General features: G+C 32.8%; 3 protein-coding genes and 1 long non-coding RNA gene across 4 annotated transcripts; 2 read left to right on the top strand and 2 right to left on the bottom strand.

The window, feature by feature from the left end:
- Positions 1-646: 646 nt before the first annotated feature.
- LOC107609676 (isoflavone 3'-O-methyltransferase 4) lies at positions 647-4,124 on the bottom strand. The gene is made up of 4 exons (XM_016311690.3): positions 3,604-4,124; positions 2,597-2,910; positions 2,280-2,344; positions 647-1,107 (listed from the first exon to the last, which is right to left on the bottom strand). Exons 1-4 carry the CDS (start codon positions 4,029-4,031, stop codon positions 811-813), a joined length of 1,104 nt encoding a protein of 367 aa, XP_016167176.1. The 5' UTR covers positions 4,032-4,124; the 3' UTR covers positions 647-810.
- Positions 4,125-16,228: 12,104 nt separating this feature from the next.
- Positions 16,229-16,747, bottom strand: LOC107606825 (uncharacterized). Its single transcript, XM_016308840.1, has one exon. It carries the CDS (start codon positions 16,745-16,747, stop codon positions 16,229-16,231), a length of 519 nt encoding a protein of 172 aa, XP_016164326.1.
- Positions 16,748-28,354: 11,607 nt separating this feature from the next.
- On the top strand, positions 28,355-32,250 carry LOC148550498 (uncharacterized). The gene is made up of 2 exons (XR_015892315.1): positions 28,355-29,219; positions 31,960-32,250. It is a non-coding gene; the product is annotated as an uncharacterized LOC148550498 (long non-coding RNA).
- A 19,364-nt stretch (positions 32,251-51,614) lies between these two features.
- Positions 51,615-52,287, top strand: LOC148550497 (uncharacterized). The gene is made up of 2 exons (XM_088492956.1): positions 51,615-52,146; positions 52,250-52,287. The coding sequence occupies exons 1-2, from the start codon at positions 51,615-51,617 to the stop codon at positions 52,285-52,287; spliced, it is 570 nt and encodes a 189-aa protein (XP_088349082.1).
- The last annotated feature ends 8,661 nt before the right edge of the window (positions 52,288-60,948 follow it).

Raw genomic sequence — 60,948 nt, 5'->3', positions numbered from 1 at the left:
TTGACTCTTTTTTCGCTTTTTCGCTTATGCATATCTTCAACCTTTAGGTTTCTTAGCATGCAAGTAATTCCATTTTCTGAGTGTTGCGCTTTTTATTTTGCGACTTTGTTTTACCCGTTTTTCAAGCTAAGGTTCTTAGTATATTATCTCTTTTCACTATTATATATAAATATTTTATGATTAGAGGTCTGTAACACTACACTACCTCTGTTTTACGACTTAAGCGTAAAACTGTGCAGTAGGGTGTTACATAACAACCCTAAAGTGGTTAGTTAGTTCTCCACTCCCTCATGCGCATTCTTCATAGTAGTCAACTACGTGCTTGAATAATTTACAGAAATGCATTTTAATCTACGATAACGATATCCTTGAACTGAAATGTTTAGATTTAAATATTAACATTGGCCATTTATTTTGTATAAATATTAATATTATGAGCCGTACAACACATGATGAATGGCTAAGAAGTAATAACATGTGATATTTATATACCTTGAACTCAAATTTTAAAGTTAAATAATTATTATTGTTTAATTTAATTAATAGTAATAAGACTGTGAGCCGATTTTAAATGATAGTCTACCTAGGATTTATCATCGCATCAGTGGTAATCCTATGCATTCTTGCAGTGGCTGATGACAAAAAATTAAAACAATTAATAATATGTAATTTTATTTCTTACAAAAGATATGACGTCCAAACAGACACACTTATTCAATTGAAACAACTAATTAACAAGACACATTATTGTGTCAACATTTGAGATACAAATATGTATAATATAATACATAGTTGTACATGTGCATAGAATTACTTGTAGAACTCCATGACCCAGAAGCTAGAGACACAACACACAAATTTTATGCCACTAAATCCAGATCCATTTGCCAAGTTCATGAAATCTTGTTGGGTTCTCTCAAATCCTCCGGGCATTTGAGTCATCATGATAACATCATTTCTAAAAGCGTTCTTGGCAGAAGATGTGTCCTCAGGAACAGTAGGAAGAATTGTGTCCATCACAATCACCTTTCCATCGTTGGGAATAGCCTTGTAACAATTCTTTAATATCTTCAAGCAATCTTCATTGCCCCAATCATGAAGTATCCACTGCAAAATTTCCGGTTCAACAAATATTTGATAATATGATAATTATTGTTTATGTGAATCACAATTTTGTGTACTTGTCTTTTTCGTGTGTTTATTGCCAATTATACAACATGACGTTTTATTTTAAGTGGATGTTGTATTCTACCATATAACTAATAATGATTACAATGAGTTTTTAAGTTTATATGTAGTTATGTTAAAAAAGGGGTTCAATTTAGATCAATAATAATAATAATAATAATAATAATTGAAAGTTTTAATTCATTCTCCTAATTATCTTTTTAATATCTAAAAAATAATAAATTTAAATATATATGTTATTTTTTAAAGAAAAATTGTTACATGTATAATAAATCTTTTTGTCAATCAAATCTAACCAAATTGAACAATAAAATTTGAGTAAATAAGAGTGATGAGAATGATTTTTGTTAATACTAGATCAATTTGATTAGATTTAATTGTCAACAATATTGTACGCAAACTATGATGCACGGACACTGATACGGATACGACACGTCACAGGACACACCGACACGCGAATTTTAAAATTCTACATGACACGGGACACGCATACATATAAAATATAAAATATTTTTTAGATAAATTGTAATGATATTTTGATATTTATTGATATTAAAAAAAAGTTAAATTTTTTAATTATTTTTAATGCCTTATTTTCAAGTATTTAAAATATTTTTTATTTTAATAAATAATAATATATACTATATCTATATTTATTTTAAAAATATATGTTAAAAATAAGACTGGACACGCTGACACGTGATGGTATTTAGGCGTGTCCGGAGAAATTTTTTTTATTTTTTATTAAGACACGGTTGGACACAACAGACACGCGTGTCGGACGAGTGTCGGTGAGTGTCGTGTCCGAAATGTGTCTAACACACGAATACAGTAACTCAACAAAGTGTCTGTGTTTCGAAGCATTAATAGTTTAATATTCTTTTTAAAAGCATAAAAAGGATAAAAAAAATCAAAGTTTTTTTTTTTTATTTAGAAGTTAGGAAGATAATTAAAATATTAGAACTCCCAATCATTTTTCTTCTAGAGTGGATTTTAAATTCTTAGCACTAATTACGTCAAATAATAAACAAATTAATAGAAAATTAAATAATGAAAAGCTCAAAACACATAATAATATATATTCCTCACACCTTCATGAAAATGGCATCTCCATTTGGAACACTCTCAAACATATCTCCTCCCACATGCTCCACACCTGCAACATTATTATTAGAAAATATAATTATTGTCATTATTATTTTTTGAATATTTACTTTAAAAGGAAAAAAATATAATAAATTAAATTGAACAATTATATACTTCTTTCTGTATTGCTTTCTCTGATCTATTGTCTATATCTTAGAATCAATATCTAAAGAATCATTGAATCTTTATAAAGAATAAAAGTTTAAAAAAAAAAATCAAAAGGCAGACTAAAATCAAACAAACAATAAAGTATCACACATACCATCATCATAGGCTGAGGCACATTCTATGACATGAGGCAAATCAAAATTGATACCATGGATATAAGGGTGTTTGGAAGTGATCAATTTGATAATTGCCCCAACACCACCACCAACATCCACTAGTTTATTGATGTGGTCAAAGCCTTTATAGACATCAAGAATCCTCTTCATTAATACAGTGGAGGAGTTGTGCATTGCTTTATTGAAAACCTTGTTGAACCTAGCATCAACCTTTGCATACTCGAAGACATGCATGCCATGAGCCCTATTAAATGGTGTTCCTCCTTCAAGGATAGCTCCTTTCAATTCATTCCTGATGATACAAACCACAAAGTCACAAACAATTTCCTATTTACTTACCATAGATATGTAGATTAAAATACTATTTTTGTTAAAAATACTTTAATTCATCTTTGGTTATATATTAGTGATGATAAGATATAATAACACTAAAATATAAAAATACTATTTATACACAAATTAAAAATTCACCACTAAAATTAATTATTATATATTTGAATATAAATATATATATATTTTAATTTATTTTTAATATAAAATTTATATTTTAATGTATATTTTTTTATACTAATAACCAATCATTAGTTTTCACTCTTGGGCTGAATGGAATCCTATACCTAAATCTGTTAATAAAAAATAGAAAAAACTTTTATTGTAGATAAAAACTCAGGTGAAGTCGACTTCACGTGAAGTTGATATTTGAGAGCCGTTAGATGAAAATTTAGTCAAATCAGTTGAATCATCTAACGGCTCTCAGGGTGAAAACTCAGGTGAAGTCCACTTTACGTGAAGTTGATACCTGAGAGCCGTTAGATGAAAATTTAGTCAAATCAGTCAAATCATCTAATGACTTTCAGATATCAACTTCACGTGAAGTCGATTGCACCTGAGTTTCCACGTTTATTGTACCACTAGACGGTTATTTTAATTTAGCCCTAGCAGGATTAATTAAATATTTACTATAAATTTTTCATAAATGACACACCAGCTTTCGTAGAAGACTTTATCAAGAGACAGCAACAATGAGGGTCCCAAAGACACACCATCAGCATCACTCACAAAACATTTGGAACAAGGTGCGAGGCTATACAGCCTCTGATGCAAGTTATTAGGGTTTTCTGGATGTTCAACAACCGAACAACGCAGTAATGAGTGACTTGCAAGAAGCCTAAGAAGACGATCCAACATTGATGCTGCTTCAGGGTTGTTGGCTCCAATGTGGTCCACAATGTCTTTTGCTGAAAGCTTTGCACCTTCGCCTGCTTTGGCCATGATGTCAAATACACCAAGCTCAATTGTGGTCCTCACAGCCATTGGAACCACAACTGAACATGCCATTTTTGCAATCAAGAAGCCATCTTCTTCTTGTTTCTCAAGTTTCACATCGAAATCGCTTGATGCAACAAAACCCATATGTGAATTCGGAAAGGAGAGAAACTAGATGGTGGTGTGTAAGTGGCTTATGGTAGTTTTAAATGTGTATTATGAACTCAGTTTGATTTGCTTGGTTCATGATATGTGGCGTTCGTGTATATATATAATGCGATGTCAATGAATGCTATATTATTTTATTTTGTTCCATATAACTCGTGAGGCACGGTTTAACTAATTAAATACCATTATAAGAATTTAGAGTATATATAATATTCAAATTGTTTAACAATCATTTATGCCTTTCACTTGTCATGTGTGTTAGATGTATAACCATTAATGTTGCCTTCTCCCATCAGCTTAAGCTTTTGGGATGAGTGGTTTCATAACATGGTATCAGAGCTCTATGTCCGAAAGGTCAAGAGTTCGATCCTTGGTGAACCCCAAAAGTGGCATAAGGCAAATAAAAGAGAAAAGAAGGCCTATGCAAAATCAAACAAACCCAAAAGAGGCTCTTGTTTGAGGGGGAGTGTTAGATGTATAACCATTAATGTTGCCTTCTCCCAATGTGGAATTGAATGGTGTGAATCAAATTAAAATCAGTCTGATAATCTAATATGATCTCTACCTCATTTTTTTCTATTTTTTTTATAAATTTAAAATTATTAATATCTTTCAATTGAGGGAGAGAGAGATTGAGTGTGTATCTCACTGTATCCGTACCTAGGAACTCTTTTAAATAAACTATACAAATTCAAAGAGCTTAATTAAAAATTAATTTTTATAATCAAATTCAATTAATTTTTTAGTTTATAATTTGTTACTATATGTACACTCTCTCCTTTTATATCTATTTTCTTTTTTTTTTATTTGAAATTATATTTAAACTCCACCTATACTATATAGCTAACTCAGATAAAGGAAAAATATTATGTTACACTTTCGACAGCCAAGATAAAATCTCTAATAATTTTCATGACATAGATCAAACAAATTATTGTATTAAAGTTAGGTTATTGTTTGAAAGCAATGCATTAATGGTTCAAATATAATGTCAAATGAGCAAGAATCACGGTACTAATACTCGAATATAGGAATTTTTTTATTTATAAAATAAAAAAATTATTATTTTCTCCAACATGATTTTTGGACTTTAATTCGTCAAATACGATTTTTTTTTTTTTTTTTGCATTTAAGCCAGACTCCAGGCAAACTCTTTAAAAATTGGTAAGTTCGCCTAACTCCCGGCGAACTTCCTTTTAATTTTTTTTAAATCAGCGTTTTTTATTCCATTATCAACATCTCCAAATAATATATAGATCTACAAACAGTATATAGAAGTACACAAAAATACACGGACTTATTCCATTGGGAATTATATTTTTTTTAATTTATAATTAAAAAAATCCTTGTTAAATATGGCTTATTCCGGTATACCTATGTATTTTTAGAGACGATAACAATGGTTGCCATTGTTAAATATAGCTTATTTTTTTCATTTATAATTAAAAAAATCTTGAAGAAGCCATGATTGTTGTCCGTGTATTTTTGTGTACTTTTATATACTGTTTGTAGATTTATATACTATTTGGAGATGATGATAATGGAATAAAAACGCAAATTTGAAAAAACTTAAAAAAAAGTTCGCTCGGAGTTAGGCAAACTTGCCAAATTTTTATAGAGTTTGCGGGAGTCGGACGAACTTACTTAAATGCCAAAAAAAAAATCGTATTTAGAGAATTAAAGTACAAAAATCATGTAGGAAAAATAATAATTTTTTTTATTTTATAAATGAAAAAAATCGCTCGAATATAGTACAAAATGAACAAATGTTCTCACATTTTTATGAACAAATGAAGGTAAATAATTGCACCAAAAAAAGTAAAATATAACTAGACAACATAAAATTGTATTTTGAAACATAAAATGTAAGCATACTAATAGAAAAAAAACCCTCGGTATATAGAGGTGGTGGACAACATGCAAGAAGAAAGATTAACATTATATGCATGCAAACAATAAAGTGGTTGAGAATGAAGGCAAGAGAATTAGATATTTTCGATTTAAAGGTATACAAAAAATATAAAATAAAAATGAGATAGCATTATTGTGGATAAAGAGTAGAAGAATGATATGATAGATATCAAAAAAATAAGTGATCAAATGCTTATTATAAAATTTGTACTAAAAAAAGGTCTTTTTCATCTGATTAATTCATGTCTATGCACTACAAGTAGGTTTAGAAGGACATTATAAAAACATATTTTTAAAAAAACTAAAAAAATTTAATCTAAAACATATTATTGGAAGAAAAAAATTTTTTAGGAAAAGATTTAAATGGTTATGTAGAAAAGAATGTGAATCGATATTCAAGAATTCATAGAGACCATGATTTTTGGGTCATTAATAATGAGGGTAAAATTATCTTAGATTATTTTTCATTTTTTGATCTTTTTATAACAAATATATACTTGCTTTAAAAAAAATATCTTATAATCTATAATAAGAGTGGCGTGACAATGCTTAAATCGATTTTTTTTATTAAAAATGAAGAGTTAATTAAAAATTTTGTACTAACTATAAAACTATTATAGAAGAGAATTTACCAATATAACTTAGAGTGTTTATCATAAATTTTTACATTTGAGTAAAAAATGAGAAAAGACATCAAAATAAAAAGCTAAGAACAAAGTGGTGACATATGAAAATTGAGAAATAAAAAAACTTCAAAGGTCAGATAAAAGAAGAAATAAAGTGGAAAAAAGATGTAGTAAGGTGTTTGTTGGTGTGAGAGCGAGAGCGAGAAAGAATGAAAAAGGAAAAAATAGGCAGTGATATGAAGCATGAGGTGAATATTAAAAAAAAAAATTTAACAGAAAAAATAATTTTTAAAATTAATTATTTAAAAGTTGATTTGTGATACTATTTACCAGAAAATCAGTTTGAGTCCCTTTTTCGAAAAAAAAAAAGATGGATATAAGTATTTAATGTCTTTTTATTTAATTTAAAATTTTAATTTTAATATTTTTAAGTTTTTCATATGATACTTTCTTTTAGTTAGTTTTATATTTGGAAGGATAAATAGAATTTTAGATTCAGCCCAACTATACATTCAAGTATTTTGGTATCCAAGTTCAACAAGTAGGCCCAAACTCAACAAAAACTACTTTTATTATACTAGCGTGCATATACAAACGTTTTAATAACGCTTCTACGTCTTCGTTTCGTCTTTCAATTCTTCTTTTTTCTTCTTCGCTTTCCCCCTTCTTCGTCTTTGCATTCCTTCTTCTTCTTTACGTTATTCTTCTTTCTTTTTCTTCGCGTTCCTTCTTCTTCTTTGCTTGTTTTCTCTTTATCGTAATTTTTTTATTGTTGCATGCTGGTTGTGTTTTTTCTTTTTTTTTTCCCTTTTAATTGAAGTTCATTTGGATTCAGAAATAAACCGAATTTGGTTCAGATTTGGTGAATACTTAATAGTAGTATCAGGTGAACCTAACTCAATTCACTACAACATTTTGGGTCTATGGCCACGGTTTTTTTTGTCACGGTAAAAAACCGTGACCATAGACCCTCTATGGTCACGGTTTTTTAGGGTGACAAAAAAAAAAAGCTATAGCCACGGTTTTTTTGGAAAGGGTGACCATAGAGTATCTATGGTCACGGTTTTTTAAAAAAGGGTGGCCTAAAAGGGTCTATGGTCACGATTTTGAGGGGTGACCTAAAGGGGTCTATGGTCACGGTTTTTTACAGTGACCAAAAGGGGTCTATGGTCACGGTTTTTCAAAAAATGGTGACCTAAAAGGGTCTATGGTCACGGTTTTGGAGGGTGGCCTAAAGGGGTCTATGGTCACGGTTTTGGGGGGTGGCCTAAAAGAGTCTATGGTCACGGTTTTTGGGGTGACCTAAAGGGGTCTATGGTCACGGTTTTTTACAGTGACCAAAAAGGGGCTATGGTCACGGTTTTACAAAAAAAGGTGACCTAAAAGGGTCTATGGTCACGGTGTTGGAGGGTGACCTTAAGGGGTCTATGGTCACGGTTTTGGGGGTGGCCTAAAAGTGTCTATGGTCATAGATTTGGGGGTGGCCTAAAGGGGTCTATGGTCACGGTTTTATGTATTTTTAGAGACGATAATAATGGTTGCCATTGTTAAATATAGCTTATTTTTTTCATTTATAATTAAAAAAATCTTGAAGAAGCCATGATTGTTGTCCGTGTATTTTTGTGTACTTTTATATACTATTTGTAGATTTATATACTATTTGGAGATGATGATAATGGAATAAAAATGCGATTTTGAAAAAACTTAAAAAGGAGTTCGCTCGGGATTAGGCGAACTTGCCCATTTTTATAAAGTTTGCGGGAGTTGGGCAAACTTACTTAAATGCAAAAAAAAAAAAAAAATCGTATTTAGAGAATTAAAATACAAAAATCATGTAGGAGAAATAATAATTTTTTTATTTTATAAATAAAAAAATCGCTCGAATATAGTACAAAATGAACAAATGTTCTCACATTTTTATGAACAAATGAAGGTAAATAATTGCACCAAAAAAAGTAAAATATAACTAGACAACATAAAATTGTATTTTGAAACATAAAATGTAAGCACACTAATAGAAAAAAAAACCTCAGTATATAGAGGTGGTGGACAGCAGGCAAGAAGAAAGATTAACATTATATGCAGTGACGGACCCAGAAAAATTTAGTTGTGAGAGCAAAAATATAATAAAATTTAGGTATAGATATATTTTTTTTGTTCTTACGATACCCAACAAATTAAGAATTAATTATCAAAAATTTGAATTTCATTTAAAAGGGCCAATGAGTTATTATATATACGAGGCGAAATTCGAACTCACAACACTTGCTTAAGTGGACGACTAAGTTAATATAACTTAATTTAATTATCAGCTAATTAACTAATATAATAAAATTAATTATCACTTTTTTTGAGTTTATTTATTTATTTAATTTTTTATTTTATGCTAAATCAAATTTAACAATATAATTATTATTAAATGTTAAGTTTAACAAAATATTTTTTTAACATAAAATATAAAAAATTATTTATATTTTATTTTAAAACAAATATATATATATATATATATATATATATATATATATATATATATATATATATATATATATATATAAGTATTAGTGTTTCTTTTAAACCTTGTGGGGGCAAATGGAAGACAATTTTATTTTAAAACAAATATATATATATATATAAGTATTAGTGTTTTTTTTTTAAAATTTTGTGGGAACAAATGTTCCCTTTTCCATCAATGTAGGTCCGTCCTTAGCTTGATTATATGCATGCAAACAATAAAGTGGGTGAGAATGAAGACAAGAGAATTAGATATTTTTGATTTAAACTATGGTATACAAAAAATATAAAATAAAAATGAGGTAGGCATTATTGTGGATAAAGAGTAGAAGAATGATATGGTAGATATAAAAAAAATAAGTGATCAAATGCTTATTATAAAATTTGTACTAAAAAAAGGTCTTTTTCATCTGATTAATTAACGTCTATGCACTACAAGTAGGTTTAGAAGGACATTATAAAAACATATTTTAAAAAACAACTAAAAAAATTTAATCTAAAACATATTATTGGGAGAAAAAATTTTTTAGAAAAAAATTTAAATGGTTATGTAGAAAAGAATGTGAATCGATATTCAAGAATTCATAGAGACCATAATTTTTGGGTCATTAATAATGAGGGTAAAATCATATTAGATTATTTTTCAATTTTTGATATTTTTATAACAAATATATACTTGCTTTAAAAAAAATATCTTATAATCTATAATAAGAGTGGCGTGACAAGTGCTTAAATCGATTTTTTTTTATTAAAAATGAAGAGTCAATTAAAAATTTTGTACTAATTATAAAATTAGGAGGCCACTCACATAAAGACGTCTAAAACGTCTTTTCTTAAAAATGTTTTCATGTTGTATTTTAATTGGTTTCTGTATAATTTATTCGATATTCCTCATCACATATTATTAAATTCCTCAAAATATTTTCTTTCCAAAAACAATAAAAAACATTTAATTTGGACTAAAACAAAAAAGATAATAGATTAACTATTAGATTTATTTTAAAAGATTATTTACATAAAAAAATATATCACATTCATCAAAAATATATATATATATATAACAAGCTCAAGCCTTTTAAAATTTTTATTAAAAAAAATAATTAATTTATATTCGTACAATATATAAAATAATTATTATATTATTATTATATTATAGATTAAGATTCACTAATTTAATTTTTTTTATTTTTAATATAAGCATTAGAAATAAATAAAATTTTTATAAGTAAATATAGTGTAACAATATATATATAATATTAATTAGTTCTTAAAAAATTCTAATTTTTTTTTTTTAAAATGTCTCCACAAGATCTCGAACCAAGAACCAAGAACCTTTAAATTTTTTAAAATTTTTTGAGAATTAATTAATATTATATATATTTTGTTACACTACATTTAGTTATAAAAATTTTATTTATTTCTAATGCTTATATTAAAAATAAAAAAAATTAAATTAGTGAATCTTAATCTATAATATATATTATAATATAGTAATTATTTTATATATTGTACGAATGTAAATTAATTATTTTTTTATTTATAAAAATTTTAAAGAGACTTGAGCTTGTTATATATATATATATATATATATATATATATTTTGATGAATGTGATATATTTTTTTATGTATATAATCTTTTAAAAAAAATTTAATAGTTAATCTATTACCTTTTTTATTTTAGTCCAAATTAAATATTTTTTATTGTTTTTGGAAAGAAAATCTTTTGAGGAATTTAATAATATGTGACGAAGAACACCGAATAAATTATACAGAAACCAATTAAAACACAACATGAAAATATCTTTAAAAAAAGACGTTTTAGGCGTCTTTATCTGAGAATTTACCAATATAACTTAGAGTGTTTATCATAAATTTTTACATTTGAGTAAAAAATGAGAAAAGACATCAAAATAAAAAGCTAAGAACAAAGTGGTGACATATGAAAATTGAGAAATAAAAAAACTTCAAAGGTCAGATAAAAGAAGAAATAAAGTGGAAAAAAGATGTGGTAAGGTGTTTGTTGGTGTGAGAGCGAGAGCGAGAAAGAATGAAAAAGGAAAAAATAGGCAGTGATATGAAGCATGAGGTGAATATTAAAAAAAAAATTTAACAGAAAAAATAATTTTTAAAATTAATTATTTAAAAGTTGATTTGTGATACTATTTACCAGAAAATCAGTTTGAGTCCCTTTTTCGAAAAAAAAAGAAGATGGATATAAGTATTTAATGTCTTTTTATTTAATTTGAAATTTTAATTTTAATCTTTTTAAGTTTTCCATATGATACTTTCTTTTAGTTAGTTTTATATTTGGAAGGATAAATAGAATTTTAGATTCAGCCCAACTATACATTTAAGTATTTTGGCATTCAAGTTCAATCAAACAGGCTCAAACTCAACAAAAACTACTTTTATTATACTAGCGTGCATATACAAACGTTTTAATAATGCTTCTACGTCTTCGTTTCGTCTTCTAATTCTTCCTTTTTCTTCTTCGCTTTCCCCTTTCTTCGTCTTTGCATTCCTTCTTCTTCTTCGCGTTATTCTTCTTTCTTTTTCTTTGCGTTCCTTCTTCTTCTTTGTTTGTTTTCTCTCGATCGTAATTTTTTTTATTGTTGCGTGCTTGTTGCGTTTTTTCTTTTTTCTTTTTTTCCTTTTAATTGAAGTTCATTTGGATTCAGAAATGAACTGAATTTGGTTCAGATTTGGTGAATACTTAATAGTAGTATCAGGTGAACCTAACTCAATTCATAAATGAACTAAATTCGGTTTAGATTTGAACAAAAAGTAATAAATATTCAATCAGCAAGAAAAACACATTTCAATTCATTTCTGCATGCAAATGAACTCAATTAAACTAAAAGATGAACTGAATCTCTTAAAGAATAACAAATTTGGTGAATACTTAAAAGTAATATCAAGTGAACCTAACTTAATTCACAAATAATTATAAACCGAATTCGATTCAAATTTAAACAAATAGTTAAAAAATTCTTAAAGAAGAAGAGAGAGGAGCAAGAAGAAGAGGAGGAGAAGAAGAACATGCGTGTGCAAATTTAGAAGAAGAAGAAGGAGAAAGAGAAGGAGAAAGAAAAGGAAAAGGAAAGGCGTGATTTGAAAAGTTATTATAATAACTTGATTAGACTTGATTAAGTATTTTAATTGAATGTAGAGTTTTATTCTTTTAGATTTAGTTTGTTTTGAGACTATTAATTTTGTTTTTGTTGCCTAAACATCTCAAAAGAAAACAAAAAAAACCTAGCCGGTTATCCTGCATCAAAATGCAGTTCAAACTTCAAATTACATGCTTAGAATTGCTTCTTGCATCGTCCCAAATTTAGCTAACTTATCTACAACAGCTTCCCGCCAAATCCAATCAAACTGAACATCTCTCTGCCGAAGAACAAGTTGTAATATTAGTTTTTTTTTTTTTTTAATTGATGAGGCTAAATATTTATTAAGGACTATCAACTATGTTACGTGCACATAAAAAATTAGTTAATAAATTAATTATTTATATAAAATATATATTAAAATATAAAATATATATTAAAAGTAAATTAAATAAAAGTATTTGTATTTATATATAAATATATAATATAATTAATTTTTTGTATGTACATAATATTTTTATTTATTAATTATTAGAAAAATGGAACTAAAACCGTGTATGAGGGTCGATACTTCAGTCTCCAACAACCAAAAGAAATGAAAACCAATTTAAGAACTTAAATTGATATAAAATTTAATAATTATTTTGTAAATTTAGTAAACTTTGAGAAAATATTTTGTCATCTTGCTGGGTTCTGTCTATCCCTACACGCTTTTAGTTTAAGTCATCATAAAAACATCACATCTGATCTAATCGAGGTTAGTTTATCATGAAAACATTCAACAATATGAAATTAGGGTGAGAGTGCAGAGCTTAATTACATGATCGATCAAATATTATTCTAAAAATTATAGGGTGTTAACAAAGAAAAAAAAATATTTTTTACGTAAAAAATATTCACCATATATAGGTATCAAACATGATAATTAATTCATCATTAATTAATTTCTAAGCATTTTAATTGGTAGGGCATCTCACCTAACATTTTTCTATACTAAAAAGTAAAAACAGACTGGACGTTCAATATTTGGTTAAGAGAAGTTTTTTTCTGTACGATATTCTCTAATTTAACATGTTAATGATTAATCTGTTATGCACCAATAGATTATTATATATATAAGACAAAATTTAAACTCCTAATATTTATTTAAGTACACTAATAAACTAACTATTAAGCTAACCAAGTTAGTTTGGTTAATAGAAGAAGCACACGCTCTTCTATTTAACAATACCCTTAAAAATGATTAATTTAATATTCGCATATTATATATGTAATATGTCTCAGCTTATGAAGGAGCTTTGCAACCAGAATGCGGTGAAAATGTTTTTTTTTTTTTTAAAATGCGAAAGTCAAATTTTTATTTTGAAAAAATGGAAAAAATCTTTAGATTTATAATGAAAGGCTGGTCTTTTAAAGAGTTTGGGTTCGAGAATCTATTATGTGTAAAAAAGAGTGAAAAATTAATCGTATTATATCTCTAATCCATCTATATATTTAATAAATAATTACGTTATAATAAATTATGCAAATAAATATAAGTTGAATACATATTTCTTCTAAAATTTAAAAGAAAAATAAACAAATAAAAAAATTAAAATTTAAAATAAAAAGAATAAATTTGAGAAAATCTAATTTTGGATTTGATGAGTTCACCTACGTATTTTTTAATACAATTATGTTAAGTTAATATTAAAATTAATATCAATATAAAATATACATTAAAATATATTAAACATGTTTAAAATGAGTTAAATTATATATAATTTTATTTTCAAATATAATAAATAGCCCAAAATCCTCGGATAATTTTCTAAAAATTGGACAAACATATGATAATTTATTTTATTGTTAACATATTATACCTACTACTAGGGCTGGCAATGGGTAGGATTTGGACCCTACCCTAACCCTACCTGGAGGTTGAAAATTCTATTAAAACTCTATCCTACCCTACCCGCGGGTTGAGAATCTCTCAACCCTAACCCTACCCGCACCCTAAAGTTCTAAACCCTACCCTACCCTACCCTACCCTACCCGCAGAAATATCAATTTTTTTCAAAGTAAATATAAAATTCAATCATTTCAAATTTTATACATATTAATAACATAAAAAATAACAAACTAATGCTCTAAATTACTAAATTAACTAACTAGTTTAGTTGTTGTTCACTTATTGTAAGTCATTACATAAGAGAAGTTGTGCGTTTAACTCTCACTTCCTTCATTATATACCTAATTTTTATAAAATATGTGTTATATTTGAGGTGCGGGTAGGGTAGGGTAGGGTACACCCTAAACCCGTATCCTACCCTACCCGCAGGCATACCCGGACCGTACTCTACCCTACCCGCAGCGGGTAGGGTATTCTACTCTACCCGAACGGGTTGGACCGGGTTGGGTATCCGCGGGTAGGGCATCATGGGTACTTTTTAAACTTTTTGCTTGCTTCTAGGATTTTGTAATATTTATAAATTATAAGTTAGCCACCTGTTTGTTGAATTAGCTATTTTATTATTGGCACTTTTGCATGGTAAATAAATAAATATACGTAAACAACGCATGATAGTTTTTCTATTATTTTTTAGTATAAGCAAATCCTTTTGGAGATCAGCAACCTAAGATAGGACTCAAGAATGGTTGGAGTTTATATAGGCTGCAATGCTGACAGAGAGAGCGTGGGATAACATGGGATTAACTCAGGTAGTCATGTTTGGTGTTCTGTGATTTCTTTATTAGTGAATGAACCCGTGCTAAGCACTGAAATTAAAAATTACATTAAGTCTTTATAACATTATGTGTATCATAATCGAAATAAATTATACATACATAACATAATGTTCATTATTAATCGAACTAAATAAAATAAACAGATTTCTAGTGAGAATTAGAAAAATAAAATCATCCCTTATATGTTAAATAATTTGGGGTTTAGGATTGGTATTTGCATATTTTCATATTACACAGGCAAAACCCTAATTAAAAAATCTGTAACTTGAAAATACATGATTAAGTTTTGTAATCTTGAGATCCTTATACATGGAATACATGGAATTAAAAAACATGTTCATCAGCAATAACAAAATACTTGATTGAAAATATGCAAAGTATTCCAAATTATTTGTAACTAAGCAAAATTCTTCCGTCCAAAGCTAAACTTAAACTCATTTTTTCTATCAGAACTATTAAAAACTTAAAGTAGAATTTTCTATTAAGGGAAGGATTTTAAAAGTATGTATTAAAACAAAAATAGTAAAATAATGATATTAAAACAGTATAATTAAATTCCTAAAAAGTTATAAATAATAAATCTTATTAATAATCTGAAATTATTATATATAAAAAGGATAACGTCGTACCATAAAAAGTTTTTTTTTTATTATTTTATATTATTTACATAATAATTTGGAATGCTATATAGAGACAGTACATGATGAAAAAATAAATATTATGTATGTTATATTTGCCTAATAAACAATAGAATTACTGATAAATTAATATTTTCTAATATATTTCAAGCTTCATATTATATTACTGTAGTCTTTTAATAAACTAAAAATTTGGCGTATTAATTTAGACCATCTAAAAAATATATGATGCTTTATAGATCTCAAATCAACGCATAATTTTTTGAGAGTTGTGTTAAAATAATTTCATACATTATTAAATATCTCTTTATATACAATATTTAAAGTACACTTATTGGAGATTGAACTATTGTTCTGTATTAATACTCTTAACTCATCTATCGATTTCATCACCATTGATAATGTAACATATAATTGTCTATGTAAATACCGATCTTGACAGAAAAAGTTCAACCATATAAAGTGTTTGACCTTCGATTTGTTAATTATCATAGTAAAGGACACAATAAAAAAAAAATTGCCTCTATTTAAACTTAAATGGAAGTGTCTCATTATTTGAAATTATGCTCATCCTAAAAATGAGAACAACTTGGCCAGCTGTGTCACATGTCAATATAATGCATTTAATAACATGATTACTTAATCGTCTTACTTACAATTTAGTTCCATTGTAAAGGTCCTTAGATTGATCAATGTTTCGTAATAGCATAACAGGTACACCTATTTTGAGTTTAAATTGGTGGGTAGGTAATCCAGAATAATTAATTGAGTTCAACACATTAGTGGTGATGGTATCCAATTCAGATTCCATGTTTCCTTCTTCAATGTATAATGAGTCGGAACTAATGTAAACCTTTTCTTCTCCAGTAAGATAACCCATCATTATATTGTTTACATCGTGCACAACCTCAAGTGTTGGAGCAAGGATTGTGCGCTCCTTGAAATATATAGAATTATTGATATTAAGTAATAAGTCCGGATAAACAAAGCTTACTAATTTTGCAAAACCATTGGTGTTATTATCAATGAGTATTTCTTCGAGAATAATAACCTCAGATTCACTATCAGTTGAATTATCGCCCAACCCTTCTCCAATTTTGATTATTAGCCATTGTGAAAAATACTTTAATTTCTCATCTTCAGGTAAGCTACCTCCCTCTATAAGTCTCATGTTTGTTCTTAGCCAAATAACTTTGCAAGATGGCTAGAGATACGATGAATTTATTGAAGATTGTACAATGTTATAGTGCGAGCCCATTGGTATTACAGGTAGAATTTATCTGAAATCACCTCCTAATATAGCAACTTTACTGCCAAAGGGTAAATTAGGATTAAAATAAGATTCATTGCACAAAATATCTTTAAAACATTTGTCAAGAGCTTCAAAGCAATGCTTTTTCAACATAGGTGTCTCATCCCATATAATAAGCTTGACCTTACAAACCAATCTAGCTAGTGAGGATCTTTGTTTTATGTGGCATATAGAGTCCTCATTTATGCTGAATGGAATCTTAAATTCAAAATGAATAGTAATACCACTGGAAGCAATATTGAGGACAATTTGACCACTGCTTCTAAAAGTAGCAGAAAGAGTTCTCCATAGGAAAGTCTTTCTAGTACCACCATAACCACACACGAAGAAGTACCCATCAACTCCACTATTAACAACATTTAAAATCTTATCAAATGCATTTTTTGTTCATCTGTTATGGTTTGTAAGCATCTTTGAAGCTTGAGTTTAAGAGATATCCAATTAAAGTTTAACTCATCCATCATGAAGTGGTCATCAAGACCATCAATGACTTCGTCAGATGGATATGGCATGTTATTAAACTCTTTAATGCTATGTTTGTTTGAGGTGAAAATGGGAGGAAGGAAAAGGAAGGGAAAGAAATTAGAAGGAAAATAGTTATTTTTCCTTGTTTGATTGAGGAGAGAAATGGGAGAGGAAGGAAAATGGATGGAAAAATATTGGTGGGGTCCACTATTTTTTTTTCTTCCAACAATGGAGAGAAAATGGAGAGAAAATTGATTCTCTCTCTCTCTACTTCCAATATTACCCCTTTACTTTTTTCAATATATTTTATAATATAAGGGTAAAATTATCTCTTTATACTATTTCTTTCCTTCTTATTTTCCTTTCATCCAAACACGTCTAAAGAAAATAAAAATCCACTCAATTTTTTCTCTTTCCTTTCTTTCTTTTCTATTTCTTTCCTCTTTATTTCTTTCCTTCTAACCAAACATAGCCTAAGAGATCTGTCATTCGCTTGCATCTTCTCTTTATAAGACCCAAAATTCCCAAATTAAAAACCCTAACCCCTTTACCCTACCGCCATTCAGCCATTCCCTTCCCAAAAATATAGACACACACACACAGAGAAACGGGAAGAGAGAAACGGGAAGAGAAGGAGAGGGAAGTGAAGGGAGAAAGGGAGGAGAGGAGAGTGAAGGAGCCACCGCCAGCTGGTCGCCGCCGAACCCGTCACCCACGCCGTTCGTCCTCATTGCTGCTAGCTACGCCGTCGCGGAAGGGAGATGCGACGGAAAGAGAGGGGGTCCGTGGAGGCTCGTCGCCATTCGTGGAGTCTGCGCTAGCGCCGTCGTTGCTGTCGCGGAGGAGCGTCCCTGTCTCCGTGAGCTGTTGCCATCAAAACTGAGACCGTCACCGCTGAAGCTCACTGCCGCTGCCACTGCTGTTGGGTAGTCACCGGAGGGAGCCATCACTGTCAGCGCCACCATCAGAGTTACCGCTGCTCTGTCCCGGTGTTCTTCCTGAGCACGGTAATTTCTCTTTTTCGGAACCCTCAAAATTTAGTTTTCTGTTAATTTGTTAAAGATGTTGAGATTTTGGTATCGTAGGGTTGAGTTCCGATGATTGCATGTCAAAATTAAGGTTGCTGCTGAACTACCGGAGCTTTTGGCTGCTGTCAGAGCTGCTGTTGAGTCAGTTCGTAGGCTGCTGCTTCGTTCTTTTGTTGCAGTAAGTTAACCCTGTTCTAAAACTATCATTGCTATCGTTCTGGTTATCTGTAATTAAGAATTTTACGATGTTAACGTTCTAGGGTCGAGTTTTGGTAATTGCATGGTTGAAATAAAAGTTGTTTGTGTTGTTGCAGAGGTAAACAGAGCTATGGATGCAGCCGCCGCTGTTGCGGGTCGAGGAAAAATGGAATTATAGTGTTAAAATCGTTGCGGGCTTGATTCCTTGAGGTAGGGGATTGTTTTAAAAATAAAAAATATTTTGGGCTTTAAATACCTGATAAGTTTAGTAGATTAATGCAAATAAATGAATGTCTATGAATTAAATAATTTTCTACTGTGATTGAAAGGTTGTGTTTGTGGTTGAATTAGTTGATTTCTGAATTTCTGGAGAAATGGATTGAATATGTTGAATTTTGGTTTTCTTTGATTGAAATCGATAATGATCAATTTTGAATGACGGATTTGGAAACCTTAAATTGAAAGGCTGGTTTTGTTGTGTTGAGGTTAAAAAGAGGGAAACTGTGAAGGGTGGTAACCTCCAATTTTTAGGGGAGGTTTTGCCGAAATTTTCGTAAAAAATTTAAAGAGTTTTGGAAATTTGGTTTAAACGAGAAATAAGTTCCAAGATTTCAATTTGTGAAAACGGTTTATGATTTAACTTGCCTAATTTTAAATAACGACGAAAAGAGATTTAATTAATTAATTGAAATTTTAAAAAGGCAAATTACTTTATCAAACTATGGGTTCGGGTTTAGGAAGTGTGAGAGAAAATAATGTTAATGGAGTTAGATGATGGACTTGAAGGAAAAAGTGATACTTGGGAAAGGATGTAGTTGAGTTTTGATTTATAAGAATTCTTGTGATAATGATTGCGGACTTTGGGAGTATTATATTAAAATTGAGGATTTAGAGACGTTTGGCTTGTCTATATATATAAAGTGACTAATAAGAGAAATGATTTAATGAGACTGAAGAAGTTATGCCTTATTGAGTTAGATTGTTGTTAGCTATGAAAGATTATGTTTTATTTTGAGTTAGTACACAACCTTGACTTCGAGTCTAGAGTGTCGTATTTAGAGACCTCATACCCACAAGTTGTATGTAATGGTCCAAGCCTCACACGGTAAATGATAAAGGGCAGGAGTAGGATTTTGGCACAGTTGTTGATGAGTATGTTGAGAGTTATGATTGAAGTTGAGATAAGTAAATATTGAGATTATATTGAATGAGATGATGATAGTGGTAATGAGAATAGTGATGAATTTGAATTATTTGAGACACGAGTTTTCCTGGGTAGACGCAGTGACTTACCACCACTTGCTCCAGGTTGAGACTCGATACTCTGTTGATCTTTTGTCGTAAGATGAGATCGGGTACTTTACTCCCGGAGTTCCCCCATGGGCATGCATATATATTAATTTGAGCTTGGATTTTTTTCCATGAATATTTTTTAGCTTGAGGATGCGCGCACAGAGGGACTGTCCAATGGTTAGCTACCAAGACATCTCGGGTTGGCTATATAACCAACAGATGATATCATCAGCCATAGGACAGTCATGCATCATATGTATTTGTATGTTTTGATTGAGTCTGCATTTGGTTTGGTTTGCCTAATTGTTTAGCCATGTTTATCTACTACTTGTTTTACTTGTTGTACCTGAATCCTACCTGTGATTTCTTTGTTTGCCTTGTATGTGTATGTTTATATGAGAGACCCTTTTTGGTGGAGGCGTGATGAGGGTGGTTTCTGATATGTGGTGATGGAGGTTGAAACGGGATGGACTAGGTGTTGCCTTATTACTCCAATTTATGTATATGTTGGATAGGGAAGAGCGATGTAAGTTGGGTAGAAAGCCTTTAGGCACGTCTTTGGTCCTTTTCATTTCTTTAAACTATTCATCTTACTGATTTGTAAACTAAAGGAGTTTCTTTACGACTGTTCAAAGTAAGTTTTTTCGCAAAGCTTTTCCAAAAGGTTATTTTAAGGATAAACGGTTTCTGTAATGAAATTAATTTTATTTGCAAGTATTTCTTTATTTTGATGGTATTCCCTTTCCTACTGAGAACCTGTGAGGAAGATGTTCTCACTCTCTACAGATTTTCTTTTCAGTCACAGGTTCAGGAAGCTTTGGCGCGAAGTCGCATTTAAACCACAAGTTTATTATGTATGATTGTACTTTATGAATTTGTTTTAGTTATTAGATTTTTCCCCTCGATAATTACTGTTTTGATTTTTAGAGTGGTAGGACTTGTATTTGAGAAATTGTAAATAAGACTATGTATTTAATATTATGTGCATATATAATTGTGTGATTAAAAGATTTAAAGTAAAAACTTTATGATTTCTTAAATTAAAGATTCGGTTTATATTCGCGAAGGCTCAATATTAAATAAATATAGTATGTCATTAAAGGATTAGAGGTAGGTAGCGCCTGAACTTTTAGTGCGATCATAATGTGCTAAAAGTTAGGGTGTTACACTCTTCAATCCTAGCTAGAGTTAAGTTCGCTATTTGTTCATCAGTTAACTACATATCTAAAATAGACATAATAAAGTAAGCTCCTGATAGTAATTGATTTAAACAACATAATAAATATATACAAAAATAAACATTGCCATGTATTTACTTGGAGATCGATGAAATAATACATGGAGATCGATGAAATTGGCGTTGAGAAGACAAAATATTTTCAGAAAATTGATTGAACATTTTTTCCATACTAATTCTGGGCATGAAATATTATTAGATATGAGTAAAACAACAAAGAGATCACGAACATAATTAGCAGATAACCATGTGCTTGCTTCAATTATAGCATCAATAAATTCTTTGTCGTCTTGTAGTAGTCCAAGTGCATAACATGCCTCTTTGTATGTGCTTTATACAACAACTTCAACAGTACATAAATCACTAAAACTTCTGTATCCGTTTTGAATATTAAATAGTAGACACTAGTAGTGATTCTCAGAATTCATACGTGGAACATGAGTTAACCTCCCAATAGAGAATTCTTGTTTTCTAGAAACCACATTAAAATATCATCCTTCCAAACAAAATTTATAGGAAATTAAGTATATGTCAGTGATCTAGCATAAGGATATTGCCTATTTGCAAGCATCCATGCTTATAGTTTTGTGAGCTTTCCATTTGTGTGCCTAATTACATCCTCCATGTTCTCCGAGTAAGAAAAAACAATAGGATTCTCTTCAGGTAAGTGAAAGGAAAGTCTAATAATAGCAGGTTCCTTAACTTATATATTATAGCCAAATAATCTCCAAGCTGCTTCACACAAAGATATATAATCATAATAGTTTTGAATCTCATCAACAACTGGGACAATGTTACCATCTTCTGAAGTCTGGTAAAAAGAAGCAGTAACTTGATTATTGCCCTTGTGAACATATTTGAAGAGGTATTTGATTGCAAATGTCTGGCAAGTATTCTCAACATTAGTGTGACATCCATACTTTAATAAAAGTGATGGGTTGTATGGAACAATGTAGGAATTATGAAGGATGATATTCTTCTTTCTTTTTGTTCTGCCATTATCAAGCCGCCTGTACTTTGGAAAACCTGCTTCGTCAATTATGGTCCTAGCTCTAAATGGTTTTGGAAAATATTTGGAACATATACCATTTAGCATGCATGGGCTTTTGTTGTTATACTTATCACATGGGCCATGAACCGTGAATTTCTCCACCACTGCATATAACTTTGGTCTTCTGCTCTTGTTAGGTATCTCAGCAGACATAAACTTGTCAATATCAACTGCAGATTTAGGTTTAGAAATAGGATGCATGAACAATAAAATATGTGCATGCGGAAGACCTCTGTTCTGAAATTTGGGTGCAAACATCTAGCAAAGATGATAAAAATAACCAAATAAGGTATAAGTTGCAACTTAAGAAGAATACTTATTTATCAGATAATTTATTTTAACTTACATGCAGATAATTTACCAAAAATTGAACCATCCTTAAAGTCTCTGATTAATTGATTGAGCTTTATCTTAAAGACTCAAAAGATAATGTCAGGACAGTCATCAGCACGTAGACCAGTTCCCTTTAATAACTTCTTTATCTCATTCCATTCAGGATTGCACCTCACAGTAGCAAAAAATTCGGGTAACCAAAATACTTGCAAATTGCAAAGGCATCCTTGCAATTATTAAACATGTATCGTGGACCACCAGTAAAAGTACTTAGGAGTACAATTTGCTGTCCAGTTGCAATGACATTAGTTTCACCTCTAACCAATGATTCATGTAAAAACTTGTAAAAATTCTTCCCCCTTAGTTTAGGTTGGTTGAATTGAAAATAATTTTGGCTATCAGCCTCAACCATAGTATAAGCATCAACCAAAAACTATTTAAAAAGCTTACGTGAACTTAGCAAAATTGGGATTCTTGATGGTTCATTTGTAAACGAAAAGCAAAGAATTCTCTCATGCTAATTGTAGTTCATTTTTTCAAACCATCAGTATTGTATCAAGCTGCAGCTTCAACACCAATCCTATATCCATCTTCACCATAAGGAAATATTAAAAGATATTGAAGAGCAAGGTACAAAGGATGTGTTACATCTATCTTTTTCAAGTGGTTTGATTTGGTCTCAATGATTATATCTCTCTCCATCAATGACTCGTCTAGATCACTGACAACTAAAATTGCAACCTCTGATGCTGTTGGTAGGTTATATCTCTTGCCATCCCTATCCCTGCGTCTAATCTACTTTAAGTTAATATCAACGAAATTAGACTCCTTGAATCTATCCCTTGCAAAACGGAATGACTTAGCTAGATGATTGTTGTTATCTAGCATATCTTTTAACATGGTTACAATCTCAAATTTAATTGGAGACATTGACTCTATAGACTTACATAAAACATGTAAAAAATTATTCCATACAGAAACAACTGATAAATTACGACATTGCCATTTATTTACTAATAGTATAGTTGAGTATTTAAGTACATAAATATTTACCTGATAGCATTAATCCTATTATTGATTTCATTTTGGTTTCTCATGTTCTTGAAGAATTAAACTACTAATAGAATGATAATTCTGGCCACTTAATACAAATAATGGTGGAACAGTCCTGTTGTTGATCTGATGGTTAATCTTACCAGCCATAGATGTGAAAGAGAACATTGAATTAAACATTTTGATGTGTTTTTGAAAGTGTCTTCCTCTTTCATCATCTTGAAAATGCAACTTAGTTAGTGTTTGAGGTGGAGAATCAAGCAAAGGTAGTTAAACTTTATTATCCATACAACAAAACCCAAAGTGCGGAATTGTGCTGTTGTTTGATTTAGAAAGTCTCTCAAAGTCCCACATAAGAGCACCACAAAATACACATTCAATTGATGGATTGCTAGAATCCCAGGTGTCTACAACAAAATAATATATAAATAAATAAATAGTAAATAATAAAAAATTTATACAATAAACCTAAATGGTTAATTGGAAATTGAAACATATCTTTCTCAACATATATCTATTCTGTTTGATCAGTAAATATGACATCATCATCTAGCATTAATCAATGAGGATTTTAAACAGACATCAGTTAAATAAATTTATAAGGATATTAAAAAAAGAGAAAATTATTCTAAAGGACCGTTAGGGAGATTTAATTATTAAAAAAGATCTTTACTATAAAAAAATTATTAAGAAGGAATAATTTATGTAATGTTTAGAGAGAAGGACCAAATCTTTTTTAAAAAAGACAAACATATCTTTAAATTTTTTTTCTTATTTATTTTTTTTTGTAAATACATTTTCTTTTTAATTGTCCATCATACGCAAATCTTTATTCGTATACTTTCATCTATAACAAAATTTTATCCCATTATTTCATTACATTTGATATTCTCTTGAAAATAAACAAATTAATTAATATGTAGCGCATTGTAAGAAATAAAATTTTCACTCTATGTCTCAAGCTTTGAAATTTATTGTGAACAATTTTTTTTAACAAAAAGGATTATATTTACTTGTATTGAAATATGAAGAAGATCTAGAGCTGTTAATTAAATAGGATATAATAGATTTTATGTTGATACTAACTAATTATTATTGACCGAAGTTGTTTATTTGTTCTTCTTATATTTAATTAATATTAGTTCTCTTTTAGTTTATATTATTTTGTTGTTGTTGTGTTTGGTATGGGGTGTTAATGAAATAGTGAGGTTATTTAAGATACAAATTTAAAGTATAAATCCAAGTAAAACCTAGAAATTAATTTGACGATAAAAACAGTGTTAGAAGAAGAAAGAAAGAAAAAAAGGAAATAGCTAGAAAGTAAACAAATTTAATATTAAAAAAATTTTAAATTATGGAGGTCATATATTTTATCACAACAATAATAAAAGAATTACATTAAAAGTTAAAAAGGAATTATTAATAGAAAATTGATGGTTTGCAACAATAAATTTATGTTATAGATAAAAGTAAATTAATAAGGGTCTGGGTATGATAGATAATTTAAAAAAATATTTATAAAAAAATAAACAAAAAATAACCTATGAATATGTTTCTCTATAAAAAAGATTTGGTCCTTCTCCCTAAGCATTACAAAATAAAATTAATTCTTCTTAATAATTATTTGTACTAAAAATCTTTTTTGGTAATTAAATCTCTTTAATAGTCCTTTAGAGTAATTCTTTCAAAAAAATTTATAAAAATATAACAGTGTAAAAATTACCACAATTATAATCTACAAATATATCTGGCATGAGCTCAGCATCAATATTTATGTCATCAAAACCATCAACAACTACATTAACATGAGATTTATAATATTAATTGAATATAACATAAATGATAATTTTCTATAACCAGTAAGTGTACCTTAAAACTATAAAAATAAGTGTACCTTCAAAATAATACGATCTAATGTCATTGTCTCTCTCGTTGGTTTGTTGGTATTGAGTTGAATAATCACAATTATTTAACATTACATTATTAAAAAGTGAAGAACCACACCTCCTCCTTACAGATAGAATTATTTGATTTGACTGTTGGATTAAAGACTTATGATTTCTGGTATTCCTCCTACATGTAATTAAATTTCAATAATTAAAATATTTATATAAGAAAAAGTTCTGTTATACATAAAATTAATTAAAATTATAAGATACCAAGAAGTGAAAATTGATTAATAATCTCTTCGTGTAAGAAGAACTTCCTCCATGATAGTCTTTGTCTGTACTGGTATTGTTTGAAAAAAGAATAATATTTGAAGAAATACTTGATCTCCTGGTTTTGTATAAATTATTATCTTTTATTATTGATGAATTTATCAATTGAACTTGATGAAACTGTGCTGAACTATCTGATGAGTTGCGTATGTTATGTAGAAATGTTCTAAATTTTTTTGAACTATATAAGAATTAAAAAAAAAAAGAAGAGATCTATATAATAAATTCATATATGTTTCATACAATGAATAAAAAATAACTGAACAAAATGTTTTGAACCATATAAGAATTTTAAAAACAAAAGAAGAGATCTGTATAATAAATTCATATATGTTTCCCACAACGAACCAAAAATAACTGAACAGGAACTAACCATTAGATATGTTGGAAAGTGGAGTCCTTATAACATTGGGCTGAGAAATAGATGATAAATTATGTTTTGTGAAACTTGAACCGTGTTGGTAACTATATGCTATAACTATCCTCTTTCCTTTGAAATTATCACTAACAGGTTCCTGGCCTCCATCACTACTATTTCTTAGTTGAAGCTGAGGAGTATTGCTTGATCCACAAAAATAAAACATTGTGAACTGCATGAACATATAAATAGACATATAGTGTAGGCAATAGAAAAAAAATGAAAAAACATAAGTATTATCTAATCTTAAAGAAGGCAGAAAGAAAATTTGATGAGGAACGCTGTCCTTGTTTATACGCAACAAAATTGTACACTAACCATCAGGTGTCATCGAATTATGTAAATTGGAATAGTTATTATGTTGACTGCTTGATAAAGGCTTCTCCACACTAATAAAATGTGCTTTTGATGGATCAGAATGAGAACCACCTGATATAGAATTAACATAAGTATATCCATGTTCACTTAAAAATGTAGCTGAGGTTGTAAACTGTGAATATAAAGTTGATGTATCTCTCTTATATGGTAGCAAGTTGATTGTATTTAGTAATTAAAACATGTACAAAACCAAAAAGAGAGAATATAATGAAAATTATCTGGATAAATATAAGCACTAATTTAAGAAATAACTAAATTAGATATATAGGATTTAATAAAACTAAATCATCCTGTTGTATATGACCTCTTAATCTCTTTTGTTTGATAATACTCGTCCTTTTTGCTCTAGCCAATTTAACGTTCAAATTATAATCATCCCTGAATATTGGTAATAACTACGAATTAACACACAAAGGATTCCCTGCATATAAGAGTCTTTGGTTAACTATCTGAATGTGAAGTGAATATCACTACAAAATGGCTATATTGTTGGAATTTGTTAATGGAGGTTTTAAAAAAATCCTACAAATTTAACTTTAAAAACAGAAAATTATCTTTTATTTTTTAAGAATTTTATTAACATCAGATTTTATTTTAATTTAAATATTAGGATTTTAAAAACCCCCTCAAAATAAAAGCATTTCCCCCAAACAATTTGGCAAGGGCATAGCCAAAAACCTTTCTTCCTGCAAGACTTAATTCCCCTGCTCCCACCATTTTTTGCTCCCACAATTTTCTACTCCCACTCTTGTCATATTTTAATTGCTTCTTCATTCAGTCATTCTTCATTATTTGCATTTCTTCATTGCTTGCTCCTGTTGTCAGGGTTGTGCCGCGCCACTGGAACTCACGTTCGTGTTCCTGTTGCTGTTCGCGTTCCGGTTAATGCAACTATTCGCGTTTGTGTTGCTCCTACTGTTCGGGTTCCATTGCTGATGTTGTTCGCGTTCATAGTTGCAGGTGTTCTTCTATGCAAAGGTATGTATATGATAGTCTATAGAGATGGGAACTATAGGGTTTATGAACTAATTATCCCCCTTCTGATTATAGTTTTGTATCACAATATGATGAAATTTTGTCTCTAAATTTAAGTTTAATTTCATTACTTTTGATGTAGTAATTGCTTTGTGTGGAGACAATTCCTAAAATTAATCACACATCTTTGTTCTCCAACGATACTAGCTGACATTACGTTAACTTGTTTTTGATGAATCCTATATGGAACACAACCTTTGAATACTTCTCCCCTGTTCTCCACTTCCCACAATGATTCATCTCTCCATTTTTGCAATTTTCAATCTCTTTTTGAATACAGATATAAGACCCAAAATTTTCGAAAAATATTATTATGAGTTAATTTCAATTTATTTATTCATTAAAGTCTTTATTTTTAGATATTATTTTATTAAAAGTAATTAAATTAAATTTTTGATAATTAAATTAGAAATTTTACTTACTCTCATAATTATTGAATAATTTTATATATTTAAATTACAAAATCAGTAATCATGGAATAACAAGAGTTTTTATATAATTTATTTGAAATAATTGATATTTTTATAATTTAATCTTTAAGTTTTATAAATAAAGAAAATTAATTATATTACCTTATAAATTCAATTAGAGTATTTGATTTTAAACCAATTAGTATTTTGATACAACAAATAATATTTTAGAGTAATTTTAGAAATTTAATTAGATTTCAGATTTGTAATAACCGGTCTAACCGAAATTAATTAAATAATAAGTTAAATAAGAGCGAATATGGTTGGAAGATTTGGCAATTGAAATTTGATAATTCAAATATGATATTTGGATTCAGTGAATTTTTTCGAGTCGGAAAACATAGTTTTCTGCGTAAAAGCGCGCAGTGGAATTTTGACCGGCAGTACCGGCTGAGATCTGTCTGGTACTACAGCTGAGGAAATTGATTATGGGTAAATAAGATTAATAAATGAGGAACTATAATTAGGGAAGGTAGAAATATTTAAAGTGCAATTTAGAGCGCTAATCTTAAAGGTTTTGGCCCAAAATTGGGTCAATGGGCAAAAATAAATGAACCGGGCCTAAGTGGGCCCAAGACCCAACATATATAAACATTAGTTATGAGCATTTCAGCTCATTTTGCCCTAAAGAAGGGGTGTTGGGCGCTGAAATTGGGAAGAGAGAAGAGAAGAGAGAAAACCTAACTCTCTTTGATCTTCAAACCACCATAACTTGAGCTACGGAGCTCCGATTGACGAGCCGTTTGCGGTCACGCGTCGCTCTTCTCATCCTCTACAATTCTATCTAACTTTTGTGGTGAGTATTCCATTCATCTCTGCCCAGTTTTCGAAATTCCCCACTGTTACACGTTTTTGGGTAATTAGTGTTGAAATCTTGTGATTTTGGGTGTTTAGGGATACTCCAACATGGATTCTAAGTGGGTTCTATCCCTACTTCATATGGGCTGAGGTAAGAAGTGCTCAAACCCTTGTGACTTGTCATTTTTATGAGCCCTAGGTTGATGTATGTATGTGATATTGGTTATGTTAGTGTATTTGGTGATGTTGGTGCACAATTGGGAGATTGGTATTGCTTGAGGAGCTTTGGTGAGGCTTGGAGCTAAGGTTGGTGAAGACTTCCAAAGAAGAGGATCAATTGGTTTGGCTACAAGAGGTACGGTTTAAGTTTCATTTAAGTACCGTGTGTTGTGATGAGAATTCCTAGGCTAAATGCCCCTAGGATTAAGTTTGGATTGTGTAAATGGTTGGTGCTAATATGCATAGTTGGTATGTAATGTGAATTAATGATTTGGGTTGAGAATTGTGTGGCCTTGTATGCTTGGTGTATTGAGAATTTGATGTACTGGGTAATGAGTATTGATTTGTGGTTTATGCATTTAAATTATGATATTGGGCCGGAGGCCGTGGATTTTGGGCCGGAGGCCAAAAAAAGGTAAGAAAGGTAAGTTGATGTGTGCATTGTATGATGACACAAGTGATTGGATGAATTTCAGATAATGAATATATGAATGATTGGGTTGGTTATTGAATAATAAGGTTTGAGGAGTTGAGGTATGGGATTTGGTAAATTTGGGTGCAATTATATAGATGAGGTATGTTGGTTTTGGTTGAGATATATTATATGGTCATATATGTGATTATGATTATTGATGCCTTGATGGTATGATGATGCATTAGAGATATGTTTGTCGTGATATATGCTTGAGGAATGATTAAGGTTGATTTGTGGGTAAAGCCACGTGATAGTGAGTACGATATTGATTATGTATAATGATGGTTGATTGGAAATAGTGTTGTTGAAATTTGGCATGAGAAAGAGTATATGATATGTAAATGTGTTTGAGTTTGAGAAAGTGTCAACGTGCGAGTTGAGGAGGCTTGATGTTGATTTTGGTATATTTTGATTGATTTCAAAGAAAGGGCTGAAATTGGCATGTTTTGATTGATTTTGAAAAGAGTTGAAAATGACTTGTTTTGAAAATGGCACTTTGTGGTTTTGTATGGAAACATGGTTTTGGGGCATACTTTGACGGGACATAACCTGGACTACGGATCTCTGTTTTCTGCCAAATCTATTTAGAAATGAAATTGGATCTGGGATGTCCATGCCGTTCGAAGGACGGGTGAAAAATAATTTAAAATGAGAGAGTTATGTCCGTCGGAAGATTGGGGGTTGAATCTGTAAATTCTGCAGCTTTTAACTTAGAAAATTTTTAGCAGAACACCCCTACGCGCGTAGGCGCACCTGGCGCGTGCGCGCCGTTCTTCCAGAAAGCACCATCCACGCGTGCGCGTGGTGTGCGTGGGCGCGTCGATGCGCTGTACCAAATGCCCAGCTATTTTCCAGAGAGTTGTGCCAGGGTCGTGCCAGTTTTGTGCCTGGGCGCAAGAGCATCCACGCGTACGCGTGGCTGACGCTTGCGCGCCGTTTGGATATTTTTCAACCCGCGCGTTCGCGCGTATGACGCTTGCGCGTCGATGAGTTTTTGGCCATCCACGCGTGCGCGTGGAGTGCGCGTACGCGTGGCCCTATTTTCATGCCAAAGTTGATTTTTGAGTTTTTAAAGCCAAGCCTCATACTTTTAAGCCTCCGATCTCACCCCTTATGTATCAAATCATTATGGTATGCCTAGCAATGAGGAAGGAGCTAGGGGATGTGGTAACTTGCGAGTGAAGCAAGGGAAAAGGTTATGATCAATGATGATCAGATATGATTATATGAGATATGGAGGATGGCGGTGGAAGTACCGTGTATGCCATGAGCTGAAGGGCTATATTTATTAATAAATGGTTGGTTCTTGATTGGACCATGAGCCGGATGGCTGAGTTCTTGCCAGATACGGCAGAGCCATGTTGATAAATTGGCTAGTTCTGGATTGAACTGTGAGCCGGGTGGTTGAGTTATTGCCGAGTTACGGCAAAGCCATTATGGATTATGGCTGAGTATAAAGGCATATATGATAAATTAACGAATATGATAAATGAATAATAATGAAAAATGTTGAATGTAAGCATGCTTGTGTTTTCTCTCTGGTTGTAAGGGTGACAGGGCACCGATACCCTCTAATGGCGACAGGGCGCAGATACCCTCTAATGGCGACAGGGCGCAGATACCCTCTAATGGCGACAGGGCGCAGATACCCTCTAATGGTGACAGGGCACATATTCCCTCTAATGATATTAATACGCAACAGAGAGACTGTGCCCGGGTTAGCTACCGGACATGTCGGGTTGGCTTGATAACCGACAGATGATATCATCAGCCATAGGGCAGGCATTCATCATTTGCATATGTTTGAATTGTTTGGGTTTGCCTATTTGTTTTGGATTTCTACATTATATATGCTAAGTTACCTGATTATGTGCTACTTGTTCTACTTGTACCCTAATTGTGTATTACTTGCCTGTATTGCTTGTGTTTGTACAACTGAGAGGCCCCTCATGTTGGTGTCGGTGGAGGTTGAGGGCTATTCTTGATGAGATGAATTGATGATGCGATTGCATGATGATGGTGATCATTAGTTGAGATGATTTGAGCTCCCTGGGTAGACGCAGTGATGTGGTTTCACTAGTTCCAGGGAGGGCATGATATATAGATATAGAATTGCTGAGACAGCACGACTGATGATGGCTTTGTTTATGATTCTGAAATCTGATTCGTGGGAGAGTCAGCGAGTTGGGAGTCATATGAGATGTGATCTAGATTTAGTATTCCCTTACGACAGATGCCTATTTATAGATTAGTGAGAATCTAGGCTGGATACTTGGTGAAAAGGAGTTTAGGATGCTTGGTGAGTTTTTATTGCAGTGCATTGTATTTATTTGGCACTTTTACCGTACTGGGAACCCATGGGCCCGGGGTTCTCATTCCGTATATATCTCTTGTTTTTCAGATACAGGTCCAGGTGCTCAGAAGTGAGTTTGTGGGTCGTCTGAGAGACGGCGAAGATCTTTATTTCCTCTACTTTGTGTTTGATTAGAATCTCTCCACCTATGTTTTGAAAAGATTATATTATGTATTGAACTCTTTTGGAACTTGCCTATAGAGGCTCTTATGTTTCCTTTGGGAGAGATTAGGATATACTGTTGTCATCTACTTTCATACTGTACCCTAGCCGGCCTAAACTTCGCGGGTCGCGACTAGTGGCTATTTACTTATGTTATATATATCTATCTGTTATCTATCTCTTAATCTCCTCTACGCCTTGTCCGTATATCGTTTTCGGCTTCACGATTTATCTTTTGTTGTCGAAACGTGAGTGATACGTCTTCGCGATTTTATTTCTACTCTTTTCAGGCTTCTCGATTAATACTCTTTTCGAAATTACCTATATTTATATATTAAAAATCCACCTGAGAGTCGTACCACCGTAATATCATTGACTTATGACTCGAGCATAAGGATTTGAATATTAGGGTGTTACAAGATTAACCCAAAATCCCCAAAATACAACCCTAACTCTAATTCCTCTAACCCTAGCCGCCATTCCCCTTTTCCTTCTTCCTCATAGCACACACCCACACTAACGTACAACACACACACACCGGAGATAGAGAGAGTCTGGGGAGAGGATCACGCCCACCAGGGGAGGGCTGCTGCCACGCCGCCACCGTGCTCTGCCCTATCTCGCATAACCACTGTGGTCTTCATCGCATGCATCGCCGTTTGTAGAGCGCTACTGACCCGCCACCACCACTGTTGGGTCATCGTCGCGGTCGATTCCACCAAGAGGAGAGTCTCGCACGAGAGGGAGGTGACATCGAGAGAGAGAGCTGCGCGAAGAACAGGCGTTGTGTCCAGTAGTCGCCGCCACTACCGCAGTTTGGGGGTTGTGCCACCGAAGTTCTGTCGCCATCCATGGAGCCGCAGGTGTGCATCGCCATCGAGAGGGAGAGTGTCATGCTGAAGGAGAACCAGCCGGAGAGAGGGAGAGGCGTCGTGTTTGTTGTGAGCCGCCATTGTCACTCTCATCGCGACCTATCACTGCTGTTGTGAGCCTCTTCTTCTGCCGTTTGATGACAAGTCATCTTAGCCTAGTTTCACTAGCCTTTTTCTTTGTTTTTATTAGGTTTTATACACTTTCTTGCATTCTAAGTACGTAATTTGGAATGGAAATGCATGACTTCTTTGAATCAAACAACCACCATTTAATTGATGCTAAATCATGAGGTTTAGGCTAAATTTCATTGATTTTTTATGATTTATAAACCTTGTGAATTTGGTGATACTTTGATTAGTTGTTTTGATTAATTGTAGGTGAAGAAAAGAAGAAAAGAAGAAAGCGTGGCCTAAGAAGCGTGGCCCAAGGAAGAAAAAGTGTGGCCAAGGAAGGAAGAAGTGTGGCGCAACAATGAAGGAAAACCATGAAGCTCACTCCAAGAGCACCATGCTCACCAAGGGAGCGCTACATTTTCTCTCAAGGAACCAAGGCACAATGCTTTGCTCACTTTGTGAGCTGAGCACAATATGAGGCCAAGAAACAAGGAAAGGAAAGACCAAGCTCAGCTCACCAAGTGAGCATTATCGGGCATGCATCCAAATAAATTCAAGGAAATTGTTTGACAAGTGCATTCTCCAAGATTTGAACCCATGACCAAAGGGGGTTGGGGGAGCGCTAATCACAAGAGGAAATAAGCCAAAAATGGCCAAATGCATCATCCAGGATTCGAACTCAGCACCTAGAGGAAGCAAGGAGCAAGGCACCACAAGAAAACCAAGGAAAAGCTCCAGCGCATGCACTCATCAAGTTTCGAACCAAGGACCCCTCCTTGTGAAGTTTATATATTGGTATGATGTATATATATATATATATATATATATATATATATATATATATATATATATATATATTATTTGTAAGTATTGTAAATTGTATTGAAAAGTATGGATGTATGTTTTGAAAATTCGGTTTAAGATTTTAACAGGCTTATATTTTAGTATTAAATATTTTAAGAGTCGTAATACCCGAGCTATCAGAGTGGCGCAGCCGGAAGCATGACATTTTGATAGTTAGGGTGTTACAACAAACAGAGATGTTAATTAATTAAAAGAATAAAATAGTTTAGTTAATTTAATTTGGAGAATTGTCATCGTTAATCAATTACTATGACATAGTAATAGTTAAAGAGTGTTTAGAGAAGATGTAGCTGTTGTCGATTTGAACGTAATTCTTAGGTAAGACAATTGAAGTGTCCAAAAGGAAATATACCTTTGTGCCGCCATTGATACAATAAAAAACCAAACCCGGATTACATTGTGAAACAATGCGGATATTGCTATGCTTAATTAAACTAAACAACTAATTAAAAACTAAACACACTCACAAGCTTGGATTAGCATTTCATACAATGAGTTTTAGTAGTAATATATACTCTTTTTATTTCCATTTATAGACATAGTGACTCATTTTGGTTTCAAAGGAAAATTTAGATTATTAGAAACTAGTGATCCATCCTTCATTACAATTTTACATAGATTTAAATGGTTGAAGTGATTTACCACCCAGGTAACTTTTTCATCACTCGTGTAATTAAGTAGTTTCTTTGGCTCAGTGTTCCCATATGCGATATATATATAGCAGAATGAACAAACTATAAAAAAAAAATCACAAGTAACATCATGGTCACCATCTTTAGTTTTTCCTATAAATCTTTATAAAATTCTAATTTCAATTTTAAATGTTCAACATTTCACTTACGTCCCAGGTTTAAAGTTCTAGTTTCAATTTTAAATATTCAACATTTTACTTACGTCCTAGGTTTTCTAAAAGCAAGACTGACTTAATTGTTTTCTTTCTTCTTTTCTCTTTGTTTTCTGATCTGAATAAGAATACTATTAACTTGAAAATCTTGAATAGAAATATTATTTATTTGATGTCCATACTCACTTTATTATTATTTGATTTCAGTAAAGATCATCATTCATCACTAGTTAATTTTTAGATATTTGAATTAAGAGGAAGATTGCTTGCTAATGTTGTGCCTAATTTGGGATAGTATCTTGCTAATATTAATTATCTTGTTATTTTGTTATATTTTCGTTGTTTAAATCTCAATTATAGGAACAAATTAAACTACTTATGACTCAAAATGAGAAAGATGAATTTGGACCATCCACAAATGATGCTATTGGCAAAGTGTTTGGGGAGGAGCATTTTGGTAGGGTGCGATGCATGGGAATGAGAGCAACACCTACTACTACTTTTAGAAATGCCAATCGTCATAGCCAGTTAGCTAATTCTTCAACTTCAATGTCTTCTACCAATTACTCCCAAGCTGATTTTAAACGTTTGGAGTCTAAATTTGATGGAACATTGACTGCAAAGACTTATTTCCTTTCTAAAGAAGGAAGAATTCCTGTTGAACTTACTATTATATTTGACCACGGAGCTCAGATAAATTACCTTTTCTTGTCGAATTTATGTTGCAATAATCACTTTGAAGATTATGATAAATAATAATTGTTATATTGAGCTAATGTTCTAACATTGTTAGTCTCGTATATTCTAACCTCACACCCCTACTCTTTTCAATTTGTTGTTGAAAATTTTGACATTTGAAAAGGTTAATGACTTTTTTAAAAGATTTTTTTCATTTGAATTATTGTTATAGTGCCATAAATGTGGGTTCTTTTTATGTTGACATTTTTTTTAAATTTATTTTAGGCTAATGATATTGAGAATGAAACTATTACACCAACAACAGGAAGAACATCATAAGGCGAAAGCAATGAAAATCGTGAAGACATTGTTTAGAGCTGATTTAAAGAATGATTAGTTGTTAAGTCTTGAACATTTTTTAGGGTATTATATTGCATTTTATTTACTAAACAAACTTATTCAGGTAGTGAACTCGTTAGTGGTGGTTGTGAATTTATTGAATTTTAACTTGTTTAATTTTTAGCATTAGATATATGAAGACAATGTTGATTAAGATATTATGCATTTTATTGTAATATAAAGAAGTTATTATTTATTACAATAGGTTATGAATTACATTTATATTTTAAATAATTTTATTAGTATTAAAATTTTTCTTATCTATTAATATCTTATAAAATAAAAAAGCATATATATGCATAATAAAAATATTATGGCAATTTTATTTGTGCAGTGCTTTTCAAATTGAGGTGGTTTACAACTCCCACTAATAGAAAAATAGTTTTTAGTCTACATAATTTGCAGGGGTTTAAAACCCCCCACAACCTCAAGCAATACTGCTATAAAATAAGGTGGTTGGATGCTTTAGGAAACCGACGCAATATACTAAAAACCGCCACAAATTGCGGAGGGCAAAAAATCCCCGCAATTTAAATTTGAAATAGCGTCGATTTTTTAAAAACTCCTATAACTAAATTGCAGGACACCTAACTCTGTCAATTTATGAAACCGCCGTTACGCAACTAGCGGGGTTAAAAACTGCCTCAAAACCAAAAAAATCCTCGCAAATTAGCGCCTTTTTTATAGTGTATGGAAGTAACTATTGACAAATAGTAGTCAATGATGACCATGACACTCAATTAAAAAAATACTCCAAAATGGATGTGTCTTTTGATATCAAATTCATAAACTTTGATTAAACAAATAAAAGAGGGTAAAATAGGAACAGAGCAAAGAGAAATACCAAATGCTTCTAAGCATGAAGGCATTAGTTGAGAAGAGAAATAAATTAGAAACTTAATGTGTCATTGTAGTTGTAAAAACAATCAGAATACTAAAAAATTATTATATAAAGTATCAGTGAGCTTTAGTAAATTAATAGTATTATAAATTAATTGTCAGAGATATAAAAATTATAAAAAGTGTATTATGACTAAAGGAGAATGATAACTAAAGGGGTTATCTAGTGTAGTTATTGAAAAGAAAATACTCAATAAAATTGAAATGTTGTATGTTAAAGTAGTATTCCTAATTGTATCTGTAAGGTTATAAAGCTAAAGTCAAACCCAAACAAAAAGAAGAACTAATATATCTAATACCATAAAAAAGGCTTACTAATATCCATCTGCTTAGGCTAAGTGTCTAATGCCAATATATATATATATATATATATATATATATATTATAAGTTTAACAAAAGTATGTATAAAAACACATCTTGTATAGTAGTTAAGGAGAAAAATATATTAGTGTCAGAAATATAGCATCGATAACTTTAATATTTACAAAAAATATATGAATAGTGTAACACCCTAATATTCAAATTCTTATGCTCGAGTCATAAGTCAATGATATTACGGTGGTACGACTCTCAGGTGGATTTTTAATAAATAAATATAGGTAATTTCGAAAGGAGTATTAATCGAGAAGCCTGAAAAGAGTAGAAATAAAATCGCGAAGACGTATCTCTCACGTTTCGACAACAAAAGATAAACCATGAAGCCGAAAACGATATACGGACAAGGCGTAGAGGAGATTAAGAGATAGATAACAGATAGATATATATAACATAAGTAAATAGCTACTAGTCGCGACCCGCGAAGTTTAGGTCGGCTAGGGTACATTATGAAATTAGTTGACAACAGTATATCCTAATCTCTCCCGAAGGAAACATGAGAGCCTCTATAGGCAAATTCAAAGAGTTCAATACATAATATAAACTTTCCAAAACAAAGGTGGAGAGATTCTAATCAAAACACAAAGTAGAGGAAATAAAGATCTTCGCCGTCTCTCAGACGACCCACAACTCACTTCTGAGCACCTGGACCTGTATCTGAAAAATAAGAGATATATACGGAATGAGAACCCCGGGCCCATGGGTTCCCAGTACGGTAAAAGTGCCAAATAAATTCAATGTACTGCAACAAAAACTCACTAAGCATCCTAAACTTCTTCACCAATTATTCATCCTAGGTTCTCGCTAATCCATGAATAGGCAACTGTCATAAGGGAGTGCTAAATTCAATTCATGTTTCACATGTTTCCCAACTCGCTGACTCTTCCACGAATCAGACTCAGAATCATAAGCAAAACCATCACCAGTTGTTCTGCCTCAGCAGTTCTATATCAATACATCATCATGCAATCGCATCATCAATTCATTCCATCAAGAACAGCCCTCACACCCACTGACACCAGAATGAGGGGCCTCTCAGTTGTACAAACACAAGCAATACAGGCAAGTAATACACAAACATGATACAAGTAGAACAAGTAGCATATAGTCAGGTAACATGGCATATATGATGTAGAAATCCAAGACAAATGGCAAACCCAAACAATTCAAACAAATGCAAATGATGAATGCCTGCCCTATGGCTGATGATATCATCTGTCGGTTATATAGCCAACCCGACATGTCCTGGTAGCTAACCATTGGACAGAAACACCCCTTGCGGAGCAAGTAGGTTTGAGCTACAACCCCCTTGCTACTGCCCGCTCAACCCAGAGCCAGTGAAATAATCACTACTGCGGCTACTACCCAGGCGGGTGTCTAAAAGCTCAACCTGGAGCGAGTGGATTCACCACTACTGCCGCTACTACCCACGCGTCGCAATCTCTGACCTGGAGCAAGTGGGATGAACCACAACCATTGCTACTACCCAGGTATCTCAAGCATTGGCCCGGAGCAAGTGGGACGAACCACAACCCTTGCTACTGCCCAGGCATCTCAAACATATATTCATTCAATCTCAATTCATATTATCAACATTCATTGTTACCAAATCTCAAACATTAACTTGGAGCAAGTGGGACGAACCACAACCCTTGCTACTACCCAAGTATCACAAATAAACATTTATTCATAATCACCCTTCATTATTATCAATCCTTAGACAATGACCCGGAGCAAGCGGGACGAACCACGACCCTTGCTACTACCCAGGTATCACAAATACACATTTATTCAAAACCCCATGATTAAACTCGTTTATCATAATCCTCCTTTCCCGTCTCATACCCGGAGCAAGTGGACAACGCCACTGCCTACTACCCGGGGTCGCACATCACATTTAAATATTTTTTCATTATTATCCATTTAACATATTCATTCATTAATCATGTATGCATTCATACTCAGCCATAAACAATAATGGCTTTGCCGTAACCCGGCAATAACTCAGCCATCTGGCTCATGGTCCAATCAAGAACGGGCCATTTATCAATAAATATAGCCCTCCGGCTCATGGCATACACGGTACTTCCACCGTCATCCTCCATATCTCATATAATTATCTTTGATCATTATTGATCATAACTTTTCCCCTTGCTTCACTCGCAAGTTACCACATCCCCTAGCTCATTGCTAGGCATATCAGAATGATTTAATACATAAGAGGTGAGATCGGAGGCTTAGAAGTATGAGATTTGGCTTTTAAAACTCAAAAATCAACTTTGGCATGAAAACAGGGCCACGCGTACGCGCACTCCACGCGCACGCGTGGATGGCCACAAAACTCATCGACGCGCAAGCGTCATACGCGCGGACGCACGGGTTGAAAAATAGTCAAACGACGCGCAAGCGTCAGCCACGCGTACGCGTGGGTGCTCTTGCGCCCCAGGCACAAAACTGGCACAACTCTGGCACAACTCTCGGGAAAATAGCTGGGCATTTGGTGCAGCGCATCGACGCGCCCGCGCACACCACGCGCATGCGTGGATAGTGCCTTCTTGAAGAACGACGCGTACGCGCCAAGTGCGCCTACGCGTGGAGGGTCATTCTGCTAAAAATATTCTAAGTTAAAAGCTGCAGAATTTACAGATTCAACCCCCAATCTTCCGACGGACATAACTTTCTCATTTTAAATCATTTTTCACCCGTTCTTCAAATGGCATGGACATCCCGGATCCAATTTCATTTCTAAATAGATTTAGCACAAAACAGAGATCCGTAGTCCAAGTTATGTCCCGTCAAAATATGCCCAAAAACCATGTTTTCATACAAAACCACTAGGTGCCATTTTCAAAACAAGCCATTTTCAACTCTTTTCAAAATCAACCAAAACATGCCAATTTCAACCCTTTTTGAAATCAATCAAAATGTACCAAAATCCACATCAAGCCATCCTCAACTCACACATTGACACTTTACTAAAAATTCCCAAAACCACATCTAACCATTTTAACACTTCTCAATCAAATGGCTAAAGGACAAACACAATATCATGTCATACATCCTTCCTCATCCCAATTTCCAATAATACCATTTCCAATCAACCATCATTATACGTAATCAGTATCATACTCACTATCACGTGATTTCACCCACAAATCAACCTTAATCATTCTCCAAGCATATATCACAACATACATATCTCTAATGCATCATCATACCATCAAGGCATCAATAATCATAATCACATATATAATCACATAATATATCTCAACCGAACCAAACATACCTCGTCTACATAATTTCACCCAAAATTACCAAATTCCACACTTCAACTTCTCAAACCTTATTATTCAATAACCAACCTAATCATTCATATATTCATTATCTGAAATTCATCCAATCACTTGTGCCATCATACAATGCACACATCGACTTACCTTTCTTACCTCTTTCCGGCTTCCGGCCCAAAATTCACGGCCTCCGGCCCAATTTTCACAATTTAAATGCATAAACCACAAATCAATACTCATTACCCAGTACATCAAATTCTCAATACACCAAGTATACAAGGTCACACAATTCTCAACCCAATCATTAATTCAAATTACATATCAACTATGCATATTAGCACCAACCATTTACACAATCCAAACTTAATCCTAGGGGCATCTAGCCTAGGAATTCTCATCACAACACACGGTACTTAAATGAAACTTAAACCGTACCTCTTGTAGCCAAACCAATTGAGCCTCTTCTTTGGAATTCTTCACCAACCTTAGCTCCAAGCCTTACCAAAGCTCCTCAAGCAATACCAATCTCCCAATTGTGCACCAACATCACCAAATACACTAACATAACCAATGTCACATACATACATCAACCTAGGGCTCATAAAAATGACAAATCACAAGGGTTTGAGCACTTCTTACCTCAACCCATATGAAGTAGGGGGTAGAACCCACTTAGAATCCATGTTGGAGTATCCCTAAACATCCAAAATCACAAGATTTCAACACTAACTACCCAAAAACGTGTAACAGTGGGGAATTTCGAAAACTGGGTAGAGATGAATGAAATACTCACCACCAAACTTAGATAGAATTATAGAGGATGAGAAGAGCAACGCGTGGCCGCAAACGGCTCGTCAATCGGAGCTCTGTAGCTCAAGTTATGGTGGTTTGAAGATCAAAGAGAGTTAGGTTTTCTCTCTTCTCTTCTCTCTTCTCAAATCAGCGCCCCAACCCTTCTTTTTAGGGTAAAATGAGCTGAAATGCTCATAACTAATGTTTATATATGTTGGGTCTTGGGCCCACTTAGGCCCGGTTCACTTATTTTTGCCCATTGGCCCAATTTTGGGCCAAAACCTTTAAGATTAGCGCTCTAAATCGCACTTTAAATATTTCTACCTTCCCTAATTATAATTCCTCATTTCTTAATCTTATTTACCCATAATCAATTTCCTCAGTTGTAGTACCAGACAGATCTCAGCCGGTACTGCCGGTCAAAATTCCACTGCGCACTTTTACGCAGAAAACTATATTTTCTGACTCGGAAAAATTCACTGAATCCAAATATCGTATTTAAATTATCAAATTCCAATTGCCAAATCTTCCAACCATATTCGCTCCTATTTAACTTATTATTTGCTAAATTTTGGTTAGACCGGGTATTACAAATAGCTGGAAAGCATACTGAACATAAGCTTTATGGAAGACAAATTAGAATCAAAATGGATTAATTTAAAAGGATGTAAAATAGAGTAACTATGATGAAGAAGTTCTTAATTGTTGTTCATAATTATTTAATTGGAAATGGTATCTAAGTATAATGATTACACAAACTAACTTGATAATTTTAAAGGCAACTAAGCATAAATTGATATATTTAGTGCAACATGACATAGAAATAAACTACAAAGACATCATTCTTGTTTACTCATTTTTTATATAGGAACATGAAAATGATTATTTTTACACTATATTAACGTACATTGTTCTCTCATCATTTGAGTAAACAAAAAGTTCTAAAACACTTCCACTTCTAATGTCATTGTCCTCTCTAAATGCCTTCCACCCCGTGGTAATATTAACTTCTTGATATAAACTATCTTTTCTCCAGCGTAATCCCATCCTGTATCCATAACCAACAGTGTGCACCATACGAACTGCATCATGCTTTGATGACAATGCTTTCAATGCAAATTCAATGGGTAATACCTGCACAATGTTTTTTACTTTATGATTAGTTTTATGTGGGATACATTATGCTAATCAATAAAGTAAAAAATAAAATCTGTAATAACCAATGATGAAGAGCAAATGTCTTGGCCATTGATTCGACAAATAACTGATATCAGATATGGGAAATCATTTGGGATGGCATGTTTAAAATGAGATATATAAGGAGAATTATGTGGAAAGATAGATAGAGGTAGTGTGTTAATATTTGAAATTTGGTGGGAGATAAATTTAGAAAGTGAAACAAGAATGATTTTCTTAGCATGAATATGACTACATGGGACAGGTAATTTAATGAGTTGGGAAGCTGAGCTTTCATATCTAAGTGGATTGATGCTATCACCTTTAAGAAACTCATCATCGATTGGAATAGCATTGAGATAAAATGAATGCTTAGGCACTTTATCATGACCAGCGTAAGGTTGATGGATATAATTATCTGTCAAATTGAAAGATGTAGATAAATGGTCTGCTGCTATAATTTTGGGAGGGATAGCAGAAGAACATGATGGAGACTCCTTGTTGTATACTTTCTTCACTTTCTCATTCGTAGAGCTTATGTCAAACTGATCAATTTGCATTTTACCTTTGTAAAGTATATTGTCATCCAACAATAACTTAACTGAATGATAAATTGAGCACTTCTTATTCATATTGTGGTCGAACACCCTGATGATACGAAAGAAGTCTTTTGTGACATAAAACAACTTGATTGTGCCACCATGATTAATACCGTAAAAGTTGATATGGTTTTCTAAACCTTTAGTAATATGAGCAATCTTGTAACCTTTTAGAATCCTCATCTCAACATGATTGTGATTATCATCTGTTAAAATCATGGTGTTGCTAAGAAAATTCTTGAACTTACTATAGAATATAGAAGGAAGCTGATTATATTTCTACACGAAGAAAAAAAAAAGAATTTGTGAAACAAAATGAATAACATAAAAAATCTTGTGCTTAGTGTGTGTGTGTGTGTGTCTATATATATACACTAAAAGTATTAACATGGTGTTTGAATGAGAACTAATAAGAATGGAGTGTACCGAGGTAGGATGAATGTCCAAATAAAAAACTCGGTAATAATTTAATTTCATCGATGAATGCTGTTTAGAATCCATGAAATCTTAAATGTAAAAGAAGAAAATAAAAAACAAAAGTGATGAATAATTCTATGCATTATAAAGTTTGTTGTAGTAATCAGAATATATGCAAATTACACTGAAAATACTTAGTTAACTAACAAAGTAAGAAATAGCAGAAAGAACGACCTAAGTGGATAAGAAATATAAGTTTAGTGGTTAATTTTTTGGTATGACATCTTATTTGGATGACAACATGAGGTATAAAATAGACTAATGGGTGGATGAAGATTAGATGGTGTGGTGGAGATGGTCTTGAACTAAACAGACTTTTGGACTACCTCCAATTTGAAAAAAAAAAAATGAAAAGAAAATAGATTTAAAAAAATTAAAAATTATAATTCATATTATATACTAGAATAGACCTCATCATTGTAATGCATATATAACGGAAAAAATAAAGGAGCAGAGTAGTAAATGTAAAATAGGCAATAGGATCGATTTCCTAAGTATATTAGATGAGAAGTTTTTGAATAAACAATTAGTTTACTCAAATTGGTTTTAGAGGTAGTTTTATTGATATGTACACCACAATATTAAATGATACACAATTCATGCAGAAGCTAAGTAAAGCGATTGTGAAAGGATTTTTGTCTAAGAAAAATTCAGAGCATAAAAAGGTAAATGACATAATGGATTTGTCAGAAGAGACTTCCAAAGGAAGGATGTAATGTAGATATCATTATAATAATAAAAAGTCATAATATCATCCTAACATTATCTTGGTAAGGTATAAATTTCATAAAATATTTAATTAATATATATTTATATCAAAAAAACCAGTGGCAATGTCTTAAATCATTTTAGCATAATGAAATAAAGAAACTGAACAAAAATGGGATATATTCGCATTAAATGATCAAAACTGAAAATTATATAAATGTATATAGGGATAACTAGGGGCTATAAAAATTAAATTATATAGTAATTGAAGACTAATACCACAATGTGTGTTTCTTCTACATTTCTTATAACTCATTAAAAAAAAAAAACCAGTGGGAGAACTACCACAATGTAAAGATGGCCACACAATTAATGGATGAGAAAAAGATTTTCAAATTTGGTAATTATTAAAATTTTTGAGAATGAACAGCTAATATACAATTTATAATGTTCTGTTATAATAAACTAAACATGTTTAATTTGGAAATAGTGTTGATCTAATACGAAGTACTGATAGATAAATAAACTTTTAGCAGCAAATAAGACTACTGAAATAACTTTGATTGTACAACTATAATATTTATAGTAATAATGAACCTAGATATTATGCTTTAATAATAAAAAATATAAATAAGCATAATGTAATTATAACTGTTATCATAAAAGTGTACTTGTATTGTTTTGATGGTATGTATATAATATAGAATATATTTTAGTTTTTTCGAAAGAACAAAATAAGAATTTACTTATATAGAGTTCTCACCGAAATCCATTAATTGAATATTAACTCATCTTTATGCAAAATTTTGCATATGAAGTAGTGTTAGCAACATTATGTTTTAATTGTGCGGATGTATCACCACATATAAATTAAAAGCCTAAATAAAATTAAGTGAATTGGGTTATATATATATATATATAGACGAAACAACACGGTTAAGATTAAGTAAATATTACATACTAAGTTATTGATGGTGAACAAACTTAAAGTTCTTGCTAATACAATATTTTAAAATAGAGGAGATTAACAGTGAAATATAAATCTTTACAAACTCAATCTTGAAGTACATTACAACTTCATCACCTAAAACACACCAAAAATAATAATAATACCCTTCTTGTAACCATTAACCTTAGCAATTTCTCTCCAAACCCTTGTCAAGAACCATTTGATCCTTCTTGATATGTGCTAGTGGAAAGTCATTTGAACACCAATAGTATTATGCATCTCGATTAGGATAGAATCAGGTCAGCTTGGAAATGCCTTTCTAGCAAACTTGGTGGGAATCATTTGGTATATATATATATATATCTAAAATAACAATTAATATCATTTCAAACTCTCTAATATATAATAAATAGATCTTGTTAAGAGGACAATTTACTTACCACATAACTATTGGTAGATTGGTTGAGAGAAAAAACCTTACAGCATGTTTTATAAAACCGTTTGCAGAGAAGTTTATATTGTTTGTAAAAAACTCTAATATAATAAAATCTTTTTTACACCCAACTTGGTTCATAACGGGAGGTAAAAAACATGGTGTGTTAGAAACACACACAAAACCTTTGAGTTTGTTATAGACTGGATCAGAACAAATAAAAGATGGTGAATGACCAGTATTGCAATGAGCGGTATTGGCTAAAGTTGAAGAAAAGATGTGATGATTTGAATAATGGTAATTTTGTGAACAATTAGAAAAATTAGTTGAGTTAACAGCGAAAAATTCTTATTTTTTGTGGGTTTCAGACTCTGATGAAAATGTATTTGTATTAAGTGATGGAGTGAAACAATTTTCTGAACTTGAACCATTGTGACATGGAAGGGCATGATTCGTATAAGAAGGATAATACTTAATATGATGATGGGATTCAGTTTTATCAGTGGATGGCCTAATATTAGCATAACTGCATAAGGATAGCTATTTAGATTATTTATATATATTGGTAGTTTAGGTTGGAGAAATAGTTTTATTGGATACTTTGGAAAATCCAAAGATCTCATTATAGGATCCTTCACCTTGAGGATGACAAAAATGTTTTCTCTAACATATAGAACATTCAACCAACCACCATCTATAAGGCCATATAAATTAACCAAATTATCAAAACCTTTAAGTATATAACCACATGAGTGACCTCTGGTGATTGTTACTTGAATTTTATTTTAGTGGATATCAACAAAAAACATTATTTGACCTAGTAAATCCTTGTACTTTTTGTAAACAAACTTATGGAAACTCATGAAGTGCCTGCAAGAAATAAACAAGAACTTAAACACCATATTTAAATAAAAAGGCTAACCAACAACTCATTGCATAATTAATGCTACTATGAATATGTGAAGTTATTTTATAAAAACAATTGACCATTGAAGGATCAATTTGTAAGTAAAATAGTCGATCATGTTGAAAGTCCTCAAGCAAGTACAAATTATATTTGACAGTTGAAAAAATAAACAACTGTGTTAATAACAAATTAAGACGGGAAGAAACTTGTTGATCTATTACAAAAAAAATATTTACAAATTAAAGAAAGCATACTAGATTTCTTTGATATCACTTCCATGAAGTACTCCATGCTAAGAAATAAAGGTTGGGAGAAGCAATATGGACTTGAGGTATTTATAGAAAATGACTATTAGCATTTAATTAAAAGCTAATGTAACTGAAGTCTATTCTTAAAAGGTGAGAATGGTCAGCTTCAATTAAAAATTGGCAGCTGTGGAGAGTACAAAAAAAAAAAAAAAACATAAAACTGGCATGTTATGTAAGTAAAAATATAACATATAAAGTGTTTGAATTCTGACAACATTGGGAACATACATTTGTTATTAACAAACAGGATTTAAAATCACATAGACAAATCCTTATAATTAAAATTTGTTATCCATATAAAATTGTTATTGAACTATACCAAATAGATAACTGCTTTTGTTTAATGGAAAATAATGCTTCAGTTAATCTTATTAAAAGACCTATATAGCAGTGTTTGAGTAAACTTGTGGTGTTTGTATGAACTATATACTGAGATACACTAAATATACCCTTTACTAACTAAAAAAAATAAAGAATTGTATTGAAAAATAATATTGCTTGTTGAACTAATTATTATAAATTGATGAAAAGTATTAATGTATCAGTCAATCTTATTAAAAGACCATTATAGCAGTGTTTGAGTAAACTTGTGGTGTTTATATGAACTATATACTGAGATACAACAAATATAGTCATTACTAACTAAAAAAAAAGAGTTGTATTAAAAAATAATATTGCTTGTTGAACTAATTATTATAAATCGATGAAAAGTATTAACTAACACGTTGAAAGGCAAAAAAAGAATTGACATGGTTAAAAAAATATTAATTTGTTTGGTGGAATTGATATTAGATATTTTGTAGTAACTCAGAATTGAGCTAGAATTTAATAAAACAAAACATGTGAACCATATATGCATATTTACTAATACATTGAGACATAGCTGACATGACAAGTAGACAAGATAATAATTTATCACCAATAGCTACATACTGATAGACATTGATAAGGAAACAAAGACAACAACGACATAGCTATATACAGTATAACCATTACTTATTTAATAGAAAGACCATATTGTTTAAACATAACAACATGAAAATAAGAGGAACATAAACAACAACAATAAGTTGAACATAATTCAACCATTAATGATTGAATCCAAAGACATTCATGCTTAAACATAACTGAATACAAAGTAGCATGTTCTTTTCCGGATGCACAGTCAGAGAGCTCGGATATCTTGCATGTTTTGGAAGATGAACCTGTCCCAGAATCTAAAAAAACATCTAGGAGCTTCTTGGACTAACCCGTGGCTATAAGAGTCCTTTTAGGTGTGACAAAACCATCATTGTCATCAGAAGCAATAATTTCACATGATTGAGAGCTTATTTCCTACATGATTCAGTAAATTTTTTGATAAATTGGATTAAAAGAAATTGATTATACAAAATGGCAAGTATGTACAAATTTCATAAAATAAATATATAATATTATAAATAAAAAAATGGGAGTTACCTTTGAAGTATCTGTAGATTCAATTTGCATACTTAAAATTTAAGAGACATCAACTGGCATATTCTCCTATGAATTTATATACATGTTAAAATGACTAATTCTTTATTATTGAAATATATATAACAATATATGATTTATGAATAAGAACTTACATCATATATCTTGTACTTAGCTGCTAGAGTGTACACGGCCCGGTCTGGCCCGAAGACCCGGCCCAGGCCCGAAGGATTTTGGATGGCAAAGGGTCGGACCCGAAGTGACCCGGGGAGGACCCGGGGAAAAACAATGAAACCAAGAAAGGATGTGAAGCCGGGACCGGGCCATGGCTCGGGTCACCTGGACCTGGCCTGGTGGCCCGGCCATATATACAAAACACATTTACAGATTGCAAATTAGGGGACATTCAGTGATTCAGTCCATTCTCCATCCATTCACTACCTCCCTCAGCAGCTCAGCGACTGAGGCTCACTCCCACACCCCCAGTTCCCAGTCCCCACTCCCCACTCCGGCACCGGCAGTCCCCACTCCCCACGGTACAAGCTGATCTGGTGACCCCTGACCTCATCTTCTCTCCCCACGAGCCTCTCCCAGTATCACAGCACGCAGCCACGCACCACGCAGTTGCCCACTCCTCTCATTCTCGTCTCTTCTCAACCTTCCTTGTTTCACCCCAGTCACCGGCGAAGCTCTTTGTTCGACTGACGACGGTGACGACCTACGGTGCTGCCCTGCTTCTCGGTGATGTGAAGCTTTTGTACTTGGCCTGGTCGTCCTCTTCTCTATTACTGCCCCGCCGTTGCTCTGCTCTGCTAGTCCTGCTCCTTCTACTCCGCTCTCTTCTCCGGTCTTCTTCTCAGGTCTTCTTCTCAGGTAAGTAATTAATTTTATTAATTAAATTTATTATTTCATTAATATTCTGATTAAGGATTAGGGTTTTTGATAAACAGAATTTGTGAATTTAGGATGTGGGTGTTGATTTTCATTATTAGAACTCTGATTAGGCGTGGGTGTTGATGTGTATTTAGCTGATTTTTGTCTAAATTGTTGTTAATTACTAATGTGTTTAGTGAATAGTGATTACTTGTTCTATACTTCTGTGTTTACTGATTTTTTACTGATTCGGTGTGGGTGTTGATGTGTGTTAAATGATTTTTTTAGCTGATTTTTGTTTTGAGTTGATCTTGATTACTGATGACTGATGTATTTACTAATTATTTGTTCTGTGTTTACTAATTTTTTTACTGATTACTTGTTTCATGTTAGGGATTTGGTTAATATAATTCTTGACTTCCTATTAGTGTTTTGTTCTTTCTATTAGTATTTTGTTCTGATTTTGTGTATTGATTTGGATTAAGGATTTGGTTAATATAATTCCTGACTTCCTGATTTCCTATTAGTGTTTTGTTCTTTCTATTAGTGTTTTGTTCTTCTTATTAGTGTTTTATTCTGATTTTGTGTATTGATTTGGATTAGAAATTTGGTTAATTCCTGACTTTCTGTTAGTGTTTTTTTCAACCTATTATTAGTGTTTTATTCTTCCTGTTGTTGGATACAAATAAACAATGTATTGGTTGACTGAAAAGTTAGGTGTTCACTGTGTGTATTTGTCTTGTTTTCAAAACTTTTCTATATCAATTTAATTGAATATGTCAAGGTACTATTAACCTCTAATGAAGATGCATATGATTTTTTACCTTAAAATTAGAAGAAATTTCTAATTAAGTCTTGACTTTGTTAGTTTAGGGTACAAACAATGAGAGGAGGAGACAATTGTGTTCCTCCACCAACCATCGAAGAGGACAAAGCAATAGAAATTGAAGCTGAAAATGTTGCTGTTTCTACTTCTGCTATTGAAGCTGAAAATCCTAGTGCTCCTACTCCTGCTAGTAATGCACCACAAGTAGATGAAGAAAATAAAGATGCAAACAATGAAGATCCAGAAGTTGTTCGTAAAGGAAAAAAATCATATGTTTGGCAGCATTTCACTGTACTTTCGTTGATTGAGACAAAGGGATAGCATCAGGCTAAATGTCATCATTGCCAGAAAAAATACAGTTGTCACCCAACTAAACATGGCACGAATTCTCTAAATAAGCACTTGAAGAGTGCTCATAAGTGGATATTTACTAAAGTGGGGAAGCAGGGGACACTTCATGGTTATATGCCTAAAATTGATGAAGAAGGGGAACTATACAAAGCTTTTAAGGGTTATAGCTTGGAAGATTGTAAGAAGTCTGTAGCTGAGTTTGTTGTACTTGATGAAATGCCGTTTAAAGTTGTTGAGGGGATTGGGTTTCGCAAAATGTTAAATCGATTTGAGCCAAGATTTACAGTCCCATCTAGGGTGACGGTCTCAAGAGATTGCTTTCAACTTTATTTAGATGAGAAGAAAAAGCTAAAAGAATGGTTGGCAAATTCATGTGCTCGGGTTTGCTTAACAACAGATTGTTGGACATCAAATTAGAATTATAGTTATATGAGCTTGACTGCACATTTTGTTGATGAAGAATGGAAGTTACAAAAGAGAATTATAAATTTCTGCCAGATTGAGAACCACAAGGGTAATACAGTAGGAAGAGAAATTGAGAAATGCTTGAGAGAGTGGGAAATTGAAAAAGTCTTCACAATCACAGTGGATAATGCAACTTTGAATGATGGAGCTATTACTTACCTTCAAAGGAAATTAGGTGCAAGAGGTGGGTTGGTGTGTGGAGGAAAGTATATGCATGTGAGATGTTACGCTCATGTTCTGAATTTGATAGTGAATGAAGGAATTAAGGAGCAACAAACTTCAATTGAAAGCATTAGAAATGCTGTCAGGTATGTTAGGTCCTCTCCTCAACGGACTAAAAAATTTAAAGACTGCATTGAGGCTGAGTTGGTTGAATCTAAAAGTCTTGTGTGCTTGGATGTTCCAACTAGGTGAAATTCTACCTATCTAATGTTGAAACATGCTGAGAAATTTGAAAAAGCTTTTGATAGACTTTTTGATCAAGAACCTGATTTTCTTAGATGGTTTGGAGAGGATAGTGGGGGAAAAAGGAAAGTTGGTCCACCTACACCACTTGATTGGCAACATGCTAGATTATTCATTGAGTTTTTGAGAATCTTTTATGAAATAACTTTGAGTTTCTCTTCTTCTTTACATGTTACATCAAACAAATATTTTCATAAAATTGCATCTATTGCTTCTCAATTAACATCTTGGAGCCAAAGTCATTCTGACTTGTTAGGGTCTATGGCATATTCTATGAAGAATAAATATCATAAATATTGGGGACCTGTTGACAAATTTAACCTGTTGTTACTTGTTGCTGTTGTATTGGATCCTCGTTATAAATTAGATTATCTCTGTTGGTGTTTGGAGGATGTTTATGACAAGGAAATGTCTACTAATATGACTGGTTTTGTTAAATTAACATTAGAGACTTTATATAAGTTTTATGAAAAGGAGGTTGTAGATGATAAAGGAAGGGAGGATGGTGGAAGTTCATCTAGAGATGTCTTGGATGATAATACTAAAGTCTCAACTAGTGCTAAGGGAGTTTTTGAAAATAGAGTGAATATGTGGAAAAAGCAAAAAAGAGAGAAGGCTAATGCAGATAGCAAGTCAGATGTGGAGAGATATCTGGCCGAGGATACTGTAGAAGATGAGAATTTTGATATATTGGCTTGGTGGAAAGTGAATGCTTCAAAATACAGAGTTCTTTCTCTCATAGCCCGTGACGTCTTAGATATTCCGGTCTCAACCGTTGCTTCTGAATCATGTTTTAGCACTGGTGGACGTGTGCTTGATGTCTTCTGCAGCTCTTTGTCACCATTAATGGCTGAAGCTTTGATATGCACTCAAAGTTGGTTGTGCCCTTCGAAACAAGAAGTTGGAGATCAAGAGTTTGATCAATTTGATAGTAGTCAGAAAATTGTTGAAGGTACATTTATAATATTTTTATTATTGTGACTTAATTATTTGAATCAATAATCTCTTATATGAAAATGAATAATTTTATATATTTTGTAATTTGTATTTTGTAGGTTTTACTAATGCATCCATATCACAAGGAACAAGTTGACAACATTAATAGCAATTGATGGATGACTATTCTTCTGTGGTTAATGTGGTGTTATAAAGACTATGAGTTAAAGTTCTATGTTTAGGAAGAACAAGACTTTTGTGTAATGTTTTGTGTTATTTGTTTGTGACTTAACTATTTAGTATTATGAGATAATATTAGTATTGATTGTGGTTATGTTTTAATTTTAGATAATGGTTGGTTCTTGTTATAATTTTTTAAGTGAATTTTACTATGTGAATTGTGAAATAATGGTTGGAGATTAGGTGAATTTTATATGCTAAAGACCCAGTTTTCACCCGGTTTTTACCCGGTTGTCACCCGGCCCGAAGATGCATAGGTTTCATCGGGTCTAGGGTCGGGTTAGGGTCTAAAAATTAGGCCCGGTCTATATTTCAGGCCGGGTCTGGGTCAGGCCAAACTCGGTGTGGCCCGGCCCATGTACACCCCTACTTAGCTGCAATGGAGGACATCAATGATTTGTCCTCGTTCAATTTCAATACAGTTATCTTGCAAGGTTGGAATGTATTAATGTTATCTAGCTTCACAGATACCTTAAACACAAATTTTCTGTGCTTAAATGAGTTGATCTCAACTGGAAACACATCTTTGTTAACACCCTGGTCAAAATTAAAAGAAAGGTATATAGCATAAAATGAGTTAAAGGTAGAAGACTAAATTAATGCATGCATATATATCTAATAAAATAAATTAATATTTGATAACTAAATATAGATATATGTAAAATTGTTAAAAAAAATAAATTATTTAACATGCTACCCGTGAAATTTATGAAAGGATCAAATGCAGTAATTTTCAAAAATTTAGAGGCTTCCTTATCATAAACAATAAACAAGGCAAAATCTGTATCATGGGACACTCTAAGATGGATACAAAACTTGAAAATTTAAATAAATGTGATGAGAATACATGAAATATATAACAATAACATTAAAGTACATATAAAGTAAGTAGAATAATACCTAAGTACATGAGTGTTGGGATAAATATCACATGATGAGCAATAATAAGAACTTTCATCTTCTTTCAATGAATGAAAACACATCTTACAATCCTTGTACCACCATCCAAATTTGGTTTCGATTGAAATTACAGTAGTAACATAAGTACCAAACTATTTAACAAAATAAAATAAATTATATCTCTAAATGTGAAGGTTGTGGTAGGCTTAGAGAAGGGGGTTGAATCTATGCCTTCCTTTTCAGTTGCTGTTATTACCCTTTTAAAACAAACTTTCAATTCAGGTTCTGATTGAACTCAGCAACGAAAATTTATGAGACAATTTATTTTTGTCTCATGAATATCAGAAAACAGAACTCAGCAAAGAAGAGAAAAGCTAACACCAGCATGTATCCTGGTTCGGTTGCCTTGTGCTATGCAACCTACATCTAGTCTCCTCCACAACAATGGAAGAATTTCACTATAGTTAACAGTATTACATACACCAATTTCACAGGATTGACCCAATCCTTTCACACTCAAGTTCTAACCTAACTTGACATTGGCTATGCAAATACCTAACTAATCACTCTTAGTGCTAACCCAACTAAGAAAGGGATACCTTACAGGTACAAGATACAAGACACTTAACCAACCTAAAGAAATCAGAAAATAACTCTAGGCTTTTCTCTCAAGTGTTTCTCTCAGCCTTTTTCCACTCATGGCTTTTTCTTAAGCTTTCTCACAATGCCTTTTCTCACAAGAAATTACAGAAAGATAAACTTAGAAAAGTACATTACAATCAGTAAAACATGAAGGAGATTGATTTTATCAACAGCCTCTGTGCTATGCGAAAAACCAGATTGGCAAGCCTCTGATTCAGTTCTTCATACTGGCGGAATGCACCTTTTATTAGGTTACACTATCCAGTTAGTTGAACTTCTTCAAAGAGCTCTCTCAGAACAAAACCTCTATTCACTGGTTTTCTCTCCTTACTTCTGAATGAGCACAAAGTCTTCTTTTATCTCCTTGCATGTTGCTTGGTTCTTCCTCCAAGGTCAACATCTTGAGCCTTGAGCTTCACCAACCCACAGAGTCACTTTTTCTCCTTAATCCCAGAGTAGAAACTTTCCTTCTAACTTCCTCATCTTGACCGAAAGCCATAAAGAAGTAACCATAGAAATCTTCCCATGGTCAACTTAATCTTATCCCTTGAAAACCAACTTGGTCCCCAAGTCATGTTTAAGACCGTGGATATACAGCAGGGAAGAGCAGAAACTATCTTTTCTTTGTATCCCATTTCGGATAGAGCAGAGAGTTGGGAAGAAGAGAAGAAGATCTGATGCATGCAAGAGGAAATGGGTTACCTTTAACCTAAGCTTGATTTGGTTTGGATTTTCTGATTAGACTTCTGTGTTTCAAGCTTAATCCTTCTCTCTCTTGCTTCTTTGGTGACTAGCTTAGGGAAGAAGCTCTTTCTCTCTTTCTTACTTTTCTGAATTTTTGACCAACTCACAGAGGTGAACGTTGCACATTGAAAGAGTGAAGACTTCAATCTTACAAGAGAAGCTTTGTGGGATGGATACGGGCTTGGATTGGATTTCCATTAAGCAACCCGTTTTGATTTCTTTGGCTTTTTTCTTTTGGGCTTCGCTTGAATTACTAACCCCCCAGCCTTGTTGTTTTATTTTATTCCAATTGGGCTGCTTGAATTAAATTATGGCCTGCAACACATAATAAATAATTAGTAATATGCAATTATAATTAATCCGTACTAATTATTTATTTACCAAAAATAATGTTTGTCATCACTAATTAATTTAGTTAATTTCTTAACTCAACAAAATGTAATGATTGTATAATTAACTAAAATTATATAATTAAATTATGCCTTAGCAATATCTTTCAGCTCACATATAGGCCTATATTGCATTAGACGTAGAAAATTCTCCTCCAGAGAGTAAGAAAAAAGGATATAATTTGAGATAGTTTGTTTGATGGATTGTCAAAGTCCATTATAATACTAATTAACGGACATGTATTAGTTGTAACATATTTTGGAATATAAAAGATGAAAATATTAATACTAAAATTGAAGTTGAGATGACACCTTTGTCTAAAGTCTTTAACCTCTTGAAAATCAGCATTGATCTGTAGAGTAGTATTATAATTGGTGTTCGAGATACCCATCGAACCTATATAAATGAAATCAATCGGTGAAATGGAAAATTTTAACTATAGAGTAGTATTATAATTGCATGTGTTGCACCAATTGATTTGCAAATTCTTCCCAAAGAGTGCATCGAGTCTTTCCCTTACCTCTGTATAAATTTAACAAAATAAAGACACAATTTCAAAATTATTATAAGAAACTGTTATAACGGTATAAGCGATAATGATAATGAAATAAGTTTTTTCAATTAGATTGGTTACTGGATGTCATCAAGTTCGAGTACGATGTAGATTGATTTCTTGCCATTTTTTGTGAACTCAATTATATCTCCCTTATTGTAACACCCTAACTACCAAAGCTCACGCTTCCGGCTGCGCGACTCTGATAGCTCGGACATTACGACGACACTTATACTAATTAATACTAAAATATGAGCCTGTTTAAAACTTTAACCGCAATACCGCTCCCAAAAATACTTTCGCTTGATAACGTACATCCATAAATACCATACAACTTACAAAAATTCATAAAGAGTACATCCATATATATACATAAATATATATAAATAATATTACAAACATAATCCAATACAATTCCTATCCCTCTTACAGATTATATCAAGATAAAGGCGAGGGTGCAGTAAACCATAACTAAAACAATACAGAGCATCACAACAACAATTAAATAAGCTCTTCGTAACTTCTGCGCCCATATCCTGAAAGGGGAAAAATGTAGGGGGTGAGAACATCATCCTCGAAAGGGTTCTCAGTAGAGGGTTTTTGGGAATTACTGTAATAGGATACATGAAGATAAACCGTACCAGTGATTAATAACCGTCTCATGCCTCTTTTCAAAAACAACGGTTTATAATAAAAGTAAAGTCGGAAATCTTTTCTAAAAGAGGAACCATTCAATTCTCAAAACTCAAAAGCCCTTTCAAAAAGGTTTATTTATACTGAACCAAAATAGCCTTTCATACCCTTCCAAATCGGAAACACGAACAAAACCAACCATCGGTCCACCTCATTTCAACCACGGCCCTAGGCCCAAACAATCCAACCATCAACCAATCACCACAATCCAACAGAGTCCCAGTAGCAAACACAAATAGGAAGATGCAAGCACAAACAAACAGTTATTGCAAGTAGAACAATTAGCAATTAATCACATAGGCAAACCAAGTATAATATGCACATCCACACAATGTCACATAGATGCATATGATGCATGCCTGTCCCTAGTGGCTGATGATATCATCTGTCGGTTATAGAGCCAACCCGACAAGTCCTGGTAGCTAACCATTGGACTGTCCCTCTGTCGCGCATCCCCAACTCGAGTTATACTCATCATAAATTTGATCATAATCATGATCCATATCCATCACCTTCACTGGTGAATATTTACGGGGGCGAGCTCATCCGGGGCTTTCACAGTGCCCGGCCACACTTACGACATAGGGTCAACAGAGTATCAAGTCTCAACCTGGAGCACGTGGTGGCTAGCCAATGCTACTACCCAGGGAAACTCGTATCTCAGATAGTGGAAGTGCAAAATCACAATTATCAATATCTCAGCATATATGCATTCATTCTCAGCCATGGATCAACATCCATCTTAGCCATCCGGCTCACGGTTCAATCCAGAACCAGCCAATATTGATAATCATACATAGCCATTCCGGCTCACGGTTCAATCCAGAACCAACCAATATTCATAAATCATACACAGCCATTCCGGCCCACAACAAAACAGCACTTCCACCATTCAACATCATTAAATTCATAAAACCGGCATTAAAGCCATAAATCACTTTTCTCAAGCCATTTCACTTTGAAATCAAATTTCAACTCTCTTTAGCCTTGGCTTTAAAGATCTCATTTCTCAAATCATCTCAGGCTCATAAGCCACATTTACTCAAAGTGAGTTTCCTTTTTAAAGCAAAGCCACTCTCGGCATTCTCTTTCCAAAACTTCCGAAACCATGGAAAGTTAAAGATTCATTTTGGGAACATTCAAAATCACCCATCCAACAATGGGATTTTATAACAAAAGTTTCTCGGCAGAGTCTCAAGTCTTTAGGGAAGGTCAACTTATATCAATTCCTTAAAATTCATTGAAACTCTTAAAATCATAGATTCTCGGTTCAAGTAAATAAAACTGAATTTATTATGAAACCGACCATACAAAATCTCAAGTTCCAACCCGGTCCAAAAATCAACTCATTTGAAACGGAACCGGTTCATTTGAATCAAACCACTTCAGGTTTCTTTTTGGAACCCATTTTTCTAACTCTTCCAAAATGCCTGAAACTTGATTACTCAATCAAAAGTCTAGATTCCTTTAAAATCACTAAAAGCTCCTTTTAATATTGAAATCAATATTAGAGCATCATTCTTTCCTTCAGTGATTCAAACGGTAAAAATAGTTCCTTTCTAAATAAGCCGAACTCAACGCATAAAGTTCATTAAATAAATTAAGGTTGAAAACATAAATATTCTCTTAATAAATCAAATAATACAATTTCTCAAATCCAACCTTTTCTAAATAACTTTTCAAACAAGACTAGGATTTTGTAGAAATTTCGGCAGCACCTCCCCTAAAACTTGGACTTTTGCCACCCGGTTCGGGTCCCAACTAAACCGTTTCTCATTCCTTTTCAATAGCCCAAAATCAGAAATCAATTCAACAGCAAGCTAAATCCAACAGTCGCCTCAGTGGCATATCTCAAGGAAACTATTTCAGAAATCAACTCAATATCAACCAATTTAACTCATTTCTAAAGCTTTAAAGAATCGGTTCAGCAACAAATCATTTATCAAAACCAAATCAGTGAAAGCAAACCAGGCTGAATTTCAAAGAGTATTCTATCTTTCACATCATCAAACAATTGACTCAATTCAAACCAATCCTCAACGGATTAAACTCATATTTCAAATCTTTAAAGAATCAACTTTAAAACATTACATTTCACAAAGCCGCACAACAATTCAGCCAAACCAACATCCATAATCATTCGAGTCAGTCAAATAATACATAAGGCAGATACAATCACCAAATACACAATATCTCACACCAGTATCCATATGTAATAATTCCAATACACAAAACATAGTTTTTGGAAAGCGCCCTACCTCAAAACGCAATTCCATAACCCAAACACGTCACAGGAACCTCCTCTCTTAAACCGAGATCACCAACAACGTAACCTTGGCTCCAAGCCACTCCCGCGGTAACCACAGCAACACTAATCACGACACATAACAATAGAAACTAAGTCTCATAGCAATTGATGCCGCAAAGCCTTAGTGTATGAAGCCAGAATAGTAACTAGAGAGCTTTCAAATCGAAAACGCTTACCGAATGAAGAAGGAACAGCTGAACCGAAATAGTGGCAGTTTCTGAACCGGTTCAACGGCAGCCAGGCAGCCACCTCAAGCGGCAGCGACGACAATTTTCGATCGCGCCAATTGAAAACAACACGCAGTGACTACGGAATTTTCGGAATTCAAAAGGACAGAAACCTCAAATAAAAACCCTTACCGAAAGAGTGTTCTTCGGCGGCAGAGTCTCAGTCGCAGAGCCCATGGTTCAGCAGCAGCAATACTCTCCTAGTGGCCCCATTGCGCAGCAACTCCAAATCGACAGCAACAGCTCTAGCGGACAGAATGGCACCAAGGATAACCATTAAACAATGGCAAAATAAAGCAGAACGGAGCAAGAGCAGCAGCTGTTGCAGGTCCTTACCAGGCACAATGGCGCTAGTCCTAGCCTCATCCTCTTTTTGCAGCGAGCTCCAACGCGGCTCCAGAAGTTTTAACAGGGCACGGCGGCGGCGCTTTCCTTTCGACGTGGCTTGACGGCGGCAAGAATGGTGGCGGTCGAAGTGCAACAGCAACGGAGGTCAAGCGCGGCGGCGGCTCCACAGCGACGGTGACAGCGGCGGCTTCACTTTCCTGCGCGCTCTTTCTTCTCCGTTGGTGGCTGTGGGTCGCGCTCCCTTCATTTCACAGTTCTGTCTCCGATGCGGCGCAAGGATGATCGGCGACGACGGCCAGATCTCCAGCGACGGCACGAGGATGCACGGCGGTGGCTTCTGCAGCAGCTCCTCGCAAGCGCTCTCCCCCTTCTCTTCCATCGATGGTGACAATGGCGGCATTGGCGGAGAGGCGCGGCGGGGAACGCAGCGGGCTGAGCACGGCGGCGAGGCCCCCTTCGCTTTCCTCCGTTCAACAGTTAGAGATCGCCCCCCTCTCTTCTTCTCCCTCAAATTAATTTTTCTGCTTCTGTTTCTTCCCTTTTCATGGAAAGAGAGAAAGGGAACCGTGTGTTTTGTGGCTGCTGGGGCACGAGGGAGCAACGAGTTACTGGGTAGGTTTTTCAGGGTTAGGGTTTTTCTTTCAAAAATTAGGGTTAGGGGCATTCTAGTAATTTCGAATAAAAATATGGATATTATAGTAATTAGAAATAAATTCTAATCCATTAATAATAATATATAAAAATACTATTTGCTCATCAATTTCATAAATTATTTTCAATAAAATGTCCCCACCAAATAATTAGAAATAATATACTTATTTTTTTCATTTTCCAAAATAGAAATATCAATATTCTAAAATATTAATTATTTAGTCCAAAATCATATAAAAATCCTTTTCATTTCACAACTACTAACTATATGATTTAAATATAGAGAATAATCCAATAATTATAAAATTGGATAATAATCATAACTTATCTCAAATTCAGTAAATCAAAACTTGCTTTAATTTTCTTTAATAGAGAAATTCCCGAATTTAAAGCTACAGAAACACTGAATTTGAAATTAGCTAATGATAGCCCTTTTTCCAAAGGTTTTGGGTCTTACATTCTACCCATCTTATAAAAATTTTCGCCCTCGAAAATTGATACAAAACGAAAGAAATTTCATAACAGTTCACCCTTAAACACATTTAAGGAAGAAGCAAACATATCTCAAAATATAAACATATATATGGTTTTCAAATACTTGGATGGTCGTATGCATAAGGATACAAAGGTAGGGGTGGGATTGCAAAGCAAAAGTTACAAGATAGGCTCAATGCACAAGGTCATATAATCTCAAAGCTTTACAAAAACTTGAGGTACCAAATAGGATGCAAATCAAGATGGGCGTTCACAACGCAATGATGACATGGTTCAAACATGTGATAGTAAGGCAAGGCATTGAAGGGTATAAAACATGATGGGGTTAAAACGATGTGCTTATCATCCACACACTAATCTCATATCAACCTCAAGGCTTCAACTTTCTAACCTCATCAGGCACTTTTCAACCTCATAGCCAATCATAAGCCTAACACCTGCAAGCTCGTTTGCAAGGGACAAAACACCCACAACTCGTCATAACGTTACACACCTACCGCTTCACCTTCCATATACACATATCACGTCTTAAAGAACTAACGCATCGCGTTACGTATACGTCTACAAGTTGCACGTGATATCAAAATAATTCTCGAGTCTACTTAGAAGGATACAAGATTTAGAAAG

This window comes from Arachis ipaensis, chromosome B7, assembly GCF_059453495.1.
Source record: "Arachis ipaensis isolate K30076 ecotype BB chromosome B7, ASM5945349v1, whole genome shotgun sequence".
NCBI lineage: Eukaryota > Viridiplantae > Streptophyta > Magnoliopsida > Fabales > Fabaceae > Arachis > Arachis ipaensis.
The sequence above is the reverse complement of the archived record's forward strand: the minus strand, read 5'-3'. Positions and strand labels throughout refer to the sequence as shown.

Excerpts from the sequence above, each read along its gene's own strand:
- LOC107609676 (XM_016311690.3), bottom strand. The coding sequence starts at position 4,031 with ATGGGTTTTGTTGCATCAAGCGATTTCGATGTGAAACTTGAGAAACAA. Across the intron at positions 2,911-3,603 it reads AAAGTCTTCTACGAAAGCTG|GAATGAATTGAAAGGAGCTA; the intron begins GTGTGTCATTTA and ends TTGTATCATCAG. Across the intron at positions 1,108-2,279 it reads GAGATGCCATTTTCATGAAG|TGGATACTTCATGATTGGGG; the intron begins GTGTGAGGAATA and ends GAAATTTTGCAG.
- LOC107606825 (XM_016308840.1), bottom strand. The coding sequence starts at position 16,747 with ATGAGACTTATAGAGGGAGGTAGCTTACCTGAAGATGAGAAATTAAAG.
- LOC148550497 (XM_088492956.1), top strand. The coding sequence starts at position 51,615 with ATGACTGGTTTTGTTAAATTAACATTAGAGACTTTATATAAGTTTTAT. Across the intron at positions 52,147-52,249 it reads TAGTCAGAAAATTGTTGAAG|GTTTTACTAATGCATCCATA; the intron begins GTACATTTATAA and ends TGTATTTTGTAG.